The following is a 72089-nucleotide window of genomic DNA, read 5'->3' as shown; positions in this document are numbered from 1 at the left end:
AACCCGATTCGAGTCCCGTCTTTTCCCACAAGTCTCTCGTGCCTAGGCGGTTGTGGATGCCAAGTTTCGTGCTACTCCGACGCCGTTTGATGATTTTGGAGTGTCAACACCTCGAATTATAAGTTTCTTAAAAAACTAGTTTGCCTAGATTGAAATCTAACTCTAACTCCCAAACCGGAAACCCGATTCGAGTCTTATATTTTCCCACAAGTCTCTCGTGCCTAGACGGTCATGTGTGCCAAGTTTCGTGCTAATTTGATGCCGTTTGGTGATTTTGGGATGTCAACACCTTGAATTCTATGTTTTTTAAGGAACTAGCATTACAACAAAATTGAATTTTGATGACTTGCACTGACTGTTTCACGGCATGCACACAAATGCCGTTATATGACATGCCGTGAAAAGTTACCGTGAAAAGTTGAGAGTTATATTACTCAAATTATCTGACTATCCAACTTCTTATAGCATGAAACATCCTTGCATTTTGGTGTTAAATCATCTTCACAAATGTGCATACAAACATTGCTTGCATATATATCAGGATGATTCAATGATAGGGGCAACACACAAAGCAATAAATCTTAACTAGGTGCATTTGTTGATCACCCTATATCCTGATAAAAGTGAATCAGATGGAGGACGAGGACCAACTGATCAAGCTTTTGTATAAAAAATTTACAATTGGAAACTAATGTATTTAAATTGATTTTCTTAATCGTCTTAATCCATAACTGGTGGGATTTCCATCTTTGTAATCCGTTGATGACAAAATTTAATGTGCATCAGATTACCAAAGTTATTGTTTGAAAATGAATATAACACATGCTTCCAGGAAGATTCAGAGCTCTGTTGGAAATAGGTGGCATAATTTTGTCATTACTCCAAAGTTGAGATAGCATACATTGCAATTTTTTTAAAACACTAACCATGAATGAAGTCCACAGCTTGGCATATATCACTCAATGATGGAGCAAAGAGGTGGTCTTGTTGGAAGCATCAAATGATTAATACCATAAGCCTGCAACAAATTACCATAATTAGAAATAAATGGAAGAGCTCGGTGAATAACCTTGCACTACAGTGAAATATGGGGGTGGAAACTAGTTGGCGTGTCCCTGGAGTGTTCCTAATGTGTCCCTTGAAAAAAAATTGATTAAATAAGGAGCACACCACGTGGTATGTCCCCACTGTGTCCCTATGTCCAACATGGCTACGAAACTTGTTTTGAAGTGACAGTGCTTCATAAAAGAAGTCTTTGTTCGTATAAATAATTTAAAAAACATGACATCTTTTTGTATGCATGTTCAATAAGTCTCAATATCCTATCCGATCTGTCCAACATGGACACTAACACATTTATAGAAGTGTCCATGCTTCTTAGGCAGAAACAAAAAGGTTTTAATTTAGTGGCCAATAAAGCAGACAAATTATATGAATAGGCTTCCATTCTCAACTAGTGTAGATGCATCTTCAAGGCAAACCCTATTCAAACGGCATGTTCCAGGCTTCTCAGAAAAAGTAAAAGACAATCAGCTAAGTAAGACAATTAGAAAGTTAAAATTTGTCAACAAAGTGTTTCCAGTAGTGTCCTTCATGGAGAAATAAGTTTAGTACAAAGATGCCCACAAATACTCACTCTTCAGAACCTTCAACAGGTTCATTTATCAGCTGAAGAAACTCTGCATTGTGCTCCTGAATAAGTCTTAAAAGTTGGGGGTTTTTCTTTCCGAGCTCTTGAAGCATGGGCTGTTACCAAAGAAACAGCATATAACTCCTTTTTTTTTTAATGACATATTATCTGAATAAGAAAAGAATGGATATGAACCTGTAAAATCTGTGGATTTGCTTGCACCATTGATCGCAATGCTTGGAACTGAAAAGAGAAACAGAGAGACAATAAATTCAGTGTAATCGGAAATTCAATAAACATAGCAATAATACAAATCTATATGATCTAGTTTCATCTCATCTCATAGTAATTCACCACAAAACTACTTAACTATTCCCAAAACAAAAATTTAAGACCAGACTCCTATCATTACAAGATTCTTAACTCTAGGAATGGCATCAAATAATAAAATAGGAACTGAACCGAACCTATTGGCTGTTTCTAAGGAAATCAAGGGGACCAAGTCCACCACTACCATCACCACCAGAAATTGTTTCCTGATGTTTCAGTTTAAACAATATAAGAAAGATATAGAAGGAAAAGAAATGCAATTATAAGAATATTGGACCTGAGGACACAAATTCAACGGAGATGAACTGGGTGCTCCAGAGATGGGTGCAGCTGCTGCTGCACGTGTTTCAGCCCCCTCAGAAGTTGCCTGATTCGCAGGCAAATGAGCCACTGGCACTGCAACTTCTGCTGCTTCTGGAATACCCTGAAAAATAGACCAAAATTTGTGGGCAGTGGCCAAATGTCACTAAAGAATGTCATTGAAAAATTTAAGAACCTACCAGATTTTAACAAAATTAATGGAAAGTGTCCAAATGCCAGAATAGAATGCCATTGAAAATTTTAAGGACATACTGAATGCAAGTAATCCACACTCCGGGGACACATCAAGAACTACAACTCACCAGTTTTTTAACCCCCAAAATCAAAGTAAACCCCAAATGGACCGTTAAGAATGCACAAATCACTACTAAACAAACTAGCAATTATAAATTTATATATACTAACTAAGACAAACAAGGCAAGTAGGCAATTCAACAAATCCAGGCAGAGGTGAACATGCTTCTTCTGCCAACTCATACCTCTCCGCTGATTGAGCAAAATATATATGGCAGACCTCAGCCTAACAAATCAAGCATAAAAATCTCAAATTAAAAATACTAGAAAAAGATAGCATTAAACCTTTTAAATCTAACTAATATATATACTACTGTATAATGCGTACAACTCATAAGGGTTTGAAGGTTTGTACCTTATTTTTTCCCCAAAAAAATGCTCAATATTGTTAACTGCTTCAAAAAATAACTGCTACCATTTATCAAATTCAACCCATATTCTTCATTCATCAAATCATCAAAAAATTAGAACGTAAAATTGTAGTGAAATTACAAACGCATACTAATATATAAAGCACACTACTCATAAGGATTTAAATTCAAAAATACCCATATTATTAACTTCTTCAAAAAAATTTTTTTATAGCTAGCCATTCTCACATTCAACGTATCTTCTTCATTCACCAAATCATCAAAAAAATTCAGATGTAAAATTGCAGTAAAATTACAATCACATCGTTTGCACCCATTGCTAGTATATATATATACATATATATATATATATATATATAGAGAGAGAGAGATGACTAGGGCTCGTGAGAGATGTGGTGGAGGAGGGGGATTGGCTGCAAAAGAGGTAGCTACTAGGCTTTGTGGCGGAGCTGCTGGTGGTGGTGGAGGAGGATAAGGGGCGGCGCGTGTTGATGGAGTGGATTTGGAGGATGAACATTCTTAGGGTTAGGATTAATGGCCTGCATATAGAGATTGACATTCATAGGGTGAATCGATCAATGAACCCTTACTGCGAAGGATCTAGAAATATAATAAAATGAATCAAACAGAGGTGAATCAATGATGAGTACTTACCGCAAAGGATTGATCGATGATATCGTCAAGAGAGATACATGGAGGACGAGAGAGAGAGAGAGAGATAAGCAGGATTGATCAATGATATCGCTCGACGCCATCGTCTGCCTTGCTCATAGTCAAGAGAGAGAGAGAGAGAGAGAGAGAGAGATGTGGGGATTTTTGTGGTTCAAAAGATTACACTGTGTTTGGATTGAGTGATTTGGAGAGAAAGAAAAGAAATAGAGAGAAATGTATTTCTTTTTTTTGTTTGGTTATCTTAAGTGGAGAAAAATGGGGAGAAATAGAGAGAAATGGAGAGAAACTCATTTCTCTCATAACCCTTATTTTCAATCTTCCCAAAAGTGAAGAGATTGGGAGAGAAAAGAAATCTACAAATATTTATATTTTCATAATACCAATTTTAGCCCTGTAAAAATAAAAGAAATAAAATGATTAAAAATATAAAAAGGTTATTTTGGTAATATAACATAAAATAATTTCTTTTCTTTTCTCTTAATGAAATCTAACCAAACAAGAAGGAGAGAAATCACAATCATTTCTTTTCTTTTATTTCTTACTTATCCAAACAAAAATGACAGAAATTACAATCATTTCATTTCTTTTCTTTTCTCTTATTACTTAAGTAATCATTTCTTTTCTTTTCTCTCCTAAGTTACCAAAGATTTGGGGGTTTTTGGTTGATGGGGGGAAAAATGAGCGCCTTTTGAGTTTTTTTTTTTTTTTTTTTTTTTTTTTTTTTTTTTTTTTTTGCGACATCAAGTATAACTGTCACAAATGAAAATTTAAGGTAGCGTTTGGTAACGTTTATGTTTTTGGTTTATGTTTACAAAAATTTTATAAATTGATTTTTGTTTATTTGAAAAAAAAAACATAAATTACAAACGTATTTAGTTTGAACAAAATGTTTAAAAAAATTTAAAAACATAAATTAAAAAACATGTTTGTCTAGGTCTAAAATATTTATATTTATTTTTTTATTATTTATGACGATGGGCTCATACACATTATAATTGAAAAAAAAAATAATTAAAAAATTAATTGAAAAAAATAACTGAAAAAAAATATTTGAAAAAATATATATTTGAAAAGAGATAAGAGAGATAGAAAAGAGAGATGAGTGAGAGAGATAGAGAAGAGAGATGAGTGAAAGAGAGAGAAATGAGCAAGAGATAGAGAGAAAGAGAAAGAGAGAGAGAGAGACCCATTTCATTTTTTAACTTTTTCCTCTTTCAACAACAATGGGCTCAGAGAAAGAGATGAGTGTGATTGAGAGAAATGAACGATTGAGATTGAAGAGAGAAGAGAGATGAGTGAGAGAGACAGACAGAGAGAAAGAAAAAAAGAGAGAGAGAAACAAGATGAGCAAGAGATAGACAGAGAGAGAGAGAGAAAGAAAGACAGCAAAAAGAGATGAACAAGAGATATAGAGAGAGTGAGAGGGAGAAAAAAGATAAGCAAGAGAGATAGAGAGAAATGAGAGAGCCAAATAGAGAAAGAGAGAGAGAGAGAGAGAGGAAAAAAAAGAGAGAAACAAAATGAGCGAGAGATAGACACAAAGAGAGAGAGAGAGAGAGAGAGAGAGAGAGAGATAGAAAGACGACAAAAAGAGATGAACAAGAGGTAGAGAGAGACATAGAAAGAGAGAGAGAGAGATGAGAGATAAAGAGGGAGAGAGAAAAGAGATGAGCAAGAGATAGAGAGAGAGAGAGAGGCCCATTTCATTTTTTTGACTTTTTTCTCTTTCGACAAGTGATTACAAGAAATGAGAGATAAGCGATTGAAAGAAGAAAGAGAGAGAAAAAAAAAGAGATCAATAAATCGAGAGGGAGATCGTTAAATCGAGAAGAGGGGAGGGAGAGAGTAAGCAACACGAGCACAGTGTGAGGGGGAGAGAGAGAGAGAGAGAGAGAGAAAGAGAAAGAGAAAGAGAAAGAGAAAGAGAGAGAAAGATAAAGAGTGATGAGTGAGAGAGAGAAAGAGAAAGAGAAAGAGAAGAGAGATTAGCGAGAGAGAGAGAGAGGAAGATGAAAAAATGGATGAAATTGGGACTTTACTCTAGTTGATTTTATTTTATTTGTTGTGTTACCAAATTTAATGTTTATTAGTTGTGTTTAAGTTTGAGTTGGATTTCATTATACTATTCACAATTGTTGGTTGGTATGTTAAAAATATGTTTATTTTAATTATTTATTATTGATTAATTTACTTATTTTTAATATAATAGAACTATGATTCCAACCTGAGTTATATTGAGTTGGGTTGGATTAGATTTGTAACTAGTATATGATTAGTTCAGTACTTGATTTAAAAATTTGAAACCGATGATTGGCTTTAAATTTAGGAAAATTCTCCCGTGTGTAATTTTATCACAAAATTACTTAGATTTTCTCAAACTTACATAAATATTTTACAAAAATGCATAAGTTAAATATAAATTCGTGTAAATTCATAAAATCACATAAATTTTCACTAACTTGTGCAAATTTATATTTAATTTACACATTTTTTTAAATCACTTATATAAATTTGTGATACTTATATAATTTTATGTTAAGATTATATACGGTGTACAATACACCGAAGCATTTCTCCTACATTTAATACAAATCTAAACTAAGTCGATCCATGCACCCCTAGTTAAAGATGAAGTGTTGGTCAAATCTAGTATGTCAAAAAATTAGAGAAAATAAGATGGGTAGTTGGTGAAATCTAGTATGGATATCTCTTCTTTCTGTGTGCTGGTTCGTAGTTTTATTTTTTAAAAGTTTTATTTAATGTCTATGCATTGAAATAAAAAAAAAATTAATAATAATAATAATAATAATGAAGTATTTAACAATGGCACTGCACCGATTCTTCTCTTTGAGTGCTCCTACTGGGAGTTTTACATCTCTCGATCACTACAAAAATTTCAGCTTTTTTGCAATGGCATTTTACTTCTAATGTTGTCTCATCAAAATAGGCCTTTTTTTTTTTGTGTGTGTGCGTGCGACGGCACCTATTACCGTCACAAAAAATTCTCTTATTTGCGACTGCAGTTCATGCCATTGCAAAAAATAGTTTTATTTGTGACAGCATAGGTTATCGTCACAAAAAATGCACATTATTTGCGACGGTAGTTGTTACCGTCGCAAAAAAGTTGCTTTTTTGTGACAGGAAGGGATGCTGTTGCTAAAAACCCAATTATTGGCGACGGCAAGTGGTGCCGTCGCAAAAAATCTCTTTTTGTGACGGTAAGTAATGCTGTCGCAAATGCTACCATGTTATAAAGCCCATTTTCTTGTAGTGATTGTCATATGCTATGATGGTCCTACGGAGAACAAAAGAAAATTAGAAGAAAAATAATTAGAAAAACATATTTACAAATAAATCTCGAGTTCCATCTTAATCATGACATTCTATAAATGGGTATTATTGGGAGGTATCGTGTCTTGTTTTTATAGTTTCTCAACATTTCACATAGGATTGGTACATCTTAATATGTTTCATTTCTACATATACCATAACTTTTAATTAATAGGTCATGCATTGAATTAAACTCTATACTATTAAAAGTCGTCAAGATGAGCTATCTATGACAGTGATTATGAATCTTGACCTGATATGGATTCAAGCAGAAAATTATTAGATTGAAAACAGTATCATGTGGAAAAAGAACAAAAAACTATTCCTTCATCTGGAGCTGTTTTAGATTAACATTTAGTTCATGATACCATTCATTAGAGAGAATGTTTAGATTCCCCATTTTTTATGATATTCTCTTGTATGATTGTGTTATTTATTTTGGATAGTTCGGGGATTATACCATGTAAAGCTCTTGTGGGAGTAGAAATGTAGTTGTGGGCTACTTAATACAAAGTTTATGATGTCCATTATCCATTTGAGATTTAACTCAGCACAAGCAAGGAGTTTAAAGTGGAAAATTATGAAGCATGTTAAAATAACAATATCTTAAACTTTCTCTCAGCTCTGTATCAAGGAACTAATACTATCGCTCCATATTCCATATAAACATCATGTATTTTTAATGTTATTTTGAGTGAAGTGCCTTCTGATTAATGTTATTTTGGGTGAAGTGCCTTTTGAAATTTTGTACTTAAGATTGCAAACGTACCTTTGTATACTTTGTGGAATTTGTTGTTAATTTATCCATGGAACTTTTCAATAAGTGTCAATTTAATGTTCGGCTGCTTGATGCTAATGTGTAGGGGTCATCTATTCCAACCATGACGAAACTCAATTACAGGCCTAAAGTTAATAAAGATAGTTTTTTAATCATCTGAATCCTTCCTGACTTGTTCCAAAATCTATAGTGTCAATGAAGTGAAGTACTATAATGCATGATAGTGAATTGTTGAGGGTAGTTCTAAGAGATATAGATTTGCTTTTAATTTATTGCTCATATTTTACTAGTGAATTTAATATCCCTTTCTTGCTCACATTTTAATGTGAATATTTTTTGCTTGTGTCACATTGGTGCTGGATTAGATATAGTTGGTACCTTTTGAATTATGTTATGATATTTTCTACTGCTTCTTGAAAACTATGGAATCAGGTGTGTTTATCAATGGGGTTTCTTGTCTTCCCTCACATGTTACTTCCCCTTTCTTATTTTATTGTACATATGTGATTCGAAGTATTTGGGCTTCAAATTGTAACTCCGTTTGATGGATTTAGTGATTATTTTTTATTTTTTTAAAGTTAACCTGTTAAATGTATTTTACTATTAATTTTTTTTCTTTATCCAAAACTTATGTTGATTTTGTTTTTGCAGGTGTGAAAGTTCTTGAACATGTGTCAAGGGGAGTTGATTGGGGAAGCTTGATATTCTCGTAGTGGATACGCTCTTGGGACTGGTGATACTCAGATATCTATTTTAGAACTGCAATTATTAGGTAGATAAAAGAATATGAATTCAAATTTAGAGGTTTTGATGCTTTAACTAGAGGATCAACAACTGGAACAGCCTAAGCAGAGTGACATAGAGACACATTTATGCTTCAAAGGCTCTACCTTTGTTAGATTCATGTTTCAAGCCTCAATAACGAATTTACTAGTCAAATCATGTGTGAAATTGAGATAGCCAAATGTCATAGGATGATATATTTCCTTCTTTTTAATTTTACCAATCTATCTAAAGTCAATATGGAAGTAATGTTTCATTTACTTATCTCTCTCTCTCTCTCTCTCTCTCTCACACACACACACACACGCACACACACACAAATTCACACAATCTAACAATAATGAATTGTCAACACAAGCACGTCACTCAAGTCTAAATAAACTTGTAGAAAGAAACAACACATCGTTACAACTTTTTGTTAGGAATTTTGCAAGACTAAAGGCTTAAATGGTTCGTTCAGGAGGCAAACTTGTAAAACAACCATGAAATCAATCAAACATCAACATGAGCACGTCACTTAAGTCTAAATAAACTTGTAGAAACAAACAAAAGCCCGATTAGTCTATTTGATGCTGCTGTGCTGCTGCTGTAGTCTTTACTCTATTTGATGCTGCTGTGTTGCTACTGTTGTTTACTTATATTGCTTTCTTAGTGGATTTATGTGTCTTGTGTGTCTGAAACTAGTGTCTCCTCAAAGTGCTATATATGGTGACTTTGATGTGCAGCTCTATTTTATCCATTATTTTTTTGGTGATTCTTGCTTAATTCCCTTTACGGATGCTGTTGAAGTGACTGTTAATATTTGTATAATTAGAGAGATTAATTCTTTGTTAATGAAATTAATTCTTTTTCCAATTAGGAAGACACAGGGGCTGACTTCCACCATACTTGATCCTTTTTCCGAATTAACTTCATCTCAGCTTCTGTAATTTAGAAAATTATCATATGGGTGGTTATATGTTTGGTTAATGATATTTTATAAAAATATTTCTTGCTATTATTCTTATTATTTGGGCAATATAATTAGGAGTGGCTGTTGTGCTTGGTATATCAAAATTTTAGACCAAGCATTTTATTACTAAAATTTTAATATTGTAATTTTTTCATATGTTTGACAGATTGACAATGGATGAAACGTAGTTCGGGGAGCATAAGAGGATTATATTTTAAATTTTTGGATATATTTTGTCATAGGATTTTGTATCTTGGAAGTTTTTTTGGAATCATTATGTACATGTTTGAAGTTTCGGATTGTAAGGGATTTGCTTATGTTGGATGTTTTGGATTTGATAATTTGAACAAGTGTGTTAATTTGAATTATATTTTGCTTATGTTTATAGGTTTATGAATTATGCACTGAATAGGAAAATTGAATTTTTTTTTTTTTTATAATTAATGAACTTTTTGGTGACAGGTTTTTTAGTTGTAAATTTACTTTTGGTGACACTTTGTTTCTGTTGCTGAAATTTTGTGTGAAGAATTTTTTTAGCGACCTAAAACTAGGTTGGTGTAGACGCGCCCGTGGGCCTCATGCTACAGTTCAGACTCGATTTGTGTCACGGTTCTTAATCTGAACCAAAGAGTCCAAATCTGGCAAATCGTTTTGAGAAACAGATTTTTGAAAAAGTAGTGCCAAACATGGACTGCTTTGCCAGATACAGAGTCGCTACCTAAATATTTTATTTTGGGGGAATTTAGGAAACCCTGACTCGGTGCCAAAGGCCACGTGTCCGTCATTACCAAAGTTGCCTCGGCTCGGGAACTTGGGTACGATTGGGGAAGGTCAGCTATGAGCACCCCCTCTCGCCCGATCCGAAGATCGGCCTCTACTAACCATGATATCCAATTTTGAAAACTTTATGTGTTCTTAGACCAATTATTAGCCTAGAATTACTATGTTATGCGCACAGCAAACAAGTATAGACCAAATCGCCCAAATTGGAACAAAACATTTCATGTTTGTTTTGAAAATGGTTTGCTATTTGCAAGTAGGCTAAAATGCAGATTTTGCCACCCTCAAGTGGGCTTTTAGAAAAGATGATTTTGCCACTATCTAGTGGGCTTAAAACTCACAGTTTTAATGCATTATTCCAATTTAGGTAATTCAACCTCCATCCACAGACATTCAAGCAGTTATATCACATAAGCAGCTAGCCTCATGGTAATCATACTGTCATGGCAACACTCACACGCATGCGATATGCTAAAGCATAAAAGCTTACCTAGTACTCCGAGCCAAAACAGAAACTAGTCAGTAATCATATGCATGATCCTAGTTCATGTTAAAAATGGCTAATGCAACACATGCAAAGATGCAATCTAAACAGGCTCGGCTAACCCTAAAATGGCATATGAAATGCTACAAGTAACGTGTATTCAATTTGGAATTGAAAAGTACAATGTAGTTTGTATGATGTACCGAGCCCGGTGCATGTCAACAAATGCATGAATGCACGCATGCATAGCATAAGGTATGCTAAAATAAATGTGCCCTAATCTACCATCATAAGCAGGTAAATAAAAGGGAAGAAAGAAGTGGAGGTTGGAAGACATGCACACCACGCACACACACTTATTACAGACACGCCCTCACTCGGAGGGACCAAAACAATAATACAGGCCGAACAATTATTACAAAACTTCTAGTCTAATCAAAAAAAGGTGCCAAGGGAAGATGGCCGCAGCCCCTGCCTCGGGATGCGTGAATAATGCACGTTCGATCCAACTTGCCCGGAAACTCGTTGCCATAGCACTACTGCCTCTGTTTTCACTGCCTTTTCTTCTCTGAAAACTTGTCAAAGTCCCAGAGAACCTTCTATGAGCATTGCAGAACATCATCGGCTGGGAGGAATGGCCACCGGCCGTGTACAATATCCATCGGCTGGAGATAAAGCTATCGGCACTGAATAAATGGCCGGTCGGCACTGAATGTTGCCGGTCGGCAGAAACTTCCTGCAGAAGACAGTTTTGACAGCAACAAAGGACAGGCAGTGTATGGCATGAAATTTCAAGCAAATGTGTGCACCAACACATCCCTTATCATGCTTTTGACTCAAAGGGGTATGTTCCTTGATTCTCGGACCACCAATTGCGCATTTCGATGCGCGATGGTCCAAGAAACCAAGTATGTACTTTGATTTCAAATGTCATGCAAACCAAACAAACACATAAAGCCCAACCTCTATCACATGATCAAGAGGCAAGGCATGCATGCCAATGCAATGCAACCTAGGTATGCAAACAAGAATACAAGCATGCTATGCAACTACATGGCATGCACAATGCTAACAACATAACATGCACAACGCTTTGAAACATGGCATACACAATGCAAGATGGACTTACACCAATGTGAGTGAACCTCAGCCGCACCCACATCAGTGGCCATAAGATGAAAATGAAGTGCCTCGAAATGCGTGCACGCGGGCACGCAAACCGAGGCAATGGCATATGTAATGCAATGGCTAAAATGGCATATAGAATGCAACATGGACTTATACTAACATGAGAGAGCCTCAGCCACACTCACATGAGAGGCCGATGGATGAAAATGAAGTGCCTCGAAATGCGTGCACACGGGCACGCAAACTGAGGCAATGGCATATGCAATGCAATGGCATGGAAAATGATATGCAAACATGCCAATGGGATTTCAACACTGAAATGTGGGGGAAAACAGCCCCGAAATGAGGCGAAAACACACCCGATGCATGGAATAGTCCCGAAACATGGACTTTTGGCACCCGAAATGGCTTACAGCTATACAAAGCATGCACAATATGGACATGGAGCATGAAGGCAGAAGCAAGACAGCTCTGAGACAAGCATTTTTACAGTTTATGACATGGCCAAACAGCAAGCAAAGATAGGGCTAAAATGGCATACAAAAACGGCCCTAAACATGAGATTATGAAGCAACTCACAGCTGCTGACCCCAAACATGTTAGGGCCCTTCAACAACATTGAATAGGGGCCACAAATAAGCCACTTTACAGAACTGTAAAAACCCTAAAAACAAACATAGATATGGCTAAGCTCTTATGCAAGAAAAAGGGCCAAAAGGTGGCCAAAGAGGCAAGTGGTATGTGCACAGCCCAAACTGAAAAATTCCCTTCTACAACATTGAAGAGGGACCAAAAATAAGCATATTTACAGAATTGTAAAAAGGCCAAAAACAGAAGCATGATAGGCTGCCAAAGCATGCAAAAATGGGGACCAAAGAGAGGATATAAAGGCAAGTATAACGTGGAGGTCCCAAACAGTGTTGACCCCTTCTTCAATGTTGAATAGGGGCTCAAAATAAGCCTATTTTCAGTTTACATCAGGCTCTAAAACAGATCACACGCAAGCCAAAAATTCTATGCAAGATTATGGCATTCAAGGAGGATATTGAAGCAAGTGCAAGCTACTGTCCTCAAACAGCAAGAGGTCCTCAATCAAACATGAAGAGGACCTCAAAATATGATGAGTTACAGTTTGGGTCGGAGCCCAAAGATGCAAGCAACTATGGCTTAGATATGATGCAAGAATAGGCTAGAAAAGGGAAGAAGAGGACTCACCTTTGTAGACCAATGAACCAGCACCTCTTGGACCAAGTTTAGGTGCTCCTAAGCTCTGGAGAACAGCCTCAAGCTGCTGGAATGGGCGTTGGATGCCTTGTGCTATGAGTTGATGAAGAAATGGCACAAGAACAAGGGTGTTTGATGGTTGAATGGGAGAGATATAGTGAGAGATGAAGGGATATATGTATGTATATATCAGATATATCTATATATCTCTGGTTTTTTGTTCCAAAAATCCAACCTCAATCATGGAGGAGGAGAGGCCCCTTATATAGGCAATACTAAGCTTCTAAGGCAAGCTTCAAAGGGTCAAAGGGGTTTAAAGGGGAGGTCAAGGCTTATTGGAGAAGCTTGGACAGCTGGTAGGCTTCTTGAGGAAGCCAAGATAAGGGGTCAAGGCTTCCTCAAGAAGCCTTGAGCAAAGGGTGCAAAAGAGGGGTCCAAAGGTGGTCAAGGGTTCAAAATACCAACATATATGCACGGGGGAGTGTGTTGGTGCATTCCAACTGGCACAGCTGGGATGCACCAGGCTTGGAGGGTGCAAATGGTGCAAACCGGCCAGAAAATTTGGTCGTCGGCCAAAATAAAGTGCCGGTCGGCATAATATTTTTCCGGTCGGCAAAATAGATTGCCGATAGATGATTCCAATGTCAAAAAATGGCCGGTGGGTATGCAAATTAAAGCCCCGGAAGTTAGCTTTCCAATGGCGCAAACCTTGCATCAAAATTCCTCCTGTTCAAAAAGTTATGCCCTTTTTCGTGAAGCCGCGCAGATTCGATCCAACCGAGATGATGCCCGACTTCAACTGATCATATCTCCTCCACCCGGACTTGGCTCTAGGAGATTCTTGAGTGCAAAATGAAGCCCCGGAAGTAAGATTTCCAATGGTGGTGGCCCCATAGCTAAAATCCAAGTGTACAGATAGATAAGCCCGATTCAGCGAGGGCTGCTCGACTCGCTTCTACCCGGATTCATGCCGAACTTCTCCCAAACTAGTTTTCTCCTCTCCTTTCCTCTTTTCTTCAACTCCAAAACCCTAAACAAAGTGTTTTGAAAGATTTGCCTCTCTTCTAGTCGAAGAAACTGATTCTTTGCCCTGCACATCTCTCAACACCGAGCAAACCATCAGTAGTGCCCAAGTCTTAAGGGCGGTCAAAAATGGGGTGTCTACAGTTGGTCGCCAAAAGTTTTAACATTCAACAACCAATTCATTTAGTCATTGAAAGATATTTTTAGCGACGCATTTATATGTCGCTAAAACTTAACATGTCATCTGCTTGAGGCTACTTTTAGTGACTAAATGCTAATTTATAGCGACAAAATTTTAGTCTTTTGGCGACTAAAATATTTGGTCACTGTTTTATTTATTAGGCGACCATAATTTATTTGGTCGCCGAACCATTTAGTGACAGGGCTTCAGCGACCAATTTTATTGATATCGCGGATACCTTTAGCAACCAAAATTACACTTTTGCTGACTAAAAAAAGGTCGCTAAAAGTTTTTTTTTTTTTTTTTTTTTTTGGTAGTGGGGACTTGAAGTATCATAACATTTGTAAAAAAAAATTTAGGTAATTAACTCTTAAAAATTTTTGTTGGCGATGTATGTAAGGTCTCATTTTCTTGAGTATTGTTATTTGTTTATAACTGGTCATAAAATTGAGTCACATAAGACACCCATAGCACCACCACTCCCACACCGAGGTGGCCCATTCAAACAAACTGAGGTGGGCTTTCAACTGGGCTTCTACAACACACACACACACACACAAAAGATAGTCCTCTAAACTTGTTCACACACATACACATTGATATGATACGTGTCTTTCAAATTGGCTTCACCTAAGAAAAAAAAAAAAAAACTTGGCTTCCCACACCCACATCCACACCCACAATCAGGGCAAAGAAAATTTAAAAATATATATATATATATATATGAATTTCCTGCCTATAAATATCCCCTTTGTTTCCCTCTTAAGAATCACCACAACAAACACAACACACAATTTAGAGAGTTGAGAAAAATGTCAAACAAGGGTAAGAAGAGCCAACCAGCAAGTGTAATTCCGGCACCGAAGATGACAGTGAAGGAGAAGATGACACAATCTGTACTTTCCGCAATTAAAAAAACTAAAGACATGAAGAAATAAAATTACTAGTTCAAATTTTGTAACCTAATATATAGAATAGCACTAGCAACTACACATACCAATTGCTGCTTGGTTGGTATATTTGCGTGTCTACAATATGTATTTTTTTTTTAATTTTTAATTTTTTATGGGTGAAAGTCAGTTGTTATGTAAATTGTTACATTATGTATCTATGTTTTGTTTCACATATTTGATAAATAAATGAAGTCATGAAGTCTCTCGTATGCTTCTGTATGGTTCAGTTTGTATATCTAAATGTATATATACATATAATAATATTTCAACGAGCAAGAAGCTCTAACATTACCAAATTTATCTAGTGCAAAAAGAAGTCATAAATGAGCCTCAGTGCCCACGTCTGTCTCTTTGGAGCCTTGTAAATTCATAATCTTTAACTCTTGAGAGTTGTTGAGTGATTGGTGGGTATAGATGTAAGAAAAATTGAAAAAATTTATCGAACTGATTGAACCGAATTGAAATATATATTTGGTTTGTTTTTAAATAAAAATCGGTCTATGTAATTTTTTAATTTGATTTTTTTGGGTCTTTGGTTTGGTATCGATTCAAGCACCTTATGTATCGAACTAAACCAAAATCGACCGTTTCAACATATATTGTAGTTATAATATAATAATATAATGATATTAATAAGTATAATAAATTATTAACCTTATCATCTCTATAATTTAAGTTAGTAAACTCTTATTATATATATAAATTTAATTCTAACTCAATATGAAGCCTTACTATTTATTATTATTTTTTTGTTTGTATTTTTATTAATCTAGTAATTGAAAAGTATTTATTAAATGGATGGATTGGTTATGTTCATTACAACAAATTACACTTTTGGCGACTAAAAATATTTAGTCGCCAAAAGTCATTTTTTTAGTCATGAATATTTTTTCCGACTAAATTTTTTGGTCACCAGCTTTGTCGCTAGATGATTGTCGGGAAAGGTATTGGCGACTAATTTTTTTTTAGTCGCCGAAAGTCACCAATTGGCGACTAAATATTTAGTCGCACAAAAAAAATATTTAGTCGCTAAAAAGAAAATATTTTCCATCTTTAATATTTTAGCTACCAATTTTTTAGTCGCTAAAAACGTGACACTCCTTTTTGGCCACCAATTTTTTAGTTGTTAAAAAGGTGATACTTCTTTTCAGTTACTAATTTTTTAGTCGCCAAAAACTTTTTTTATTTTTTTTGACTACTAACTATTTGGTCGCCAGTAAGTTCCTTTTTTTATTTTTTAGCTACTAAATATTTAATCGCTAAAAGCTCAAGCTCTAATTATTAATTTTTTTAAAATGCACAAATTAAATATTTTTCATTAATTTCTAAATTATATGCATTTCATTATCAATGCAACCTGTAACCTGTACGTATATAGAATAATACGTCTATCAATTATAATCTAAATCCATCATCAATAATACCCATTTCATTATCAACTATTCAAAAACTTTAACTTTGTAACATCATATTCCAAATATCATATAAATTCATACAAACCAAGTATAATCCATCTAAATTAAATATTAAATACAAAAACACTGAATTTCCAAAATAGAGGATTGTCCCAAAATAAATGTCTTCTATATACACAACAAATGATCTTCTTACACATTCACAATAGTCCACGCAAAAGCAATCTGTAAAAGAAGAAAATAAAAATTAACCATTAGCACTTATTCAATAAAATTGACGTTACAAGATAAACATATTGACAAAATATGAAGCCAAATTGTAAAGGATTGTAGTAAACCAAATACGAAAGATACCAATTGTATAATTGAAATTAGAAAGACATAAGATTTCAAATTTAATAAATGAAAAAAAGAGACACTCAGAGGAACAGCCCACACAGGCACAGTATTCGGCTTCAATGGTAATTTGAGGTCAGCCATCATTTCCTCCCCAACAAAGCGGTAAAATGGGTTTATCATATATAGTATGATCTCTGTGACCACAAGAAGCAGCAATATAAGCCAATCATGCATGTGATTCCTTGCAACTGAGGCTCCATGAGACTTAATGGTGTGTGCACCAAGCTCCGCCTCGCTCATTCTACCCTGCTGACATAAAAAGAAAATGAAATTCTACCCTGCTGACATAAAGAGAAACTGAAAAAAAGGTCGTAGCAGTGCACAAAGCTCCCACTTACAGTAGAGTCTGGGAGAGTTTGGTAACACAAACAGTAGTCATTATGATATAAACAATAGTATTGTTTCCCAGGACATTATTTCTTCCCAAAAATACCTAAAAAATAAGTATTGAATTTTCATTACATTAAACAAGTTCATTGAAAAGGCCAACAGCTTAATGGGGAATTTTTTTTGTGAAGTCTCATCTTCTGTGCTAATTAACCTCATGAATATAAATCACACAAATTACTTTCACCACTTTTTCAAGCATGAAGAGATCACCCCACATATTGCTATGTATTCGATAGCCATCGAAAACCCAAATCAATTCACTCTATAATAAAAGCAAATCAAAACGAATCCCCAAACAAATAGCACTAGTCAGTCATTCCACTTTAAAATATGGACTGCTACAAGGGGGTACTAAGGGTGTAAATGATTTGGTTCAATTGGGGTAGAGGGTCAAATTTCCTCTGAATCGAATTGGTCAGTTTAGAATTTCTTTGCCCCGCAACTGACTAAACAAAATACATCACCTAACAAAACCAAATGTGTTTTGGAGCGGTTCCATGCGACTCGGTTTAATTGGGGGGTCCCTCTCAAAGGCAACGCTATCTCCAGTGTCTTCTGGAGCTTCAACTACCCCTATTGACTTCATCATAATCCCTCCCTCTATATATTATATGTTTTCCTGATTTGTTCTTTACGATGATTCCAGTTCTAGATCTATGTGATGAGATTTGTTCTTTAGAACTGATTTTCTTTATTCAAATTACATTGGATGATTGAGTTTGCCTGGGTTTGGAATACTAAGCTATCATTGGATGAAACTATGTTTGTGACTTTGATTTAGTCGGGGAAAAGTAAAAGAGAGTGAAAGGAAAATTGTTTTCTTCTACGTTTTCCCTCAGACATCAAAATTGGTACATTAAAAAAATATGAAATGATAATCAGTCTTGGAAAAGTAAAACAACACCATCTAGAACTAAAAATTCTCACACTTTAATTTATTCTACTTCCCTTATTATTTTTCCAAAGTAACCAAACAAGGAAAATTAATTTTCTTTGGTCTATGTTAGGTTCATGGATTAAGACAGTAAATGAAAAGGGAAACAAATAGAAGAGAAAAGGAAATGAAAATAAAATATTTGACAAAAATTCCTTTCCTTGTTTGGTTGTTCAGGGAAAATTGGGCTGTTCCAATGGACATGTGGTTATACATAAATACAACTCTAATGCAGCTAGTCTTATTTAACAATATATGCAGAGACACAAGCATATACAAAAATACATACAACAGAGAACAAAATTTCCTCTAGCTTAAACAGATAACTTACTTCAAGAAGCGTGATGATGGTTTCCCAAGGTGAAGACTGCATACAATCAGATTAGCCAGTGTTTCAGGATCCTTCACATCCTGCATGAATTACCAAAACATCTCACCATCCACAAATATTTGCAAGCCTTTCCAGTGCAAGTCTAAAAATACAGTGACAAAATTGGGATTCTGAAAGGCATTGTGCAGTAGTAGTGGGCAAACATGGGATCACTTCAGCCAATATCAATGAAATAATTGGACTACTATGGAGAGGGGTCAATTCAATTTCTTGAACAATGAATGTTATGAATGCAATCAAGTATATTTAGCAAATGTCAATAACAATTTGATGGATTTGTCCCAATCACTTCAAATGACATGAAGGTACGAAGGCAATTTTAAACTTACCTTGTTCAGTGCTTCAAGTAATAGTGACTCAGCTTCATCAAAATTTCCCATATGCATGCAGCACACGGCCTTTCCATTTAGGATCAAACTGGTCATCTGATACTTCTCAGAAAAATCTTGGAAAATGAGATACACTTCCTGTATCTTGGATCCACCTTGATTTACAAACCAATATATATGAACATAAAAATCAACAATTCCTGATTTGACTTGAGAAATTGAGAATGGGTATGTACCACAGCCAAGTTTAGCCATGCATTTGCAAGTTGAGTTAGTGTATGGTCCTCGTCAATCTGTTGCATGATCCTCAACTGTTTTTCCGCATTATCTGATCTATGCATCTTAAGGAATATTTGGACATTCAATGCATGCCTACAAAAGCAAAAGCAAAAGCAAAAGGCATATTAATGACTATTCACATCATATTTGCAGTAAAAGGTGGAGCTCATTAAACACACTATATTAGTTTCCAGGAATATATATATATATATATAGTGTGTGAAAACAAAACAGGAAATTTAGGGGAAAATGAAAAGACAATGGCTTTGATAGTTCATGCAATTTATCAAACAGTTAATGGGCGAGATAGTGAAATCATATGTTCAAGTTGATAGCAGAAAGGGAAGTAGCTACATAGATTAAAAACTGACAATGGCTACATAGACAAAGTGATTCAATTTCACCAACATTCCCCCCAAAAAACACAAAACACCATGACCAATGTTTTGAGCCAAACAAAATGTTAGGTCATTATCATTTTTAATATGAATCAAACACAAATTGTTTTACGACTTCAAAGTGGTCCTTCAAAAAAATATATTATATCCTCCAAATTCAATTGTAAAAGAAGCAGAAATAGAACAATAATACTTGGAAAAAAATAATACCCATCCAACGCAATTGGAAACTAACTCTCCTCCTACATCGAGGTTCATGGAAACAAAAATTGTTTTGCAAAAACAGCAATGTTTGGGATATAAACCCCTAAAATTGGTGGTTATTCACATTCAGCAAAAATTGCACTGGCGAAATGCCCAAAATAAACTCCGACAAAAACATTTTCATCAATATCTACTTAACTAAAAATGGCGATGATTATTGATCTCAAATTAGCGTCCGCCAGAACCATACTTCTTTCCGAACACGATCAGCTGGAGCTTGTCGTAACCGCAAGCACACCCGCATCAGCAATCGCACGGAGAATGGGATGGAACCCATTAATGGAAAGCTAGAATTAGAGCAAAAAGTGAATGACCCAATAGAGTATTATGCATTAGAAATCATACCTTCTGACTATTTGAAGAACCCATGTGTTTGCGTGCATGTGAAGCTCTGTGGGTTTTTGTGAGTGAATGGTGAAAGAAAGAGAGACAAAAAAACAGAGCCGAGAGAGAGAGAGAGAGGATCTCAGGCGACAGTGATCAACAAGGAGGTGAATCGGTGCTCCGGTTTCCGGCGAACGCGAGGAGGAGCGGCGGTGAGAGATGGAGGGAAAAGGAGCAGCAGATAGGGAGAAGGACGCTGAAGAGAGAGAGAGAAAGAGAGAGGCACTGGTTTTGTTCATGGTTGGGTTTGGTTTGTGGTTTGGTGAGAGCATGCCATGTTTTATACAAATGGTTATTGGCGACAAAAAAATTTTAGTCGCTGCAAGTATTTTGTAAATCCCTCCAAAATATTTGAAATGTCTCCCTTCAAAACATTTTAACTCTTTGGCGACTAAAATTCTTTTTTGTCGCTGAAAACAAATTTTTGGCTACCAAAATTTTGATCGCCAAAGGTAAAAAATAATTTTTTAATTTTTATTTGACGACTAAATGATTTTAGTAGCCAAAACTCAATATACGACGACTAAAATTATTTTTTGTCTCCAATTCTGACATTTTTAGCAACTAAATTTTTTTTTAGTCGCCAATAACTAATATACCCCGACTAAAATTTTGGTCGCCAAAGGTAAAAAATAATTTTTGTTATTTTTTATTTGGCGACTAAATAATTTTAGTAGCCAAAACTCAATATATGGCAACTAAAATCATATTTTGTCGCCAATTCTGACATTTTTAGCGACTAATTTTTTTTTGTCGCTACTCCGTCGCAAAAAGTATTTTGCAACGATATGCGAACTTTTTGCAACGTTTACGACCGTCGCAAAAACTCTAATTTTTAGTAGTGAAACTTCCCCAATTAACTTGTAAGGGTATATCTGTCTAACCAATACTCATCTATGTTTGAAAAAGGATTATTGGTCATACACTATACCTAATAAGAACTCATCAGTCAACCATTTAAACACATGGGACCAAATGATATAGAAGTTTCCAAAATAGGACTTTTCAATAAATTTTCCTTTATCCAATATCCTTTTAAAAGTAAAAACTTTCAATTATTTAAATGTGTTTCAAAATAAGCACAACAAACTACAGAATAGTTACGGGTGCACCCCAAATTAGTTACCGGTGCACCCCAAATCCAATGAGGAAACTGACAACTTTTCATTTAAATAATAATTAATAATTATATTTAAAAGGCATGTCAACTTGTATAGAAACAGATCTGTTGATGGTTAACTAACTCCTATAGAAAGGATGAGTATTGGGTTTTGTGGAACTTGTCATGAAATTTGTTTTGATAATTTGAACCGTTTATTTTATCGAATTTTATATTTAAATGTGGAGAAGTAGGTTTGGAAATAGTCTTGGATCCTGAAGGACGTCCCTGATCCTTTGATCGCCACCTGAAAAAGAGATTAACACTCCGACGGACAAGTTAGTATAGGTCTCTTGTTTGCTTGAGTCTTAAGTTTCTTGGGTCTGTTCTCACATACTTTTCTTTGGTTGATGTTCCTTTATATTCGCTTTTGGGCCCTAGGGTCGGGCCCACTCTTAATCCATCACGTGATTGCTCATTCGGCCTCTTCTGTCATATATGCCAATTCCCACTTGGCTTTTTATTCAACTGGTTCTATGGCCGATTAGTCTATTCGGCTTCGTGATCGTACAAGACGGAGCCGAATCTAATATATATCCTGACTATCATCAGACGCATTCGGCTTCACATTCGGCTTCCTTGCATGCACCGATATTCGGCTCCCACAATTGCCCTCCAAACATCCTACTAACACCAGTTGGTTGGCGTGTTTGGTTTCGAACTTGAAAAGTCAAAAAATTCGGCGGTTAACCTCATTCCAACGTAAGTGATAGAACGCATACGCTTTTTAGGCATCATTACAATTTCTCGCCCCTTCGTACGCTTCTTTCATTTAATGCGATTTGAAACTATGTTGTCCCTTCGAATGTATGTTTTTTGAATACGCGAAGTTTCTAGTTTGCCTTTCAGTATACCTTCTTCATTTCGTGATCTCTACAACTTCCTCCCGTTTCTCATTGTCTTCTCCACTTGTAAGTTCTCGTCTCCTCCTTTTCGATTCCCATTTTCTTGTTTGTTTTTAGTTTAGCATACTCTTTAAACTGGCTAGGAAGGCCAAACATTTGAAAGCCCTTCTTTCTGCGGATCGAGTTTTTGGTTTTCGACGCCATTTTCCATTCCTAACGACATCCACCTGTCACTCGTGGCAGAGAGCACAATTGATATGAAGAGGACTAATGAGAGCACAATCATCTTTTCTCTCCTATCAATTGCTGAGGGTGGAGTTCGTTTCCCCCTTCACTCATTTTTAAGGGCCGTCCTTCTCTACTGGGGTCTAATCCCTTCCCAACCTAATGTAACTTTTTACCGAATCATAATGGGAATTGTAGAGTGGAACCGACGCCTTAGGATCAATCTTGGTATCCCTGCTATTCGGCATTGTTATACCTTGGCCAAATCTTTTGGCCAGCAGGGGCGCTACTTTCTCAGGGCTAAGGACACCGACCATCATTTGGTGACTATGCTTGCCAGCTATGGCAAGCAAGTTGACGATGTCATGGTCGTTGTTTGAGGCAATTGGGAATTTGGCAAGGGCGAAGATCACCTAGATCCTGTGCCCAAACGAAAAGGCGAACCAGGTGGCTGTATAGTTCCTTATGTGTATTTGCTATATATTTACCCAGCTTTCCTTCAATGTACTTATTGTTTTATTTATGCAGACAACGATTTGAAGAAAGTTCTAGTTTCGGCCGACGACGTTGTGCTCGCGAAAATCAAAACCGTACTCCAGTTCTTTGGCTGTCCAAACCTCCAGAAACAAGGGAGGGCGGCCCACATACTTCTGAGATACGTGCTGACTTACTCAACCTTTTTGGCCGTAGACAACATTCCGATTCCAAGGGGCGAACAGCAGCTCACGGCCCTTATCTTCCCCAACTTCAAAAACCTCAGGCAGATTGGTTTGGACGCCTCTAATTCGGAGCAGGCGGAAGAACAAGTAGCCGAAGAAGTCGTTGAGCAGCTGAATCAGTCCAATTTGGAAACCGAAGAAGTTGACAAGGCTCTAAATTTGGCTTTTGAAGAAGCCGGCCTTAATCCATCCAACCCTACATCCACTTCAGGCTGAGGGGACGTCTCATTTGAAGATATTTTTACCGACTTAGGGGACCTTCCCGACGCGTATCCTGAGAACATGGCTGGGGAGTCGCTCACACAGCTGGCTAAGAAGCAAAATGCCGAAAGGATGGCCGCCTGGAGGAGGGCCGAGACCAACCGATCTAAACCTCCCCCTGTTGCCGTGACTGAGTCTTCTCTACTTGTTACCGTGGAAGAAACGGCTGAGACGGAGCAAATAATCGAACAGTTGGATCAGGAGGCCGAGCAGAGGGGGAAAAAGCGTCCCGCCGAGCGAGAAACTGACCTTGAGGAAAACCTTACTGATAAATAGCCGCGCATAGAGGAGTCGGACTCGATTGTGCTGTTCATCGTTCAACCATGCATAAAGAACGTGCCAATTGCTTCTGATGCGTTGGTTCTGAAAGATCCGGCTGTGGCCTTGAGCATGGCTTTCTCAATTTCCCTACCGGTTGACAGAGCGACTTTTCGGGCAGAGCCAGATCAATAGCATTAGCCGCTCAATCGGCCATATTGGTACATGACTTGAGCCTTATCTGCAGTCTTCCGCCTATATTTTTTATTTTTATTTTTTAACTCTAATTCCTTGTTTTGCAAATGGCGGGGAGGATAGCCGAGATTGATTGCCGTCAACATGATGCTATTGAATAGATCAATTTTCTGAAAGTCAAAATTGAAAATGAAAAGAGCAAGGCCGTGGAGGCCTGTCAAAGAGCTGAGTCCAAGGCAGCGAAAGCGGCGGAGGAACTTGCAAGAGCCGAGACCGAGGCAAAAAAGGCGAAGTATTCCAACCAATTTAGGTTGGCCGCCGAAGAGAGGGCAAAAGCGAGCGAAAACGCGCTCAAGTTAGGCAATGAGGTGATTGCCAACTGAAAGCCGATTTGGAAGAGTCGAAGAAGGCAAAGAAAATAGCCGATATGGATGAGTATATGGGTAAACCAATTGAGCACAACTTCATGATCAACAGTCCACCCAAGTCCTCAAGCACTTAGGCCCAACCCGCAGTGGAAAGGCTAGTCCAGCCGTGGTGCTGGGTTGGGCCGAGTTGCGAGACTGAACCTATGGGCCAAATAGAAGATAGGCTGAGCCCATACAAAGATATCCGAATGGATCAACCCATCTCCATGAATGATCCTGTAAAAGGCCGAGATAAGGCATAATTATGCTGAGTTGAGGCACAACGGTACCGAGCTGAGGAAACCTCGCAAGGAAACATGGAAGTTGTGATTGTGTGCATGTGCAAGTTGCCACCTCAGCTGGTCCCCTACACCTAGAATCACAGAAGTTGTTGAACCAAAGGAATGTGGTTTGTTATCAGCATGACTACAATGAGTATATGCATTCAATGACAACTACCAGGTGGTCCCCCACTTTGAGCAATGCTAAAAGGACACCTGGCAGCATCCAAGCTCCATGAACCCACCTTTAGAAGCAAGCAAGGAACACTATATATACAACATGAACTTCACATTGAAGGTAACTGAACTATTCCAAGAAAAACCACATTTAGATATAAACTCAACTCGATATACACTCTTTCTCCGATCACTGATTCCCACACCGAAGGGGTTATCCGGCCAACCCCGGCCGGGCAGCTCTAACGGTGCTTCTTGTGGCAAGAACCTCAGTCCCTGGATAGTCCAACTGAGTGCAGGGCCCCCGATCCACTTTCATCTAGTGCGGAATCCGATACGCACAATTGGTGCGGTGAACGTGGATCACTTCATTTTTGAGCTTTGCGCTCAGTTCCAGCGATGGGGATTGAGGACATTCCCCCTTCAGCACATACCCCACAGACGGAGAAGACAAAGGAAAAAGGCTTGGCACTCCCAGCAGTTTTGGAAGAACAAATCGGAAACAACAACCGGACCCCTGAATCCGTCGAGCATCGATTACCCTTAGCTGGAGGTTCTTCTCATCACTGTCTTCTTGAAAAGGATTACAAGGATTGAATCATAAACTCCATGGAGATGGAGATACAGGAGCTGAAAGCCCAACTTAAGAGGGTGCTGGGCGATCCGACGGAAAAGAAGACATAAGCAGAGCCCTCTCGTTTGCGGCGGAGGAGCTCATCCAGAGAGCCACCAGTGAAGAAGTTCCCCAAGAATGAGTCCGGGCAACAAAGCCAGCCTATCTCGGTACAGAGTGAGGCAGTAAGCAGTCACACCCGTGGGTCACGCCGGAGAAGGGCCAAAAGGCAGAAGACGGTTAGTCAACAAACTAAATACCCTCCTCAAGACCTTCGTACTTGGTTGATCGGCAACAAGCAGAACGAACAACATCAGGATCATCTAGACCGTACTGTTCACCAGAGAGAACATCGAGTGCTGGATAGGCTTGTCTCCTCACTAATTTCCCCAGAAATTGAGGCCATGAGACCTCCAAAGAAATTCACCCCACCAAAGTTCACTTCATACGATGGGAAGTCAGACTCGCTGACACATATTAGCCATTACAGACAAGTGATGTCCCTATGGAGCTGAGATGAGGCACTGATGTGCAAAGTCTGCCCATCCAGCTTGGGAGAAACTGGACTCCGATGGTTCGATCGACTCCCCGCTGCATCGATCTGTGGCTGGAAGCAACTCTCCGAAGAGTTCCTAACCAGGTTCATCTCCAACACTAAGATTCCGAAAGAGTCAGACACACTGTTCGGCCTTTGAAAGGAGTAGGAAGAAACACTTCACAGTTATGCTAGGAGGTATTGGGAAGAATACAATGATCTGGAGGAAAATGTGTGTAGTGAATAGATGGCCGTCTTGTCTTTCAAGCATGGCCTGGGCCCGAAAAGTTAGTTGAGGAAATCACTTACCAAGCGCCTGGCCATAGCATTAAAAGACTTGCGTGCCAGGATTGAGCAATACGCTCGCCTCGAAGATGATCCGATCCCCATTGAGGTAGCGTCAGCAGAACAAACAGCTCGGCACAAGAAGAGAACAGATCGAGGAGAACACAGAGGGATTGCAGTGAATGAAGTGGATAAGTCCAAATCCCACGAAGCCGTCATGACTATGTTCAAAGAGCCAATTTATTGAATCCTGGAAAAGATCAAGAGAGAGCCCTTCTTTGTTTGGCCGCCGAAAATATTGGGAGATCCGGCTCGGCGCAATCAAAAGCTCAGATGCACTTACCATCAAGACAAGAGGCACATGACTCAGAACTGCAGAGCATTGAAACACCACTTGGCAGACTTAGTAGCAGCTGGGCACCTTCGGGATTACATTGATCAGGATAATGAAGTGACTGAACCGGGGAACCCACCACCAGAACCAAATATTGAGCATCTACCTCAGCTGATAATAAATGTGATCCACGGGACAGCGACTTAGGAACCTGAGAAGACACTAAGAGAAGAGATTGCTAAGTCTGTGCAAATCCAACAAGTCATGTCAGTGGAGCCCGCATCAAAAAAGGTATGCGCGGTATCCAAATCCCCCTTGTGCACTGTTTCATTTACTAGAAAGGATTTTGAGGGCATACAACACCCACATACTAATGCACTGATTATAACGATGGGAATTGGGAAACGATTTGATGTAAAATGAGTCCTGGTAGATCAAGGTAGTGCAACAGATATATTGTATTATGATTTGTTCAGAAAGCTTGGTCTCTCCGAGCAGCACCTCACCCCAGTGGCAGCCCCATTGGTTGGTTTCAATTCACAGCCAGAATGGCCGCTTGGCAGAATAGTGTTGCCAGTCGTGGCAGGAACAAAAACCCTCTAGAGAGTTCTTGGTTATTAATACACCATCCCTTTACAACGCCATACTTGGCCGTCCATGGATTCACCAAATGGAGGCAGTCCCTTCAACTTACCACTAGCTCATCCGTTTCCCAACGAAACACGGAGTAGAGCAGATCTCAGGGGATCAAGTTGTGTCCAAACATTACTTCATGGCAGCATTAAAGGCAAAGCAGCTCTGTAATCGAGTACAGATGGTAGAAGGGGCCGAATAGCCAGTCTTGGAAGATGTAGGGGGAGCCCAGAGGAGAAGATAGTAGAGGATTTGGAGAGAGTCCTGGTAAAAGAGGATGACCCAAAAAAATACTTCCTTGTCGGTACCTCGCTAGGCGCTGATGAGAAACTTCAGCTGTTGGAACTACTGAGGGAAAATATGGAGGTATTCGCATGGTCAGCATATGATACTCCAGGGTTAGACCCAGAATTTGCTTGCCAGAAGCTCAACATCAACCCTTCAGCTCGGCCTATTGTGTAGAAAAGTCAGAGATCCTCAGTTGAGCACACCGAAGCAGTAATTGCCGAAGTCGAAAAACTCCTGGCTTCAGGAGCAATCAGAGAAGTTCAGTACCTACAATAGCTGTCCAACACAGTTGTAGTCAAGAAGAAGAACGGAAAATGGAGAGTTTGTGTTGACTTCACTTGCTTGAACAAAGCCTGCCCTAAAGATAACTTTCTGCTGCCTCGCATTGATCAACTACTAGACTCAATAGCAGGGCATGAGCGCATGAGCTTTCTGGACGCTTATGGTGGTTATCATCAGATACCACTGTTCGGTTCGGATCAAGAAAAGACAGCATTTATCACTCCGAGAGGAACTTACTGCTACAAAGTGATGCCGTTCGGCCTCAAGAATGCCGGAGCTACCTACTAGCGGATGATCACTCGGATGTTCAAAGACCAACTCGGGAAAACCATGGAAGCTTATATACATGATATGGTAGTCAAGAGCAAGTTCGCTACAGACTATCTTACAGACTTGAGAGAAGTTTTCGACATCTTAAAAGACCATCAGCTTCGCCTCAATGCCTCGAAATGCGCTTTCAGGGTAGGAATAGGGAAGTTCTTGGGATATATAGTCACTCACAGAGGAATTGAGGCAAATCCGGACCAAATAAAAGCAATACAAGATCTTGAAGTACCAACAAAGGCTAAGGAGTAGCAGAAACTGGCCAGAATGGCGGCCGCACTGAATCAGTTCATTAGCAAATCTTCAGATCGGATGAAGCCTTTCTTCTTGCTTTTAAGGAAAATGGCAGCATTTGAATGGAGTTGCGAGTGCATCGAAGCACTGTAAAGCCTCAAAAGATACCTTAATACACCTCCCCTTCTGTCCACTCCAGAGCCAGGAAAGGAGCTGTACCTTTATCTAGCAGTCTCAGATCATGCCGTAAGTGCAGTATTAATTCGAGAAGTTAACAAGGAACAGAGGCCTGCATACTACGTTAGCAAGACTTTACTAGATGCTGAGACACGGTATCTACCATTGAAAAAGTTAGCTTACGCGCTGCTTATCGCCTCGAGGAAGTTACAGCATTACTTCCAGGAGCATACCATCAATGTCCTCACTGAATTCCCCCTCAGATCTGTGTTTAGCCGAGCAGATTTCTCTGGCAGAACAGCAAAATGAGCGGTAGAACTTGGCGAGTTTGACATTCGATATCAACCCAGGACAGCAATTAAGGCCCAGGTCTTAGCAGATTTCGTCGCAGAATTTGCTCCCACCCAGAGTACCGAACCAGGGAATCCAAGTTCGGCACAGGTGCCACGCATCACCGAACAAGGAAAAGCCTATGCGTCGGAAGCCTGGAAACTCTTCATTGGAAACATCTGGCAGCTCTATGTTGACGGGTCGCCCAATAACCGAGGTTCGGGGGCAGGAGTAGTACTTATCTCACCAGAAGGATTTATCTGGAAACAGGCTCTCAGGCTTGGTTGGAAGGCTTCGAACAACGAGACAGAGTACGAAGCGTTGTTGGCTGGCTTATGTAGCGCCGAACACTTCAGTGCAGAACAGCTTCTTGTTTTCAGCTATTCAGAGCTAGTGGTAAACCAGCTTTCTGGGGTCTACGAAACATGGGATGAGAGAATGGCCATGTACACAAGTAAGGCCAAAGACTTACTCAAAAAGTTTCAATCCATATTAGTGGAACGAATTAGTCGAGGCAAAAACGGCCATGCTGATGCTCTAGCTTGTCTCGACTCATCAGTGGATACCAAAGATGCTAGAAAAGTTTGGGCTGAGTTCGTGCTAGAACCAAGCATTGCATCTCCAGTCCTCTGCAGCAGCGTAGAGCCGAGCTGGATGGATCCAATACTTGCTTTTCTAAAATCTGGTACTCTTCCTGAAGACAAAAAGGAAGCCAACAAAGTCAGACATAAGTTAGCTCAGTTTTGGATCTCACCATCCGGGAAGCTGTACAGACGCTTCTATCTTGGCCCTTATCTTTTATGTGTATCCAAATTTGGTCGAGAATGTTCTCTACGAAATTCACGATGGGATTTGTGGATGCCACGTTGGCGGAAGGTCACTGGTGCACCGAGCACTCACTCACGGATATTGGTGGCCACAGATGCAACAAGATGCTCAGCAGTATGTACAGAAGTGTGATAAATGTCAGAGGTTTGCTTCATTTATTCATCAGCCAGCCAAAACTCTCACTCCACTCACCAGCCCATGGCCCTTTGCCCAATGGGGCCTGGATATTGTCGAACCATTAGCGCGAGGCACGGGGAACAAACGGTTCTTCATTGCTGCAACCAACTATTTTACTAAGTGGGTCGAAGTTGAGGCATTGGCAAGTATCAAAGAAGCGGATACAAAGCGATTTGTCATGAGAAACATGGTGGTGCGTTTCGGCATCCCGCGAGTACTGATTGCGGATAATGGAAAGCAGCTTGATGGTAAGATCTTCAGAAAGTTTTGTGCTGACCTTAAGATTGAGTATAGGAACTCTTCTCCAGGGTACCCGCAAAGCAATGGACAGGCAGAGGCATCAAACAAAACCATCATCAACGAAGTAAAGAAACGGCTTGAGCATGCCAAAGGAAAATGGGTTGAAGAGTTACCCCACGTGCTATGGGCATACCGAACCACAGCACGACGCTCAACGGGAGAAACACCTTACTCCCTAACTTATGGAATGGAGGGCGTCATCCAACTCGAAGTAGGCTTCCCAACCCTTTGATCTGAATTGTTTGAGAACACCAGTAATGAGAAAGCTATTGCACAAGCACTGGATATGGCAGAGGGCCGAAGAGAAGCAGCACTGATTAGACTTGTAGCGTACTAGCAGCAACTCATCAAGAGTTTCAACCAAAAAGTTTTCCCAAGGCAGTTTACACCAGGAGAACTGGTTTTGAGGAAAGTTATGGATCACAAAAGGGTGCCTGGCGACGGCAAACTTGGGCCTAATTGGGAAGGTCCCTACAAAGTCACAGTTGTTGTTGGAAATGGAGCATACTACCTAGAGGATCTGAATGGCAGAGCTATGCCTCAGCCCTGGAACGTAGCAAAGCTCAAGAAATACTATTAATAGAATTATCCCCCAACTTCTCTATCAGAATGTAAAGGCATTTATCTGTTGACCAATGCAAATGCTTCCCCACTTCTCTCAAATTTATCAAATTCTTGTAATTAGCTTTGATGTTTATCAAACAGAATTAGCTTTGGTTCTTACCAAACGAAATTAGCTTTGATGTTTATCAAACGGAATTAGCTTTGGTTCTTACCAAACGGAATTAGCTTTGATGTTTATCAAACGGAATTAGCTTTGATGTTTATCAAACGGAATTAGCTTTGGTTCTTACCAAACGGAATTAGCTTTGATGTTTATCAAACGGAATTAGCTTTGGTCCTCACCAAATGGAATTAGCCTTGATGTTTATCAAACGAAATTAACTTTGGTCTTCACCCAAATGGACTTAGTTTCAGAGCGACTGGACGGAATATAAAATTTGGTTAGCACTCAAATATGCTAAGTGGTATTGCTTGGTGGAATAATGTTTGGCAACTAAATTGGGCTTTAGCCAAGTGGAATTGCTTGGTGGAAACCATACTAACATATCTTAAGTAAACGTCTTTGAATCCACAGAATTCTTTAAGTACCAACACATCAACACTTCAGTATTGATTCAAACAAACATAGTTGGAACAAGCATGACCAGGTTCTGTCAGGAGTAAACTTCCAGCATTAGTGTTACTCAACTCCAGGTGGGGGCAAACAATTGTTTTTTTTTTTTTAAAAAAAACCAACCTGGACCTGAGTAAGACACCTTTTCATGCCTTTATCTCATTCAAGTGCATCCGCGCTCTTAAAGTTGCAACACACTTAAGCAGTTCTATCTAAGAGCACAATCTTCAGTACCAATCTTACTTAGCTCCAAGTATGGGCAAACAATTGTTTTCTTTCAAAACCAACCTGGACCTAAGTCAGACCCACTTACGAACTCAAGCACAGCCATACCACATATCCGTTAGCCACACCGAGCATCAGTTCGGCCCTGAGGTCCCAACAGTGCTCGGCCGGGGCAAACAGTACAAAGCCACACCGAGCATCAGTTCGGGCCCGAGGCCCCAACAATGCTCGACCGGGGGCAAGTAGTACAGAATCAGATAGAGCATCTATTTAAAAGTAGTACGGAACCAGACTGAGCATCTATTTGGCCCTAAGGTCCCAACAGTGCTCGGCCAGGGGCAGGCAGTATAGAAAACATTCAGACATAAAAGCCAAATAGCATCAGATTGCAAGTTCAAAAAGAAAATTCTATCATCCAACAAAAGGCACAGATGGCCTCATAACCAGCAGCAAAGAAAAGAAAAGAGAAAAGAAAAATTGTCTTGGCAAGTGCAAAAAGAAGGCTCGTCATGGAGACCGAGCCACAATACATCAAAACAGAAAAGCGAAAAAGTTTAAATCCTTTCAACATCAACTTTCATTAACAGAGGGAAACTCAGGAGCAGCATCAACAATTTCATCCAGGTCGTCTGGGGGAGGAAAAGTAGAGGCAGCTCCAACTTCCTGAGAAGTAGAAGCCTCCTTAATCACATCTTCCACGGCTTTGGTCTCCAGGGTTTCAATCCCTTCAACATCCACCGTTTCAGCGGCAACATTACTGTCCTGGGTCTTGTTTGCAGAATCAGCTTATGGGGAAACTTCGTCTGGAAGAAAAGCAAGGGTGGAAACAGTCTTTGAACCTAAGGATCTCGAAGGAACGGGGACATTCTGAAATAGAGAAGAGCCTTCAGGAACCAGCGCAGCAGCCAAAGCACTCGTCTAACCCTTTAGAAAGAGCTTATCTCGCAGCACTAGCACCTCTTCCTTATAGGCAGCCCCAGTTTCATCCCAACCATGTTGCCAGTGTTTGGCTTCCAGCGTAGAACGCTTGGCATCCATAACGGCAATAACGGCCTCCAGTTCGGCCACCTTCCCCTCGAGTTGAGCCTGTGTCCCAATAGCAGCCTCCTTTGATTTTTCAGCTGAAGCGATAATCTTGTTCAAACGAAATGCTTCCCTTTCCGCGGTTCGACGTCCTTTCTTCTCTCTCTCCAAGCTTACCGTCAGTCTCTCAGCATTCATTGCGGCCTCCAGCACGGCCCTTTCTAGCTTTTCAGCACGAGTAATGGATAGATGCATTCTTTGGATACACTGCAAAGGACAACGAAGAATTAAGAGAAAATGAGACAACAACACAACAATAAAGACAAGTAAAATGAGGAAACACTTACAGCAGTCATCATCTGAAGGGTCCCCTTCAGGATATGAATATCACGGGGCCCATTATGGTCGGCCATGTCAATCGGCATCAATAAAAACTTAGTCAAATCAAAGGCAAAATCTTGTGAAGCAACAACTGAATCAGAAGTGGAAATGGGCCTGCCTTTATGCAACATTGGCGGCTCCCATTTCTCAAAAGCCTCATCCTCAGCAGGATCCTCAGAAGCTTCCCCCACAACTGCTTTGCCAGCTTCTCTTCTTCTCTTTTTTGCTCGCGCAGCGACCGAAGCTGAGGGCTCGGTATCAGTCGCAGGGGTCCCAGAAGCTCCCACCTCCATCTTCACTTCCACGAGGCTTTTCGCCTCAGTCTTTTCTAGAGGGGTTTCCAAAACATCGGAGGCTCCGAAAGCCTCGGCCTCTAAATCCACCAACACCCTTCTCTTCGCCACAGACCCGCCCCCTGCGAAACTGGGGGTAGGGGAGGGCACTCTCTCAGAAAGTGCACCCTGACTCCTGCGATGGTTCGTGACCAAAGGAGTGAGAGACGTGTCAGTCTCGGTATCAGAGTCCAGAAGGGAAGCAGCGAGCCTCGCCTTCTTTGGAATAGTGGAGCGGTAAGTAGACTGGTAATCTAATAACTCGGGTGCAGATCTCTTTTTATACCTCAGGGTAGCTTTTATGGCTTCAGCATTCTCTCAGTTCGGTCTTCATTGGAAACGAGAGGCCTCTACCAAAAAAAAGAAGTGACCCATTAGAGCAACATCCAAAATAAAGTAAGAAATACAAAAGGCATTAGAAGGAGAGGCCTAAACCTGGGTAGCCGTCTTTCTGGGGCATCCGCTCAGACTGAAACTCAGTTCCGGCGGGGAACTCCCAGCTTCCACCAACTTGTAAGAAATCATCGTTGTGTTTATCCGAATCGGGCAACCCAGTAACCAAATGGCAATCAAACGAGCGAACACGCAAGTAATATGTGTTGTGGTCTTTGTTATGAGAAAGAGTATAACAACCTAACATATCCCATATGTCAAGGTTCAAACCCAATAGTCTATTGAGGGCAGATACACCGCAAACAACACGGAAAAGGTTCATAGATACTTGCATTGGGGTTAACTGGACTTGATGCAGAAACCGGCGCACCAATGGCTCAAGGGGAAATCGAACCCCTCTCTCGACTATGGCCGCGATGGGAAAAGCGACGGTATTCCTCATGCCCATACGCTTGGCGTCTACTTTCGCCAATGAAAGGGTAACGTCGTCGGGAATATTATAATCCAGGCGGAACATAGCCATGGCCTCGGGGGTATCAACCAGTGAGCGGAACTTCCCCATTTAACAAACCTCATGGGACAGAGGTAGGACTCAGATAACAGAATGTGGAACACAAACAGCGAGTGGGCCAGACAAGATGATTAAGACAGAAAGAGGCAAGAGAAGAAGAATCACAAGAGGACTTACAGAGACTAGAACAGTGGTAGCAGAGCAAGACTAGCGACGAAAAAGTCTAAGCAGAGCACCAACAAGACTGGTTCAAGAGGAACGTGAAGAGTTCTTTCTCTCTTTGAAACTCTCTAGAGGAACGAAAAAACAGATAAAGGGATTTGTATTGACAGCCAGAGCATTAATTGCACCAGCCGGCGCGCAGGTACACGGAGCATGACCTTCGGTATGGAATGGACGCACTATCTCTACATACCTATCTCACATCGCCAAGTGTCACCATGAAAGGACGCATGCAGGGATTGTGTGTCAGGATTGAACCGTCACCAAGGCCGAACTGGAGAAAACTGAAACGATGTGACGCTTGGGAAGCAGAATAATAGCTCCCCCAAGGGGAACCTTAGCGTGAGCTAGGGGCCAAATGAAAGGGCTGAATGTGAAATAGGTCAGGTCCAAGCCTTGGGTCGGCCCAATCCACTGAAGTCCAAATCCAAGTGGGTTGGATGAGTATATGGGCAAACCAATTGAGCACAACTTCATGATCAACAGTCCACCCAAGTCCTCAAGCACTTGGGCCCAACCTGCAGTGGAAAGGCTAGTCCAGCCGTGGTGCTAGGTTGGGCCGAGCTGCCAGACTGAACCTATGGGCCAAACAGAAGATAGGCCGAGCCCATATAAAGATATCCAAATGGATTAGTCCATCTCCATGAATGATCCAGTAAAAGGCCGAGACAAGGCATAGTTATGCGGAGTTGAGGCACAGCGGTACCGAGCTGAGGAAACCTCCCAAGGAAACATGAAAGTTGTGAATGTGTGCATGTGCAAGTTGCCACCTCAGCTGGTCCCTTACACCTAGAATCACGGAAGTTATTGAACCAAAGGAATGTGGTTTGTTATCAACATGACTACAATGAGTATATGTATTCAATGACAACTACCAGGTGGTCCCCCACCTTGAGCAATGCTAAAAGGACACCTGGCAACATCCAAGCTCCATGAACCCACCTTCAGAAGCAAGCAAGGAACACTATATATATAACATGAACTTCACATTGAAGGTAACTGAACTATTCCAAGAAAAACCACATTTAGATATAAACTCAACTCGATATACACTCCTTCTCCGATCATTGATTCCCACACCGGAGGGGTTATCCGGCCAACCCCAGCCGGGCAGCTCTAACGGTGCTTCTTGTGGCAGGAACCTCAGTCCCTGGATAGTCCGACCAAGTGTAGGGCCTCGATCCACTTTCATCTAGTGCGGAATCCAGTACGCACACCATCCAATGCAATTGGAAACTAATTGTCAACTCTGCTCCAATATCGAGGTTCATGGAAACAAAAATTGTTTTGCAAAAACAGCAATGTTTGGGATATAAACCCCTAAAATTGGTGGTTATTCACATTCAGCAAAAATTGCACTGGCGAAATGCCCAAAATAAATTCCGACAAAAACATTTTCATCAATATCTACTTAACTAAAAATGGCGATGATTATTGATCTCAAATTAGCGTCTGCCAGAACCATACTTCTTTCCGAACACGATCAGCTGGAGCTTGTCATAACCGCAAGCACACCCGCACCAGCAATCGAACAGAGAATGTGATGGAACCCATTAATGGAAAGCTAGAATTAGAGGAAAAAGTGAATGACCCAATAGAGTATTATGCATTAGAAATCATACCTTCTGACTATTTGAAGAACCCATGTGTTTGCGTGTTTGTGAGGCTCTGTGGGTTTTTGTGAGTGAATGGTGAAAGAAAGAGAGACGAAAAAACAGAGCCGAGAGAGAGAGAGAGAGAGAGAGAGAGAGAGAGAGAGGATCTCAGGCTACAGTGACCAACAAGGAGGTGAATCGGTGCTCCGGTTTCTGGCGAATGCGAGGAGGAGGGGCGGTGAGAGATGGAGGGAAAAGGAGCAGCAGATAGGGAGAAGGACGCTGGAGAGAGAGAGAGAGAGAGAGAGAGAGAGAGGCACTGGTTTTGTTCATGGTTGGGTTTGGTTTGTGGTTTGGTGAGAGCATGCGATGTTTCATATAAATGGTTATGGGCGACAAAAAAATTTTAGTTGCTGAAAGTATTTTATAAATCCCTTCAAAATATTTGAAATGTCTCCCTCCAAAACATTTTAACCATTTGGCGACTAAATTTTTTTTTTGTCCCTGAAAACAAATTTTTGGCTACCAAAATTTTTATCGCCAAAGGTAAAAAATAATTTTTTAGTTTTTATTTGGCAACTAAATGATTTTAGTAGCCAAAACTCAATATACGGCGACTAAAATTATTTTTTGTCTCCAATTCTGGCATTTTTAGCAACTAAATTTTTTTTAGTCGCCAATAATCAATATACCCCGACTAAAATTTTGGTCGCCAAAGGTAAAAATAATTTTTTTTTATTTTTTATTTGGCGACTAAATAATTTTAGTAGCCAAAACTCAATATATGGCAACTAAAATTATTTTTTGTCGCCAATTCTGACATTTTTAGCGACTAATTTTTTTCTGTCGCTACTACATCGCAAAAAGTCTTTTGCAACGATATGCGAACTTTTTGAGACGTTTACGACCATCGCAAAAACTCCGATTTTTAGTAGTGAAACTTCCCCAATTAAGTTGTAAGGGTATATCTGTCTAACCAATACTCATCTATGTTTGAAAAAGGATTATTGGTCACACACTATACCTAATAAGGACTCATCAATCAACCATTTAAAACATGGGACCAAATGATATAGAAGTTCCCAAAATAGGACTTTCCAATAAATTTTCCTTTATTCAATGTCCATTTAAAAGTAAAAACTTTCAATTATTTAAACGTGTTTCAAAATAAGCACAATAAACAACAGAATAGTTATGGGTGCGCCCCAAATCCAATGAGGAAACTCACAACTTTTCATTTAAATAATAATTAATAATTATATTTAAAAGGCATGTCAAATTGTATAGAAACAGATCGGTTGATGGTTAACTAACTCCTATCGAAAGGGTGAGTATTGGGGTGGAACTTGTCATGAAATTTGTTTCGATAATTTGAACCGTTTATTTTATCGAATTTTATATGTAAATGTGGAGAAGTAGGTTTGGAAATAGTCTTGGATCCTGAAGGACGTCCCTGATCCTTTGATCGCCACCTAAAAAAGGGATTAACACTCTGACGGACAAGTTAGTATAGGTCTCTTGTTTGCTTGAGTCTTAAGTTTCTTGGGTCTGTTCTCACATACCTTTCTTTGGTTGATGTTCAACTATTTATATTTGCTTTTGGACCCCAGGGTCGGGCCCACTCTTAATCCATCGCGTGATTGCCCATTCGGCCTCTTCTGTCATATGCCAATTCCCACTTGGCTTTTTATTCAACTGGTTCTATGGCCGATTAGTCAATTTGGCTTCGGGATCGTACAGGACAGAGCCGAATCTAATATATATCCTGACTGTCATCAGACGCATTCGGCTTCGCATTCGACTTCCTTGCATGCACCGATATTCGGCTCCCGCAATTGCCCCCCAAACATCCTACTAATACCAATTAGTTGGAGTATTTGGTTTCGAACTTGAAAAGTCAAAAAATTTGGCGGTTAACCTTAGTCCAATGTAAGTGTCAGAACGCATACGCTTTTTAGGCATCATTACAATTTCTCGCCCCTTCGTACGCTTCCTTCATTTAATGCGATTTGAAACTATGTTGTCCCTTCGAATGTATGTTTTCTGAATACGCAAAGTTTTTGGTTTGCCTTTCAGTATACCTCCTTCATTTCGTGATCTCTACAACTTCCTCCCGTTTTTGGTGACTATGCTTGCCAGCTATGGCAAGCAAGTTGACGATGTCATGGTCGTTGTTTGAGGCAATTGGGAATTTGGCAAGGGCAAAGATCACCTAGATCCTGTGCCCAAACGAAAAGGCGAACCAGGTGGCTGTATAGTTCCTTATGTGTATTTGCTATATATTTACCCAGCTTTCCTTCAATGTACTTATCGTTTTATTTATGCAGACAACGATTTGAAGAAAGTTCTGGTTTCGGCCGACGACGTTGTGCTCGCGAAAATCAAAACCGTACTCCAGTTCTTTGGCTGTCCAAACCTCCAGAAACAAGGGAGGGCGGCCCACATACTTCTGAGATACGTGCTGACTTACTCAACCTTTTTGGCCGTAGACAACATTCTGATTCCATGGGGCGAACAGCAGCTCACGGCCCTTATCTTCCCCAACTTCAAAAACCTCAGGCAGATTGGTTTGGACGCCTCTAATTCGGAGCAGGCGGAAGAACAAGTAGCCGAAGAAGTCGTTGAGCAGCTGAATCAGTCCAATTTGGAAACCGAAGAAGTTGACAAGGCTCTAAATTTGGCTTTTGAAGAAGCCGGCCTTAATCCATCCAACCCTACATCCACTTCAGGCTGAGGGGACGTCTCATTTGAAGATATTTTTACCGACTTAGGGGACCTTCCCGACGCGTATCCTGAGAACATGGCTGGGGAGTCGCTCACACAGCTGGCTAAGAAGCAAAATGCCGAAAGGATGGCCGCCTGGAGGAGGGCCGAGACCAACCGATCTAAACCTCCCCCTATTGCCGTGACTGAGTCTTGACCGCCTGTTACTGTGGAAGAAACGGCTAAGACGGAGCAAATAATCAAACAGTTGGATCAGGAGGCCGAGCAGAGGGGGAAAAAGCCTCCCGCCGAGCGAGAAGCTGACCTTGAAGAAAACCTTATCGATAAACAGCCACGCATAGAGGAGTCGGACTCGGTTATGCTGTTCATCGTTCAACCAAGCATAAAGAACGTGCCAATTGCTTCTGATGCGTTGGTTCTGAAAGATCCAGCTGTGGCCTTGAGCATGGCTTTCTTAATTTCCCTACTGGTTGACAGAGCGACTTTTCGGGCAGAGCCAGATTTGCTGTCAATAGCATTAGCCGCTCAATCGGCCATATTGGTACATGACTTGAGCCTTATCTGCAGTCTTCCGCTTATATTTTTTATTTTTATTTTTTAACTCTAATTCCTTGTTTTGCAAACGGCGGGGAGGATAGCCGAGATTGATTGTCGTTAACATGATGCTATTGAATAGATCGGCTTTCTAAAAGTCGAAATTGAAAATGAAAAGAGCAAGGCCGTGGAGGCCTGTCAAAGAGCTAAGTCCTAGGCAGCGAAAGCGGCGGAGGAACGTGCAAGAGCCGAGGTCGAGGCCGAGGGAAAAAGGCGAAGAGTTCTGACCAACTTAGGTTGGCCGCCGAAGAGAGGGCAAAAGCGAGCGAAAACGCGCTCAAGTTAGCCAATGAGGTGATTGCCAAACTGAAAGCCGATTTGGAAGAGTCGAAGAAGGCAAAAAAAAAAAAATAGCAAACTCCAAGATTTCCAAAGCGTTCCAAGCTGGAAAGGACGCCGCCTTGGAGAACTACGTGAAGGAAGTACCCAAGTTCAAGAATTGGGGCTTCAAACACGGCTAGCTCAAAGCCCTCACTGTCGCTAATGTGACATTGGCGCAACCGATTCCATATGAACAGGGGACGTTGAGCCGTTGGAGTCTGACCCCGAAGATTGACTAGGGTAATATTTTGATTTTTGTTAGGCATCTTCCATAAATAGTTTTTGTAGATTTTTGTTAGTAGATTTTTGTTTATTTACTTCAGTTAGAAGTTAAATGTAGGGTAATTTTCATGTGTAAAATGACTACTATCTGTACTCAATTTATTAATGAAAATTTCCTTTGCTTTTCTGTCTGCTGCATGTGCTAGTTAACAATCTAGTAGGATGTAATATCGTGAGATGAGTAAATTAAAAATCCGATTAAATTGTTGCGTATCTTTGTAATTCAGCTGAATAAATTAATGAATATGCCCTTGCCCCAGTTAATGATTGAACTGGAACGCCAAATATCGGTGGTTCATGGATTGGCTGAGGCATATGAACTTATCGGTGCAAGGCCTCGAAATTTAGCCGATTAGATTAACAAATCTGCCCTTGCCCTAGCTAATGAATAAATTGGAACACCAAATATCGGTGGTTCATGGATTGGTTGGGACACATGAACTTATCGGCACAAGGCCTTAAAAGCGAGCATTGATGAGAGCGCCTTGGGAGTGCTGTACCCGTAATGAATAAATGGGATGTGGGCTGCGTGCGCGGAGGTGCCATTGTTGCGTTCAAATCTAACAAATTGGGAGAGGAAAAAAGCAGTGTGGACGATTTTAGATGGCAAGAAGACTATTCTTCAATAGCAGAAGGGAAGGTAGAACACTGGCGGAACTGGATGCAAAGATGAATCGAGGTGGTGAGCCTACGTGCACGGGTGAGTAGGATGTCGAGGGAGCGTGAGAAGCGCCATTCCCCACGTCATCGAAGTAGGTCACCCAAAAAGAAAAAACAACAATGAGGTAACTCCTCTCGCTCGAGAGGAGAAACCAGTGCGACACCGTGCCCGTTGAGTTTTTCGGTTTTCAATGGGAACAAACCGATGACGAAAGCGGATTCCATTATCTGCGACCTAAACATAGCAGTTGAGTTCGCTCGACAGAATTTTCAGCCAGAAGTTCAACAGTCCATGGTCGGCCGGGCTGATTATGAAGTTTTTCGGGAGGGCGTTAATGGAGCAGTAAAGGGTTTGTATACCTTCTATGAAATTGGCATGCGTCTTTGTGCCGCGCGAAGAGAGATAGAGCAAAGGGATGCTCGCATTCAGAGCTTGCAAGCCCGCGTGGAGAAGGCCGAAAATGAGTTGAAGAAAGCTAACACCTCTAAGACTCATTTGGTGAGTCAAGTGAATCCGATTGTCGCAGAGTGAATAAACCGCCGAATTCTGGATCACGTGATTGCCGATCGAGAAACGGCGAGTATGTTCGCAATAGAAGCTGCGAAGGCCAGGTCCTATGAAAAAGGCTTCCATGACGACCGAAAAATTGGAATAGAGAAGATGAAGGAAAAGCTAGCCGAGGAAGTCTGTCGATGCGAAAATCACAGATTTAAGCATGGATGGATCAAGGCTCTCCAGGCTGCGGGCGTTGATTCGGCATCACCCTTGTATCAGAGTTATACTTTTCCGTTCGAGGCTTTCAATGCCGAGAAGACTGATGACGAGGACGGAGCCGAATAATGTTGATGTACATTGTTCCGTTTTTATGTGAAGCATGTACTCATGATCTATTGAATAAAACATATTATTCTAAATGTCTATATGTTATTTCGATCAATGCTTGTAGATTAAGTTGTGTCTTCTACTTTACGTTAGTCGTGTTTGTGCTTGTCAATCACAATATTCTCGATAGAAGCTCCGAATTCGGAGGATTATTCAGCCCAAACGTGTCATTCGCAGATGGGGCTCCAATTCAGAGTCTTTTTGTGTTGGCCTTCCATGAAGGGCGCTCCGAATTCGGAGGCCTATTCTGCCTAAACGTTTTCACGAAGGGCGCTCCGAACTTGGAGGCTTATTCGGCCCAAATGCGTCATTCATGAAGGGCGCTCCGAATTCGGAGGCTTATTCGGCCCAAACGTGTTATTCACGAAGGGCGCTTCAAATTCGGAGACTTATTCGGCCCAAACGTGTTATTTACGAAGGGCGCTCCGAATTTGGAGGCTTATTCGGCCCAAACGTGTTATTTACGAAGGGCGCTTCGAATTCGGAGTCTTTTAATGTTGGCCAATCGTGATTTCCACGAAGGGCGCTCCGAATTCAGAGGCTTATTCGACCCAAACGTGTGATTCACGAAGGGTGCTCCGAATTCAGAGGCTTTTAATGTCGGCCAATCGTGATTTTCACGAAGGGCGCTTCGAATTCAGAGGCTTATTTGGCCCAAACATGTTATTCACGAAGGGCGCTCCGAATTCGGAGGCTTTTTGTGTTGACGAATCGTGATTTCTACGAAGGACGCTCTGAATTCGGAGGCTTATTCGGCCTAAATGTGTTATTCACGAAGGGCGCTCCGAATTCAGAGGCTTTTTGTGTTGGCCAATCGTGATTTCCACGAAGGGCGCTCCGAATTCGGAGGCTTATTCGGCCTAAACGAGTCATTCACGAAGGCGCTCTGAATTTAGAGACTTGTACTATTTGGCAATCGTGATTTCCATGACGGGCGCCCTGAATTCGGACGCTTTTTCACACAACCAGAACTCAAGAGAACATTGTATTGAAAAAAGAAAGATATACACGGCGTAAAATCAAAACAAGTTGTCGTGCCATACAAGTTAACTTAATGATAAAATTTGCGCAAGTGTGTGGAATTCCATGGACACGGAAAGCTTCTTCTAACCATGTTTTTGAGCCAATATGCCCCTGTCCCTATGATTGAGTCAATTTGATAGAGGCTGTCCCAGTTAGGACCCAATTTTCCGTCAGTCGGATTCCTAGCAGCGGGAAGCACTTTCTTGAGGACCAATTCTCTTGGTGTATAACGGCGTAGCTGAACACATTGATTATACGATTCAAGGAGCTGTTGCTGGTACCGTGCCGTAGAAGCAAGGGCACGATCTCGACATTCTTCAATCAGAGTCAAGTCCAAGGCCAACATCATGTCATTTCAGCCCATGTAAAAAACATTCGATTTCAAGGTTGGGAGGCCGATCTCCAGGGGGATGATTTCTTGGGTTCCAAAGCACAAAGCAAATGGCGTTTCCCCTGTGGATCGCCTTGGAGTAGTGCTATAAGCTCACAACACGCTGGGTAACTCTTCGACCCATCTGCCTTTAGCTTTCTCCAGCCTTTTCTTGATGCCGTCCAAAATAACCTTGTTGGTGGCCTCTGCTTGACTATTGCTTTAGGGGTAAGCCGGCGAGGAAAAATAAGGCCAGATACCATAAGTGTTGCACAATTCTCAATACACGCCACAATCAAACTGGGTACCGTTATCTGAAACAAGTGCTCGTGGAATGCCGAATCTTGTTATGATGTTTTTCCATTCAAAACGCTTAACGTCGGAATCTCGAATATGTGTTAATGCCTCCACTTCGACCCATTTTGTGAAATAATCCGTCGCAACAATTAGGAATCGCCTGTTGCCTGGGGCCCATGGTAATGGTCCAAGGATATTAAGCCCCCATTGAGCGAACAACCAATGACTAGTGATAGAATTTAACTCCTCAGTAGGTAGATAAGTTAAGGGGGTAAACTTCTGGCGTTGCTCACATTTCTTGACATAACACTCGGCATCAGTTCGCATGGTCGGCCAATAGTACCCCTACGTTACGGCTCGATGGGCCAAACAACGTCCGCTCTAATAGGCACCACAATTGCCTTCATGTATTTCAGACAAAAGTTCCTCGACTTTATCCGGGTGAACATATTCTAAGTACAGCCCAGAGAGAGATTTTTGTAGAGCTTCCCCTGCGGATTCAAGTAGTATTGGAGGGCCTTGTTTCGCAGTTTGTGTGCTTTTTTCTTATCCATCGGGAGCTGCTCTGAAGATAGGAATGCGGCGATAGGGTCCATCCAACTTGGACATGGTTCGATAATGTTGACCTGAACTGATTCTGAAGAGGCAATGCTCGGCTTAGGGACGAACCCTACTTCGATTGTCCGCTTAATTTCTGAGTTAATGGCAGAGGCTAAGCAAGCCAGGGTGTCTGCATGCATGTTCTGATCCCGGGTTATTTGATTCAGTTCGTGGTGATCAAATTTCGCGAGCAAAGAATTCGCCGTTTTCATATAGGCTGCCATACGGTCATTTTTGGCTGCATATTCCCCTTTCAACTGGTTGATTACTAGCTTTGAGTCACAAAAAACAAGCAAACGCCACGCACCGAGGTGAAGTGCATTTCGTAGGCCGGTTAATAGTGCTTCGTATTCGGCCTCATTGTTCGATGCGTCGAAGCCCAGTTTGACAGCCTGTTCGATTATTGCCCCTTTGGGGGTCATGATTACTACGCCAGCCCCACTGCCATGCTGGTTGGATGACCCATTGCAATACATCTGCCAAACATCGCCAGCATACATTCTCCAGTTGGGCTTAGTTTGCACTTAATTAGACTTAAAGTCGGCAAGGGATCCTGTGAATTCGGCTACAAAGTCGGCAAGCACTTGCCCTTTGATGGAAGTTCTGGGTAGAAACTGGATATCTTACTAGCCGAGTTCAAGAGCCCATTTCGAAACGCACCCTGATGCTTCCGCACTGTGGAGCGCTGACCGGAGGGGATATTCCATTGGTACCCCAATGGTATGCCCCTGAAAGTAGTGCATCAGTTTTCTTGCAGCCATGACGAGAGCAAGGATAAGCTTTTCTAATGGAAGGTAACGTGTTTCAGCGTCAGCCATAGCTTTGCTCACATAGTAAATTGGTCGCTGCTCCCCAAGTTATTCTCTTAATAGTACGACGCTGATCGCCCGGTCAGACATTGCCAGATACAAAATGAGTGGATCGCCTGCCGCAAGTGTTGCCATGAGTGGTACTGATCGGAGATAAGACTTCAAGCCGTCCAAAGTGACCTAGCACTCGAGGGTCCAATCAAATGCTCTGCCTTGCCGAAGTGCGTGAAAGAATTGTCCGTAACGATCTGTGGAATGACTGATAAACCTGTTGAGTGCGGCGGCCATTCCTATCAGCTTCTGAACCTCTTTGACTGACCGAGGGGATCCAAGCTCTAGAATTGCCGTGATTTGCCTCGGATTGGCTTCAATTCTATGGTGGTTAACGATGTAGCCAAGGAATTTGCCGGATCTGATGCCAAATGCACACTTAGAAACGTTCAATTTCATCTTGTACTTTCGAAGGATGCCGAATGTCTCTGACAAATCGGCTAGATGGGAGTGCTTTTCCTTGGATTTGACCACCATATCATCAATGTATACTTCCATGGTACGGCCGAGTTGTTCCTTGAACATGGTAGTCACTAGTCTTTGATAAGTTGCCCCCGCATTCTTCAGCCCAAAAGGCATGACCTTGTAGCAATAGGTTCCTCTTGGGGTGAGGAATGTGGTTTTTTCTTGATCCTCCAGATGCATGGCAATTTGATGATAGCCCTTGTAGGCATCCAAGAAGCTCATGCGTTGATGATGTGCCATTGCACTATGAGTTCGTCTATTCTGGACAGGGGAAAACAGTCCTTGGGACAAGCTTTGTTCAAGTCCGTGAAATCCACACAGACACGCCAAGTGCCATTCTTCTTCTTTACGACCACAGTATTGGATAACCATGTAGGATAGGTTACTTAACGAACCACCCCGGCATCAAGTAACCGATCTACTTCTTCAACAACGGTCGAAGTATGCTCCGCGGCTGACCGCCGACTTCTCCAAATAATTGGCTTACATTCCGGATCAACGTTCAAGCAGTGTTGGGCCACTGATAGATCCACTCCCTACATCTCGTGTGGGGATGCAAATACATCAATATTGCCGAGTAAGAAGGATACTAACTCCTGCCTTTCAACTTTATCTAAGGAAGCGCCGATCATGAAGAACTTGTCAGGACTTTCGTCAATTTTGACCCGATGCAGGGTTTCGGTTGCCTTTTCACTTGGGATCCTCCCAATGTCTTCGAGGCTCTCCTTATCCGATACCTCAATTGAATGCACTTCCAGTTCCCTTGGTCTCTTTGCAGCTAGAAAATAGCATGCCTGCGCTGATTTCTAAGAGCTGCGAAGTTGTTCGATACCGTATTCAGTTGGAAAACGAAGTAGTTGGTGGTAGGTGCTTGGCACAGCTTGCATCATATGTAACCAAGTTTTGCCCGTGATGAGATTATACGGCGAATGAAGCTTGACAACCAGAAATTCTACGTCTACTGATCTAGTGCCGGCCCATACTAGTAGTGCAATTTTGCCCAAAGGATACTCTGGGTTAGCATTGAAGCCGAGTAACGGGTAATCAGCCGGAGACAGGTCCGAATCGGTAAAACCAAGTTTGACGAAAGTTTTGTAATACATTATTTCCGAAGTGCTGCCCTAGTCAACGAGAACATGTTTAATGGTGAAGCTGTTTACGCGTAGCTCGATGATGAGGGGATCAGTGTGGGGGTGGGTCTCTCCAACTAAATCACTGTCATTGAAACTAATCCTTCCAGTGTCGTGGGGCCGTTTCGGTGGCGCCATTGGGCTATAGGGGCTAGACGACAACTGGATTGTATGCACCTCGGGTGGCGCCGACAAGCTGTATATCACATGAATTACACCAAGAGGAGGTGACTCCGGCTGTAGAGCTACTGTATTTGTTGAATTGTTCTTTTGGACATGTTGCATAAGACGGTCGTCTTGCACCAATTCTTCAAGGTGATCTTTTAATGCATAATAACTATCGGTGTCGTGACCGTGGTCTTTATGATACTCACACCGTTTATCCTGTCTTCTCGCATTGGGAGGTCACGCCATCTTGGGCGGCCACTTGAAAAACGAAAGGTGTTGTACTTTCGACAAAATCTTATTGATCGGCTTTGTTAACTCCGTGTATTTCTTGCCTGAGCACCTTGTGCACCTGTTATCCACTTGATACTGTTCATTAGCTCGATGTGAACATTGGTTGTTTGATCGGCGCAAGTCATGCCTTTTGTCTCGTTTAGATCGATTTCCCCGCTCGAGGCTTCTTGATGACACATCGCTAATTGGCTGAACAATTCCCGACGTGGCCGTCTCAATGGCTTTACGTCCGGCCTTGACTCGTAGGGCATTGTCTTCTACTTTGCAGTATTTTTTGACCTTTTTCATTAACGCCTAGACGGTTTTAGGGGGCCGCCTAGTTAGTGAACTGTGGAGGGGGCTATCAGGATGCAATCCCATCTTAAAGGAAATGATGGCCATGGAATCATTGTAAGCATCATCTACCAGATTAAAGCACTCCCAATAACGGGCCGAGTATTCACGAAGAGTTTCTTCCGGCCTAATTTGCATGGCCCGGAGAGAATCGACTTGCTTCAGCTGGACCTCATTAGTGATGAATCTTGCCCTGAATGACTTTTGGAGTTGGTGGAAGCTCTTAATCGATACTGGTTCTAGTTTATAGTACCACCTCACGGCCAGTGGTCCCAGACTGCTTGGAAATATTCGACACATGAGGGCTTCGTCGTCAGCATGGAGCGTCATCGCCTGCTTGTAATGACAAATGTGATCAGTGGGGTCTGATTTTCTGTCATAGAGGGTGAACGACGGTGCCTTGAACTTTTTGGATAGCACAACCCTTGCAATTCGTCGCACGAATGGGTCATGTTTATCTTCCTCATCCGAATCATCGCTTCTCCCTCGTTTATGTCCTGCATATGGACTTCCTTCAGATAAGCTGGATACATCAATGCATCCTTTTGTTTTGGGCTCCAGGGATGATGAGTCTGAATCACTGTCATTATTAGCCTTCTTTCCCGAAGGTCGAACTCGGTCTTGGCATGCGGCTTGTTGGGATTTTGCCACCTCCAAGGCCAAATCCTGGCGCAGACGCTCATTCTCTGCCATCATGTTCTCCAGCCGCTGTTCATTTTTCTTTGTTGGATCCATAATCGTTTGCATTGTCCCACGCATTAAAGTTGAGGGTGAGGTCTGAGCTACTAAATCAAAGTTCAAGGCACGCCGCGCGGCGATATTCTCCGGTTCTAGCGTGTTTCTTGGAGTGAGGTCGTTTCTTGGTGTAGTTTCGTCAACGACTATTGGAGGATTTTCTGTGACGCTCACCATGAATATGCTTGAGTATTCCCACAAACGGCGCCAATTGTGGAGAACTAGGTTTGGAAATACTCTTGGATCCTGAAGGACATCCCTGATCCTCTGATCGCCACCTAAAAAAGGGATTAACACTGCGGTCGAGGGCGCCGGAATTAATACTCCGACAGACAAGTTAGTATAGGTCTCTTGTTTGCTTGAGTTTTAAGTTTCTTGGGTCTGTTCTCACATACCTTTCTTTGGTTGATATTCCTCTATTTATATTCGCTTTTGGGCCCTAGGGTCGGGCCCACTCTTAATCCATCGCGTGATTGCTCATTCGGCCCCTTCTGTCGTTTGCCAATTCCTACTCGGCATTTTGTTCAACTGGTTCTATGGCCAATTAGTCTATTTGGCTTCAGGATCGTATAGAATAGAGCCGAATATAATATATATCCTGACAATCATCAGACGCATTCGGCTTCCCTGCATGCACCGATATTCGGCTCCTACAGTAAGTTATTTATAAAAAAAATTAAATTCATCTGATAATTATAATTATAAAATTTATATTAGGTTTGTTTTCAAAAATAAAAATAAAAAGTTTATTTTTAAAATCATAGTTATCGTTCATTATTTTTTGAAAATAAATATAATAAAATTATATAACTATGATTATTTGATTAATTTGATTTTTTTTAAAAAAATAATCTACAAATAATTTTTAAAATAAATCCATGATAAACCCCACAAAACTCAATGATTCCCTCCAGTGTGAACTGAATACAAACCTAACCCATTAAGAAAAACCAATGAAACCGCAAGATAAATATTGGTTTCACAAACCCCCCACACACCCACACATAAACATTGATGTAGGTGTATTAACTTGGCTTGGCTTCACAAAACCCACACAAGACCACACCCCCACACATACACATTGATGTAGTAGTAGGTCTGTTAAACTTTATTTTATCATTGCAGGTGAGTATTTTAGTTAAATAGTTAAAAAATTATTAAAAAAATTAGAAAATCTATAACCTATATAAAAATATTTCTTTACTTTTTACACATCTTTTCATAAAAAAATTAAAAAGTCATTCCAAACCTACTAGTTTTTTTTTTTTTTACCTTATATTTTAGCTAAAAAATAAAAAAGTTACTAAAATAGCGTGCGTCCCAAACGAGACCTTAATGCTGTGTTTAATTGGGAGATTTGAGAAGAGATTTGAAAAAGGAAAAAAAAAAGATATATAAAACTAGGTAAAATGTACATATATTTTATTCATATTTCACCTATCTTTTCTCTTTTCCTTTCCAAATCTCTTCTTAAATCTCTCAATTAAACACAGTGCAAATCTTATTCTCAAATCTTTATTGATTGATCAACCTGTAGGAAGTCTGTTAACTTGGCTTTACAAACCCACACCCCCACACATGCAAAGACAAACGTTCAGAAGGTTCATTAAAATTTGTGTTCACACGCAATCAAACCAAAGAAATGTAGAAAACATTATTAGATTTCGGTCTATAAATATCCTCCTATATGTTGAGAAGCACAAGCACCACAACACAACACACCAAATACACAATTCAGAGAGAGAGAGAGAGAGAGAGAGAGAGGGAGATGGAAGACAAGGGCAAGGGGAAGATTGGAGAGGGTTCTGGAGCTAAGAAAGGACCAGCTACCGTGATTCCGGCACCAAAGATTACGGTGAAGGAGATGATGTTCAAAACTGCAGTTTCCTTCATTAAGAACAACAATGATAAGAAGAAGGAAAAGAAGATAAGTCCTGTTATTGGTCATGCTGCTGATTCTGCATGATCCAACAATACCCCTTTATACTGTCATTGTGTGATATGTATGAGTAAAAATTATGTAGCCAATCACTTTCTTGATAAGAGATATCCAATGTCAGTATCAGTGGTGGGTTGGTTGGTTTATTTGTCTCTACTGCCTTATGTATCTTTGTTTCCTGTATATGATATAGATCAATGAAAATTGAATGGTTTTCTAAAGCATTCAGTTTGTATCTAAAGCGGTGGTGGTGATGGGCAATTAAGGTGGTGGTGGTTAATGAGTTCATCAGTGGTACAATTGCAAGGTGGTGTTACTCACCATGTGCCGAGCAAGCACCACCTTGTTCACTTACGGGGCCGGCCCTGAGTTATTAGGGGCCTAAGGCGAATTTTTTAAATTGGACCCTTCATGTATCATTACCTTAAAAAAAAAAAAAATTGTTTGGATAAAACAAAAAAGATAAAAATTTATTTCTATTGCATTACAATTTAACAAAATTTAGATAACAAATATACATATATATAATAGTTGAACTTCAATTAGTTGAATCGAATCTTTATTTTTTAGCTTACCAATGCTATAAGAACTAAAATTAATTGGGGGTAAGGATGAGAATTTTCGATACAACTCAAACAATATATAAAATTAGTAAATTAGGGTTGACTATTTTTCAATATGAATCTAACTATGACACGACTCAATAATATGGATTATTAGTTATATATTTTAATGTTCATTAAGGGAAGCCATGATATTTTTTTAATCTTTTATTTAACTCCATCTAACTGAATAAAAAAGTATGTAAAGTAATAATTAAGGCTAATATCTTTTTTTCATTTAAGATATGTATTTTTTTGTTACCTATTTTAGAGTCAATCTAATAAAAAATATATAGTAATAAGGTACAATTTTTTTAATTAGAAAAATGCAATTGAATTAAAATCAAACATTCTATGAATAATTTCATTTAGTAGAAATAAATTTTATAAAATTCAACTTATGGAAAAAAATTTAATCTCTTCATACACTTGCTAAATTATTTTTAACTAAAAGTAAAAGTTTTCACATTAAATATCATTTGGACACAAATCAAAATAACACCACACAACAACATGAAAATAAATGAATTGAACTAATATTAAAGTAATTATGAAATAATATGACATGATACACTCTCCTAATTGGGGACCCTAAATTTTGTTCAAAACTGAGGGCCCGAGGCGACCACTTTAGTGGCCTCACCTCAGGACTGGCCCTGTTCACTTATACCCATCTCCATCACCATTTCTGTCTCACCAAGCCTTGTCGGAAAACTTACTCGCACTACTAAAAAAGTACTTTTTGCGACCGCTACAAGCCGTCACAAATAATAAAAAAACAGTCGCAAAAGACTTTTTGCGACGGCCCATGCGACGGCAAATGAGGGTCGCGAATGTGGGGGTGGCAAATACTTTTTGCGACCGCAAAATAACATTTGTGATTGCCTAACCTACTTTTTGCAACAGCTATTTTGCCGTCGCAACAAAAAAAAAAATTCAAAAACACTTTTAGCGACTTCTTTTTTACCGTCGCAAATAATTATTTTTATAATAAAATCATATATACGTTTATTACAACAAAAAAATCAATTGCAAACACCTAACAATTTTTTTTAATAAAAAATAACAAAATTAACAAATTAATTTAAACTCATAATAGAAATACTAACCTATTCACATATAAGTGTGCAAACAAAATGTAAACTTTCATACATGCAAAAGAAATATCCATCAACCATCCTTAAAATATATTGTGCTAAAAGATTCAAGTCCTCAAAAAAAAAAAAAAAAAAAAAAAGAAAAAAGAAAAAGAAAAAAAAAAGAAGAAAAGAAAAGAAAAGAAAGAGCAACATAATCTCAGTTTGGCTCCCAAACATCAGCCGCTCGATTATATCAACTACTCCCTCAACAAAACCTGCAAAAACATATACACGTGACTTGAAAATTTAATGCAGTTTAACTTGAAATAATAAAAATAAAACTATTTGAAAAGAAATTGTCAACAGAAAAAAAAAGAGGTTCATCCTCTAAATTCTTTTGCTTGGAGTAAATTACAAAAATATAGATGCCAATTCGTAATTTGCACAAATAAATAGACAAGAAAATGGTCACCCAATCCAATCAGATTAATGAATAAACCAAAGAATTTGAAAAATGAGCATGATTAACATAATCTTTGTCCTAGCATAGATTAATACCAAAACAACAAGAAGAAATTTGACTTCACTATTTAGAAGTTCACATCAAGTTCCTGACTTCACTATGTAATTCAAGAATTAGCAATGAAGAATTTTGGAAAACTTTTATCAAAAGAGTTGCCCATGTGTCGGAAATAATAAGCACCATCAATGCAACTAACAATCTGCCATAGGAAGGTTATGATTTATGTATATTTCTTAATTTAGAAAAAAAGAAGCCCATAGGTCCAACATTCCACTAATTCCGATGAAATCACTTTTGAGCTCATAATAGAAAGAAACTGTAATTTATTTAAGCCGAGATCTTTGATTTCTCTATATTTGTAGTTGCCATTGTGTTGGACTTCAATCTTAAGCCTTTGATGGCAGTTCATTATTGGCACTAATGACTGACGTGTTAGTTCTAATTTTCAGCATGTGGGAGCCTTTGCTTACAATAATTATATGAAAGCCCACATCATCCAACATAACTATAATGACCAACACTAACATGCTTCTTTCTAACTCACTTCATCTGAAGCGAATGGTGACAATTTCAACCATGTGTGTGTGTTAGAGAGAATTCAAAGCCATCATCCACTGGTATTTTTCAAAGGCTTGCAACTTTGAAGTAAATATTCAACAACAATTCAACTATCAATAGCAAAGCCTGTTCATCATAAATTTCTACCATTTAATTAAACTAAGCTTTCAAGATCCAAATACATATGGAACAGCCAATCAATTTGACTAAATTCATAAATACTTGGTGGATAGTTTTTTTTTAATTTTATTTATTCTTCTGGGAAAAAGAATTGATCAACAGCAAAGGGCTTAGGGTATTTGCATTAAACTAAGGGAAGATTACCAGCAAGCTCTAAGGACCCCACTCCATATATAAACAAACATTCATTAAAAGCAGAGAAATAGGTTAGTATAATGTGTCAATAATTTCCTTTTGAAGAGCAGAGTGGCATACCTATTCATTTTCTTTTGAAGCTTGTTGCCCACTAGATGCATTTGACACCTACAATATGTTAGTATAATGTGTTAATAATTTCCATATGTATATATACAAATTGATAAAACGTAAAATTCATCAATTTGTAAGTATTGTACCTCTCTCAAGCTCGTACTCCCAGATGCATATGCAAATTCGTAAAATTCGTCAATTTAACATAATTCTGCAGTAGTAACCAAACCATGTATTCATTCACGAGTGCTAGCTCTATCTTCTCCAAGATGCATATGCAAATTCTACAAAGATGCTTTTAAGATCTCTCTCTCTCTCTCAACTGCTTCTGTAAGATTTTATACCTGTGACATTGCTGCAGTTAATCTATGAGAAGCTACCAGCTGACATTTCAAGCCGCAATGTGTTATTGCTCGACCCAGTTTTGGCTTCAAGTAAAATAAATTCCAAACATATTGTAATTCTTCCAAATATGTTTTCATAATACATATCCAGTGTCTAAAAATTCTTCATTATTAGGAAATTCTGCAATCAAAGCTACTTCTTTGCTGCTGAGCAAGGGTGTAGCAGAATCCAACATAATCTTCCTTAATCTCATAGCAGTGAGTGATTTTGATGTTTAATTGTTTTCTCTCCAGACATTTTTAAGTTCCACAGAATTATTAATAGTTTATATTTCATTTTTCAAAATTTTGAAATTACGACGCAGGCTCCTGAAGGAAGATATGCTGTTTGTAAGAAATTCCCAAAGCTAAAAATTGTGACATGGGAGATTGACATGTCGCTGAACAAGGATTCACATGTGATCCTAGGCATGGAGGAGTTTGAAGATCGCTACTTTAGTACAGATAACAATGTTAATCAAGCCCTTGACAAAACACCCTAGCAAGTGTTTTGTCATGTTTTGTTACGTGACAAAATAACACCTATTCCTATTAAGTCAAAATTCCCAAATCAAATCACTAATAAATAGAAGGTTCATAACATAAATTTAGAAAATACAAAACTAAGGCCTGGTTACACTAAAAGCTGTGTTACTGAATTAAAGAACAGAGATCTTTATTTTCACACATTAATGATAAATAGAAGTGTATTTCATGAGCCCAATGGAATAATGTGGGAACAGAAGCAGACAGTAACAATGATAACAACAAAAGAAAACTATAGACAATTCTATGCTTTCGTGTTCACCTAAAGGAGTTTTTGTACTTAGAACTTGGCAAGAGAAACCCCATAAAGCACAATCAAAAACCAAGTACAGTACCAACACTAACATAAATATATTAATTCAAAGCAAATCAATAAAAATTTGATGTGTATAATATGGGGAATAAAAATACTAAAAGTCTACATTGCACGATACGATTGACGTTGAGCTGAGAATATTGCATTCATGATTGCAACATATCTGTGAGGAAGAAAACATGTAAGAGCAAAACATCATCAAGAAGAAACTGTAGTTATTGCAGAAAGATGAGCATAAAACATACTGTCCAGTCCATCAGTGGATCCATGCAAACACTATATCTGCCATCATATCAGAAACTTCATTAGAGAATATATTCGAGGTAACAGAGAGCCAATAATGAATACAGTGTTGCAACATCTACAAAAATAACACATTCAAAGAGACATGAATCAATCAAATCTTACCTATATAGCTATATGCATTGGGGCTACTGTTGCCATGGTTAAATTTTCTCATCCAATATAAACATGCTATATTTCCCCGATATAGTCATGAAATCAATATGCGGAAATTTTCCTATCAAAACTTTCAAACATAGAGGCTTGGATTGAAAAAGATTGTTGTATGATACACACAAACACAATAAGTGGCTGTTCTTCACCACATAAGAAATTTGTTGAGAGCAATAACATACTTGAGACTGACAATTATTCGTTAGGGGTACAAAAAACGTTTTCTAACTAGATTCATCCCCACGCTTATATTTCATATTACAAAAATATGAGTAATTCACTCCGTATTCTCATAGATCGGGTAGAATTTGACAGGCACAGGGCAGTCAGAGAACTCAATCAAACATGGCAAATTATAAATAACTGCATGATTAGAGTCCATGTTAGGGAAAGGGGGGAAAAAAAAGTCAGGAAAATATATACAGTGCCAGGATATCACCACAAGGTCCAAATGGAAGCATATCACAATATGTTAATTCCCAACAAAACATGAGTAGACATTGATGAACACATATATATCATTTTTCGACCGAATGAAGTCAAAATCAAATATTCTTAAGAATAATTTCATCCAATAGATATTAATTTCATTAAATTTAACATGATTTTTTTTTCTTCTTCATAAACTTGATGTTTTTAGTTAATGGTAAAAAAATTTAACTCTGCAAGTGTATTAATTTCATTAAATTTGTCTGTAGCAAACTTGTGGAAGCTGTATGCACATAAGCTTGCAACAGAAGACTTGACTAAATGAGCTAAATTAATGTTTAACTAGAACCATAGCTGTTTCTACTTTACCTCTTCTGATATTTGAAACCTTTGGTATGCAATCAATCATTTCCAGTATCAGCATCAGGGATGTAACTTCCCTTCTATTGAATGTATGGACACTTTTTCTTATTTTTCCATTTAAGGTGGATGAGATTAATGTGCTTCCTATCTTCTACATTTGACAGTTGCTTTACTCTATAGTAGAGAAATAAATCCCAGTTCAGTTGTGGATTATGTCCATGATGGACTTATAAGATGACACAGGACACCACAATTGTGGAGGTGCCTTTTGGTTTGGAGCCCAAACAGACAAACCTGAGAGGCTGGCTGTTGGCTGGTGTAACTCAAACACCAATTCAAGAATACATTCTATCACAGCATTTTCAAATGCAAAAAAAGCACAAGGTAAGGTGTTTCACCCTCATAAGGCAGAGGCCGCACAAAATAAGCAATTAGTTCTAGATCACAAAATAATAAAATAATATTTTAGAAATTCCTAAAATCATTGTATGATGGCAAAATTGGAGTGATATCATTTTGATGACTGAAGATAATCAAACATATCCATCAAACATAATTCTTCATCAATAATCAAACATTTTGGAGCCATTTTTTTGATCAAATTTGAATCTGATGAACAAATTGATGAACAATTGGAGATGCACAACCAATAGAGACAAAACTGAAAAAATTATTGAGCATTATGAGAAATCCTAATGAATCTAACCTTTGAGAGAAACAAAGAACTCCGAATCTGATTGCCTGTAGTTGGAAACTAACCTGCTCAATATGTCCTTGAGGAAAATAGAACACGCGTTCGCCTTCACGAGGCACTGTCACGAGCGGACTAGCACAAGCGCGCCATAGCTCCGTGCAAAGCACTGTTACAGATTCTTCTTGAGACAGATTCCATTACAGAGAAGTACATAATTCGGATCATTACAGAGAGAGTGGAATCGATGAAGATATGTTTAGGCTTACCGATTATGAAATCTTCAACAGTTGTGGACTTGAGAGAGTTGAATCGATCGACAGATTTGAGCGAGAGAGGTAGTGAGATTCGAACGAGAGTCGAGCGAGAGACAGATTTTGAGAGGGAGAGAAAGAGAGTTCATATTTGGGAAATAAGAAAAAAAGCGGATTGAGAGGGAGGGAGAGAGAGTCAAGTTTTACTGATTTGGTTTTTTCTTTTTTTAAAGTTAAGAACGATTGGGTCAGGAACTGTGATTGTAAAATGAGAACAAATGAGGTTGTAACGTGAGATTTTGAGGTCAAAAATTATTTTTTGCGACGGTTAAGTAATTAGTTGCAAAAAAATAGACGCAAAAAGTCAAATTTCTAATAGCGTCCTTGGTCCATGATAGACTTGTCACACATGGTTTTACTTAGCCATCCAAATTTAATTAATATACTGCAAAAGTCCCTCGACTCATTGGTAATTAGTCTTGAATTTGATATTTTAACACTGTGTCTTGAATTTGATATTTTAACACTGTGTTGGAGAGTCTTGGGACGTGTAACGTGTTGCATATACCCCGTGTTAGACTTATCTCATATGGTATTTATAAATCACTCAAATTTGACATTTTAGAGACCCCTCCAAATTACTAGACTGCTTGAGCTTGATTAATATATTTTAACTGCCTGATTTCCCATACCTCTACCTACAAGAGGCGGGATAATATCGTCCTATTTTAAATGAATCATAGTTATTAAATCATATGAAAACAAATTTCTATGCAATATGAAAATTCTGTTTTTATTATTTAATTACTTGAAGTTGTACAGTCCAGTTACTATTGAGAAATTATGTTAATAAACTATGGTGTCATTGTCTTGAAATTCATTGCTGATGACAGTCTACTGGATTTAATTCAGTCACCAATCTAACATTTCTTATGATATGGGTATGTTAGAGGTTTGAATGTGCATTTTTAAAGGGTGCATATAATATATTCATAATTTTTCTTGATATAAAATTTCATAATATAAATTACCAAATTTCATAATTCTTTTCACCACAAAAGTTTTAACTTTTCTTACTACAAAATGTTATACTATAACAAAAATCAGAAAGTATCATAATTTCACCACTCGTAACTATAGGTTACACATGATGAATTCAGTATTTATAACTTTACCACAACATGACATTACACTCCACAAACATTTATAATTTTAATCACCAAAAATCATAATTTTCTAACAATTTATACTTTTTTAGGGATGCATGCTATAAACTTCTCAGTAAATTATTCATGGTATGTCAAATAATTTGGATCTAATTGTACATGATTTTTGGATAAGATTGTTAATTGTTGAGAGCAAATAATCATTTTTTTCTCAGCAAAAAAACTTTTATTTTTTATTTTTTGATCAATAAAAAGAAACCTTTATTGAATAAGAATCAAGGTAGAACCTTATATCCAACATCAATACAAAAGGAAATAAAAGAAATCATGCTATGAACATCAAGATAAAAATCAAAGATGTCAACTAAGTTGGTACCAATGATACTGAAAAATCATCTGCGGCACAATTTCAATGGTTAAAGAGAATTAAACCAAGACAAAGAACAACTGCAGCACAATTCCAATCAGTCAAAAAGCACTATACACGGCACACTGACCACATGACAGCACAAGGGATTGCTTTCCACATCTTCTCATGGACTTGCTTGAACTTAAAACTGTGAAAAAAAAAAAAAAAAAAAAAAAAAAAAAAAAAAGAAACATTACGGATACATCAATAAAAGGCGGGATTAAAGTAAAAATGGCATCATCCCTAGATAACGCATTCCAATTCACACCCCATATTTAGTTAATCATGTGTACGGATTTGGTTACAGCAAGAGAAAACAACCAATGCCAAGAGCTTAATTAATCCAATACCCAATATGGATGACAGAATGTGAATGTAAAGTGAGAGAGAGGGACGGAGAGAGAGAGTCTATCTAGAGACAGAATTAAAAGTTTGTTTGTGCTTCAAAAGGGGTTGAAAGTGTTTTGGCTTTACATGGAGTAGGGCACCAACCAACCTTTTTCTTTTCATATTCCTAAACAAAAGCTTTTGCTGCCTCTTTGTTTCTTGCATGACTCGTCACTTGATCCACAGTAAGTCTAAGAACACATAAGGCGAACACAAAAATTAATACAGAATTGATAAGAATGAAAGTGATATTTTAGAGATATATATCCCCAACGAATCTTATAAAATTATGTATTTCATTTTTGTGTTCGTAATTGAACTATTTGATACAGGGCCACAGTATAACTATAGATATATACACAAAACCCAACAAAAAAGAAAAAAAGAATGTAGTACACATATTTTAGGGTTGATCAAAAGGTTTGAGCTATAGGCCATATAATCCTCTTATCTTCCAACATTTTCTCATGAAATTCTATACAGCATGATTGGATACACCATAATTGTTTTGTCCACCTTTTTTGAGGAAGATCTTACCTTTGACTCTTGAAGGTTGAAGAAGTTATCACAACAACATCAACATCTTCTCCCAGAACAGAGCATTCGTCATCACTGCTGCCTCTGTCTGTTACAGCTTCTTCATCACAGATCTGTACGCCTAGTATTCCAATGACATGCTACAATGGAATTGGTTGTGGTGGTTAGTTAGTTTGTTATACAGTAAGTTAGTGAGTTAGTTAGTTTGTTGAGAATTAGTTTTGCAAATTAGTTTAGCTTAGATGTTTTGTATAGTTTAGATATTTTGTGTTCAGTATAAAACTACATGTAAGCTACAGATCTGTTTCAATAAAAATGTATTTCATGATTCTTATTATGGTATCAGAGCAGTAAGCTCTCGTGAGCAAGATCCACAGCCTTTCAATGGTAGATGCTTCGTTACCTTCAAATCTCAGTTTACTAATTTCGAATTTCAATTCTCTCATCACAGTGAAGCTCGAGGCAAACAATTTTCTCATATGGAAATAGCAGACAACAAATGTGCTTAGAGCGTCTGGATTTCTTGATCATGTAAATGGATCTCATCCATGTCCATCTCCAGAAATCATTGATGCTTCTGGAAAAACTATTCCAAATCCGAGTTATGCAAAATGGCAATTGATCAATGCTCATCTGCTCACTTGTCTAACAACAACTCTATCTTCATCCATTTATTCCTCTGTTCTTCACCTGACTCACAGTGATCAGGTCTGGCAATTCTTAGAGAAGCAATTTACTTTAGTTTCACGTTCTCATATCCATCAACTAAAAACCAAACTTCAAACACTCCGTAAGAAGTCAGTTTCAATGGAGGTGTATCTATCACAAATCAAAGATCTCGCAGCTCAGCTGGCTTTGGCTTCTGCAAAATTGATGATGAAGATTTGGTATTTCTCACCTTGAATGGTTTACCAGAGGAATATGATGCTTTCAAAACCTCTATTCGTACTCGATCTGAACCTGTCAAAATGGAACATTTGTGTTCTTTGTTATGTTCAGAATCCATTCACATTGAACAAAAACTTAAACAGTCTACTGGCACTGACCTTACTGTTGCCTACTCTGCCTCACGAGGATCTTCATCTTCTTCTTAGACTAGCTATGATTCTTCACATGCTTTCAATCGAGGTTTTCACTCTGCAAGAGGTAGTAGTCCATATCGTGGTTCTAGAGGAGGTAGACATACTAATTTTCGAGGAGGCAGATTCAATAATAGGTATCATACTAATAGATCCAGAGGCAATTTTTCTTCTAACTCTCGATGTCAGATTTGTGGAGGTCTGAGTCATAATGCTTTTGACTGTTGGCACCAACTGGATCCTAATTTTCAACCTTTCACTGGCAACAACTCATTTCAACCTTTCACTGGCAACAACTCATCTCAGTCCTCTATGTCTTCATTAAAAGCCTATACTGCTTCAGTATCTCAGAATTCTGCTGATCTTCCATACCTCCTTGGTATGTTGATTCTGCTGCCACCAATCATCTGACAAATGACTTGACTAATTTTCAACAATTTCAGCCTTATCCAGGCCAAGAGCAGGTTCAAATTGGTAATGGTTCTTCCTTACAAATCAGTCATATTGGCAAAGGTATCTTGCTTACACCACATCATTCTTTTAAGCTCTCCAATCTTCTTCATGTTCCTGCCATTTCTTCAAATATTTTATCTGTGCATCAACTTACCAAAGACCACAATTATCTTGTTATTTTTGATGCTAACACTTTTGTCATTCAGGACAAATGCATGAACAAGATTCTGCATAGGGGTGTTAATATCAATGGTCTCTACCAGTTCCTTCCATCATCTCAACAATCCTCTTCTCCTCAAGTTTTTCAATCTAGTACTACAGCTCCTGTGTCTGATAGCACTACAGCTTCTGTGTCTGATATGCTTTGGCATCAAAGATTAGGCCATCCATCTTCTTTAAAGCTTCAGCATCTGGCTGGTGTCTTACCAAATAAACTGTCTTTGAATAAGGCCTTGTCTTGCCTTGATTATAGTGTGTCTAAATCTCATAGACTTCCTTTCACTTTGTCTAATGCTTCTGTCAATTGTCCTTTTGCTTTAGTTCATAGTGATGTATGCGGACCTTTTACAGTGGATAATGCCCCATTTCGTTTCTATGTTTTGTTTGTAGATGATTACAGTAGATTTACTTGGGTGTATCCTTTGAATTACAAGAGTGAGGTGTATGTTGCTTCTATTCAAAGCATATATTGCTACTCAGTTTCAGACTTCTCTTAAAATACTTAGGACTGATTGTGGTACTGAATTTGTGAATAAAAGAGTTGATGCTTTGTTGTCTCCTCATGGCATTGTTCATCAAAGTAGTTGTCCATATACTCAGGCTCAAAATGGCATAGCTGAATGTAAACATAGACATCTTATTGAAACTGCTATCACATTGCTTCATCACTCCTCTGTGCCAATCAATTTTTGGTTTGATGCTATTGCCACAGCTACATTTCTCATTAACAGAATGCCTTCTAGTATTTTACATCACAAGACTCCTTTTGAAATGTTGTTTCATATCATACCTGACTTTTCTCTTTTTAAGGTGTTTGGTTGCCAATGCTTCCCTTGGTTAAAGCCTTATGCTCCTCACAAATTAGCATCAAAATCTGTCTCTTGTGTTTTTCTAGGCTATCATCTTACTATTAAAGGTTATAGATGTCTTGACCCTCTCTCTGAAAAAATCTACATTTCTAGGAATGTCATCTTTAACGAATCATGTTTTCCTTTCTCTCAGCAGCATCCCTCAGGATGTTCTCATTCATCTTCAGATTTATCTGCTCTTACTTCATTTTTCTGGCCTTCTTCCCTTAGTTCTACCTCTGTGCCCTCATCTGTGAATTCTACTAATTCTCAGTTTTCTTCACTGTCTGTTCCATCTAATGCTACTTCTGAGCCTTCTTCTTCTTTTTTTCCTACTCCTACTCCTATTGCTCAGCCTATTCCTCCTACTCCTACTCCTATTGCTCAACCTATTCCTATTACTTCTATTACTATTGATTTACCTCCTCCTTCTCTTCCTTCCTCTGTATCTAACACACATCCCATGATTACTCGCTCTAAACATAAATTTCCTCACTATTTTTCTGCTCCAGTTTCTCTTCTTGAAATTGAACCTACCTCTGTTCAAGCTGCTCTTAATTCTCCTGTGTGGTTTCAAGCCATGCAGGAAGAATATCAAGCTCTTCAACAACAGGGCACTTGGGACCTTGTTGCCCTTCCTTCTCATAAGATAGCCATTGGATGCAAATGGGTTTTTCACATTAAAAGGGATTCCAATGGCACAATTGCTCGTTATAAAGCTCGCTTGGTGGCAAAGGGGTTTTTGTAACAAGAAGGAATTGATTTTCATGAGACCTTTAGTCCCGTGGCTAAACAACCCGCAATTCGCATTTTCTTAAGCATTGCTCTTCAGCTTCAGTGGTCAATCAAGCAGCTTGACATTTCAAATGCATTCCTTCATGGTACTCTTCAAGAAGAAGTCTATATGCTGCAGCCTCCAGAGTTTGTGCAATCTTCCACTCATGTCTGCAAGCTTAAGAAGGCTTTGTATGGGCTCAAGTAAGCTCCTAGGGCTTGGTACTCCACCTTTTCTTCCTTCTTGCTCTCTTAGGGATTTATTAATAGTCTGTCTGACACTTCTCTTTTCATCAGAAAAACTTTTGCTAGTCTCACCTTGCTTTTGGTCTATGTTGATGATATCTTGCTAACTGGTAATGACTCTGCACTCATTGCTTATCTTCTTCAGCAAATGCACAAGGCTTTTTCAATGAAAGAACCTGGTTCTCTGTCTTATTTTCTGGGCATTTCTGTTCAGTCTTCTGCTGAGCATGGTTACTTCTTATCTCAAGCCAAGTATGCTGCTGCCTTATTGCACAAAGCAGGTTTGGAGGACTGTAAACCATGTTCTTCTCCTATGGTTGTTAAGGCTACATGTTCTGCAACTGATTCTCTGCCATTTAATCAACCTTCCCTATATAGAAGTTTAGTAGGTGGTATGCAATATTTGACTATCACAAGACCTGATCTTTCCTATGCTGTCAATCAGGCTTGTCAGTTTATGCATCTTCCTACTAATGCACATTTTCAAGCAGTTAAGAGACTTCTTCGATATGTCAAAGGGACTTTGTCTTATGCTCTCTCTTTCACACCTAGTTCTTTTGATCTTTCAGCCTTCTTAGACTTTAATTGGGCTAGTGATCATTTTGATCGCAAATCAACCTCTGGCTATTTTGTCTATCTTGGATCCAACTTGATTTCTTGGTCAGCTAAAAAGCAAGCCACTGTCTCAAGATCATCCACTGAAGCTGAATATAGAGCTTTAGCTCATGCCACAGCTGAGCTCACTTGGATTCAGCAGTTGCTTAAAGACTTCTGTGTTTCTTTTTCTACTACTCCCGTTATCTGGTGTGATAGTCTATCTATAATGGATTTAGCTTCCAATCCTGTTTTCTATTCTCGGTCAAAACATATAGAAATCGATTGCCATTTTATTCGGGAAAAAGTGGTTGCCAAACAGATTGAACTTAAATATATTTCTACAATTGATCAGGTGGCTGATATTTTCACTAAGCCTCTTTCTCCTTCCTGATTTCATTATCTTTGTGACAAGCTGTTAGTGTTTCCTTGCCCTATCAGCTTGAGGGGGGCTGAAGAAGTTATCACAGTAACATCAACATCTTCTCCCTGAACAGAGCATTCGTCATCACTGCTGCCTCTGTCTGTTACAGCTTCTTCATCACAGATTTGTAAGCCTAGTATCCCAATGACATGCTATAATGGAATTGGTTGTGGTGGTTAGTTAGTTTGTTATACAGTAAGTTAGTGTAGACGTCCCCGAACGCCCCGGGAGGATGATCTCGTTCTATTCATTTGGGCTCACTACAGTTCAGACTCAAATTGTCACGGTTCTTAATCTGATCTTGCGAAGTGCAATGCAAGACTGAAAAATCACCAAAGAGTCCAAATCCGACAAATCGTTTTTGCAAATAGATTTTTTTTTTAAAGAAGTGCCAAACATGGACTGCTTTGCCAGATACAGAGTCGCCAGCTACATATTCTATTTTTGGGAAATTTAGGAAACCCTGACTCGTTGCCTAAGGCCACGTGTCCGTCATCACCAAAGTTGCCTCGGCTCGGAAACTTGGGTACGATTGGGGAAGGTCAGTTATAAGCACCCCCGCTCGCCCGATCAAAGATTGGCCTCTATTAACCATGATATCGAGTTTTGAAAACATTATGTGCTCTTATTCCGGTTATTAACCTAGAATTACTATGTGATGCACATAACATACAAGTATAGACTAGATTGCCTAAGTTGGAACAAAGCATCGCACATCCGTTTGTTTTGAAAATGGATTGAATTTTGCTACTCCCAAGTAGGCTAAAACACGGGTTTCGACGAATTATTCCAACTCAAGCAACCCGACCATCACCCGCAGGCATTCAGGCAGTTATATCACATAAGCAAATAGCCTCATAGTAAGCATGCTATCATGGCAGTCACTCACACACATGCAAGGATGCTAAAGCATAAAAGCTTACCTAGTACTCCGAGCCAAAACAAAAGCTAGTTAGTAATCAAATGTATGATCCTAGCTCATGTTAAGATGGCTAATGCAACGCATGCAAAATGCAACTAGAAATAGGCTCGACTATTCTAAGATGGCATACGAAATGCAACATATAGCATGTATTCAACTTTGGAATGGAAAATATAATGCAGTTAGTATGATGCACCGAGCCCGGTGCATGCAACACAGATGAATGATGCAAACATGCGAGCATAAGGATGCTAATTGAAATATGCCCTAGTACTAACCATCAAAAGCAAGTAAGTAAAAGGGAGAAAGAAGTGGAGGTTAGAAGACATGCATCACACATATACACGCTTATTACATAATTCGCCCTCTCTCGGAGGGACCGAAAGAATAATACAAATTAATTAACTAACAAGCTAATTAAATATTACACAACCACTTAACTAAATAAACAAAATTAATTAAGTTAAGAAAGCAATAAAACAGCCTCGGGAAGAGGGTCAAATGCACACATGCTCGGCTTCGCTCGGAAATCCAACGCCATGCTCATGTTGTCTCTGTTTACATTGCTTTATGCCTCTGAAAATTGCAAAAGTCCCAAGGTTGGTTCTGGAACACTCCCTGAACACCGTGGGATGTCACCGACCAAGAGGTAACATCACCGGCCATGGAAAACTGGTCATCGATCGAAAGTATGGCTCTCGGCCAAAAATATGTAGTCGGCCGGCACTTAATGTGGTCGGTCGGCTATCCAATCCTACAGAATCCTGTTTGACAGCAGCAGAGGACAAACAGAGCATGACAAAGCATTTACGATGCAATATTTGCACAACCAACCTCCCTATCATGTTATGAACTCAAGGAATGATGGTCCTCGACCCTTGGGCCACTAATCACGCATTTTGATCCATGATGGCCCAAGAGGCCAAGTGTGCATTTCAATGTCAAATGTAATGCACACAAACACATAAGGCCCCCAATCTCTATCATGATTGATCAAGAGGGATGGGATGCATGCAATGATATGCAACCCAAGCATGCAAACTAAGCATGCAATACGAGCATGTGAACAAGTATGAAAACATGCAAGCATGTAACAAGTATGCAAGCTAACAAGCATGCAAAGTGCAACTTAAACATGCAAGTATGCAAGACATATAACAACATGTTAAGCAACTTAATCAAAGATGCATGCCAAATGCGATATCACTTAAACATGCAACAACATATTAATAAGCCAAGTATGTAACAACATGCAAGGCGAGCATGCAAGAACATGCAAAGGATGGACTTACACCAAGATGGACAGCTCTCTAATAGGTCCAAAACAGTGGCCATATGAGATGAGAACAAGGCCTAAGATTCATGCAAACATGCGCAATGCAAGGGCTCCAAGCCTAAGGCACAAAATGCAACTCTCCAAGAGCAATGCATGGATGAAACATGACATACAATGGCATACATTCCAGCTCTGAAATGGCATACTAAATGATCCCAAAATTACTCCGAAGCATGCAAACACTCATGATATGCATGGTAGGGGCCTCAAAACCCGAGACTAGCCTAAGCATTTACACTATAGCTATACAAAGCATGAGTGATATGGCCATGGCAGCCCAAAACAGTCCTAGGATAGCCCAAAATAAGCATAAAATCATGTTAGAGTAAAGCCAAAATATGCCAGGATGATGAGTCAAAACATCATACACATGAGGCTACTAAACAAGATTTGTTCTACACCTATATGAAGCATGCAAAGGATGACCAAACCAACTATGGATAGGGTCATGATATGGCAAAACATTACCAAAAACATGCTGAAATGTAAATCAAACAAGCTAACAAGACATGACAAAGCATGAAGCATGTGAAGCTAGTTTAGGGGATTTACACTACAAGTGTATGAAGCATTCAAGGGGTCACTAAACCAGCCCAAAACAGATTCATGACATGCCAAAATATGACCAAATACCCACTGAAATGTATCCAATACATTCAAGACTGAGGTGCTACTTTGAAAAGCTATAAGGGGGGTTGCTCTACATATGCAAGAGGCAAGCCTTAAATGACAAAAACAGCTCTGGAAAGAGTTCAATCAGCCCCTAAAATTCACTGAAAAAGGCCTGAACTGAGCTCAAGAAGTGTGCAAATATGGGCTCCTTTGTAAGGCCAAAAATGTAAGTAAACAAGACAATACGGAGAGGGGATGGCCCTCTCCTTCTTAGGACCTCAAAACACCAGTGGTGAGAGGGCCAATACAAGGTGGTCCCGAAGCTCACAAAAAAGGCACAAAAATGAGGCCAAACAAGGCTTTAGAGGGGGTAAACAACCCCAAACACAAAAGTAATCTTAAACAAACTTCAAAAGGAGCTCAAAATAATACTTTTTTCAGTTTATGACAAAGCTCGAAAATGCTTATAAGTATGGCTAAAAGACGAAGCAAAATAAAGACCAAAAGAGGGTAAAGTGTGTTACCCTTGTAGTTCCAGCAAAACCAACAGCTTTGAGACCAAAAAATCAAACCTTCAACCTCTGAAAATGGCCTCCAAGGACCTTAGATGAGTGGTGGAGGTGTGTGGCTATGAGGTGTGGTGCAAAGGGGTCAAGAACCAACACTTTTGGAGCTCAAAATATGGAGATAGAGAGAGATACAACTCTCAGAAGCATGGAGCAAAGGGGCCAAGCTTCTCTTAGAAGTTAAAGTAAAAAGGGTCAAGCTTCTTGAGGAAGCTAGAGCAAAGGGGTCAAGCTTCCTCAAGAAGCTAAGAAAGGTCCAAGCCTCTCTTAGAAGCTTGGAGCAAAGGGGCCAAGCTTCTTCAAGAAGCTAAAAAGGGGTCAAACTTCTCTTAGAAGCTTGGAGCAAAGGGTTCAAGCTTCTTGGAGAAGCTAGAACAAAGGTTCAAAAGGTTCAAGCTTCCTCAAGAAGCTAAAACAAGGGTTCAAAAGGTTCAAACCCCCTCAAGAAAAGGTCTCGGCTAGAAAAAGTGGCCGATTGACCAAAATCAGTGGCTGGCCGACCAAACACAATGCCGACCGGCTAACACCTTTGGCCGGTAGAAAGAAAATAGGGCCGGTGGCCTCCAGCCATGGCCGATGAGGTGTGGGGATGGCCTACAAGCTATTTCCCACCCTCAGAAGCAAAACAACAAGTATTTGATGCAAAACCAAACACAAAACAAACAAGTCGAGAGGTCTTAAGGCAAGGCGCGTTGCCGAAACCTCCGAGAACTTCAGACGAACACAAACATGGATAATCATCGAGTGTTCAAACGATGACGTCCAAGTCTCGAGGACAGTCAAAAATGGGGTGTCTACAGTTAGTGAGTTAGTTAGTTTGTTGAGAATTAGTTTAGCAAATTAGTTTAGCTTAGATATTTTGTATAGTTTAGATATTTTGTGTTCAGTATAAAACTACATGTAAGCTACAGATCTGTTTCAATAAAAATGTATTTCAAGATTCTTATTAAAGGTTCACTCTCTTTTTCACTTGTTTGTTGGTATGAATTCAAGGGAAATTACTTTTACGATTTGTGAAAGTTAAATTTTAATTTAGTTGTTTGATCACTACTTGGGAGATTTTTAGAATATTAACATCTAACCTTGTAATACTTGTTATTAACTTGAATATCATACTTCATTACTTGTTATAAATGTGATGATGTATTGGATTGGAAAAAAAGGACAGGGTGTGTGTGCGTTTACTGGGCATTCAAAGCTCATGGCGTTTCATGCCAAGTATTGAAAACTATTAGACCGGTTGAAGACAAAGCTGAAACATTTGAGGACATACGACTACCCTAGAAGGATTAGAAACTAGTTTGAAAATGTGTTTTGAGATTGTGAGTGATATATCTCATGTTGTATTCAAGATATGATTTTGTAATCATTATATATCTATACATATCTTTTATATTACCCATTCCTTATTTTTCGTCGACTTATGTAGACCTTGTGTTAATATTTTGTTTAGATCTATCAAAAGGGTAGCTTTGCTATTTAAGGTGGTTGGACTTTGAATGGAGGTTATATTGACTCCTCCAACCTTCTTGAGATCTTACGTGGTTATTAACCAAAGGACTCATTAGTGACGTTTCCTATTTTGTAATCTTAGATAAACCCTGTATTTATTTGTTAATATATTCTCTGATGTTCCCGATTTTTGAGGTGTCACAACTATCCAGAACATTGTTGTGCAAAACTAATTATATTCTTAATTTCAAAATTGAAAAAAAAAAATTGATAATGTTTTCAGTTTTACTGGATAGTCGAATCAAACCAAAGGGCTGAAAGATAAAAACGTCATTATATCAAAATATGACTTATTGGTTCAAAAATTCTTAAACAGAACCTGAGCTACCATAGTCTTTGTGAATATGATTTTTAGGTAATTAACCCTTAATTATTTAATTTATAAGTGCAGAATACAAATAGATAACCTTTAAATGAGTGTTGTTAAATAATTCTATCTTTTTCTTACGACCTTCATTTCTTTCATATATCTTTTTCTTACGACCTTTATTTCAATTTTATACCAATATCAAATTACAAATTTACTCCCACCCCACTCCTCCAAACCCTAACCCTAACCCTAACCCACTCTACCTTCACTCTGACTGGTGGCTTTTGCCGCCATCACCCACACCATCTCCAACCACAATCACCCCCACTTCCATTCACCAACCACCAATAGCACCATCACCCACGTCGCTCTTAGATCATTTCTCTGTTACTTTCCAAGCTCTGACGACTCGTCTCAGTCCACAACCGTGACCTTCGTCCTCATCTCTACTTACTGTTATTTCATATATATGCACGCACACACACACACGCTCTCTCTCTCTCTCTCTCTCTCTATCTCTCTCTCGCGTATGAGATCAAAATCACAACCATAGAGGGTCAACGATGGTGGTGATTATAACACCCCGACCCTTCACACGTCATCGATATTGTCTGCTTTGGGCCATGTTTGCACGGATTTGTTCTTCCCAGTGGATCACTCATTCCAGAACTACTCCGGCCTAAGCATGCTTAACTAGGCAGTTCTGCTAGGGATTTTATCACCCGAGAAAACGCCTCAATGCTATATAAAGGTCCATGTTTTTACTTTTATAGCCCAGGAACTCCCCCTCTATTCCTGATGTGGGACACCAGGAACTTACAATCCACTTCCCTTAGGACTGTACGTCCCCGTGCAATAGCCTGCCAGCTCATAAGCCCACCCACATGCACTGAAAGACACTAGGGGCCCATACTCAGTACTCCGGAGAGTTGGCTCTAATACCATTTGTAACGCCCCGACCCTTCACGTGTTATTGATACAACATCATCCATATTCCATATGCTCAAAACATGTGCAATGTTTATATAAAATCCATGTTTCCAAAATGCTCATAACATATACAATGTCCTTACATTTCATTTACATATTGAAAGCCTCAATATAAAAGTAAACATCAACAAATAAGTTCTGATATTTCTCTCGGACTTCTAATTTATGCTCCCAAGTTGTTTCCTCAATCCCGCGATGTTTCCACAAAACTTTAACTAAAGGAATTGTCTTGCCTCGCAAGACTTGGTCCCTCCTATCCAAGACTCTCACCGGTCTCTCCTCATACAAGGCATCTTCATCTACATCCAAGTTGGTCCAATCCAACACGTGCGATGGATCCGGCTCATACTTCTGAAGCATACTAATATGAAACACATCATGAATCCCAGAAAGCTATGGCTGCAATGCCAAACGATAAGCAACCTCCCCAATCCGCTCAAAGATCTTAAAAGGGCCAATAAACTGAGGGGATAACTTCTTACTCTTTCCGAATCTCATCAAACCCCGCCTAGGTGATATTTTCAAAAACACATGGTCTCCCACCTCAAAAGACAAGGGTCTCCTCCTATGGTCGGCATAACTTTTCTGATGGCTCTGAGCCGTAACTAACCTCTTACGGATAAGCGCAACTTTCTCCATCATTTTCTGAACTAACTCTGGGCCCAACAAAGGTGCATCACCCATCTCGGCCCAACACACTGGAGATCTACACGGTCGGCTATACAAGGCCTCAAATGGTGCCATGCTAATACTTGTATGGAAACTGTTATTGTAGGCAAACTCCATTAAGGGCAGGTGCCTCTCCCACGACCCCTTAAAATCAAATACATAACCTCAAAGCATATCCTCAAAGATTTGAATAGTACGCTCGAATTGCCCGTCAGTCTGAGGATGATACGCAGTACTAAAGGTCAGTCTAGTGTCCAAGGCACTCTGCAAACTCTGCCATAACCAAGCGGTGAAACGCGGATCTCTATCTAAAACGATCGTCACAGGGACCCCGTGCAACCTCAGTATGTCCCTGATATACAAGTTAGCAAGATGGTCTACCGAATCACTCACGCGTATAGGTATAAAGTGTGCGGACTTTGTCAACCGGTCAAGTACCACCCAAATGGCATCACTACCCCGTTGAGTTTTCAGAAGACCCACAACAAAATCCATCATGACATGCTTCTACTTTCACTCGGCTATAGGTAAGGGTTGTAACAAATCCGCTGGCCTCTGATGCTCGGCCTTCACTTGCTGACAAGTAAGGTACTTCGATACAAACACGGCCACGTCCTTCTTCATACCCCTCTACCAAAATTAGTGACTCAGATCATGATACATCTTTGTGCCTCCCGGATGCACCGCAAGGCACTAATGGTGGAATTCTAGGAGTACTTTCTCTCGGCAAGACTCTGGTACAAACAAACGGTCACAATATTTTACACTCTGATCAGGATACACATTCAAGCCTCGTTCTATTTTCCCACTAGCAATTTTCTCCCTGCTGGTTTCTACTTCAAGGTCACCCCACTGTGCTTCTAACACTCGGTTCACAAGTGTAGGTTGTGAAACCACCGATAATAAGGCCGCAGATTCAACGGACTCACTAAGGTGCAAATTAAACTCCCCGAGAGTGCCCAACAATTTCCATTCTCGGATGGCGATACAGGCCACACTGCTAATAGACTTCCTACTCAAAGTATCGGCCACTACATTAGCCTTCTTGGGATGATAATGTAACTCAAAATCATAATCCTCTATAAACTTCATCTACCTCCTTTATCTGAAATTCAAGTCTTTCTGGGTAAACAAGTACTTCAGACTCATGTGATCGGAAAACACTTCAAATTTCTCACCATATAGATAATGCCTCTAAATCTTCAAGGAAAATATCACCACTGCTAACTCTAGGTCATGGGTAGGATGATTTCTCTTATGTGTTTTCAATTGCCATGAGCCATAGGCTACTACCTTCCCTTCTTGTATCAAGACGCAACCCAAACCTTCCCATGAAGCATCACAATAAACTGAGTAACCCAGACCCCTTTCCAGAATAATCAATGCTGGGGCAGTGGTGAGTCTAACTTTAATCTCTCAGAATAACTTTTCACAAGTCTCATCGCATACAAATTTGACCCCCTTCCTTGTTAACCTGGTTAAAGGTGAAGCTAGCTTAGAGAAATCTTTCACGAATCGATGGTAATACTCGGCCAACCCCAAGAAACTACGGATCTTGAAAGTGTTCTTAGGTTGGGCCCAATCTTGCA

At 39.6% G+C, this 72089-nt stretch overlaps 2 protein-coding genes and 2 long non-coding RNA genes across 16 annotated transcripts in view; 1 reads left to right on the top strand and 3 right to left on the bottom strand.

Moving 5' to 3' along the window:
• Positions 1–3782, bottom strand: part of LOC145792851 (uncharacterized) — a 9142-nt gene extending 5360 nt beyond the window's left edge. For 2 of the 6 annotated variants that reach the window (XR_014332899.1, XR_014332898.1), the window contains exons 1-7: positions 3601–3782; positions 3322–3485; positions 2238–2384; positions 2098–2166; positions 1826–1873; positions 1637–1746; positions 927–1018 (exon numbers count right to left, since the gene is read on the bottom strand). This is a non-coding gene — a long non-coding RNA (uncharacterized LOC145792851). Of the gene's footprint in view, positions 1–660; positions 1019–1636; positions 1747–1825; positions 1874–2097; positions 2167–2237; positions 2385–3174; positions 3486–3600 lie in introns of those variants that run through there. The other 4 variants (XR_014332896.1, XR_014332897.1, XR_014332900.1 and 1 more) reach the window with 4 other exon arrangements.
• Positions 3783–16685: 12903 nt separating this feature from the next.
• On the bottom strand, positions 16686–20670 carry LOC145792850 (coatomer subunit epsilon-1-like). 5 transcript variants are annotated; one of them, XR_014332895.1, is made up of 6 exons: positions 20379–20670; positions 19329–19464; positions 19093–19247; positions 18704–18783; positions 17067–17297; positions 16686–16874 (listed from the first exon to the last, which is right to left on the bottom strand). XR_014332895.1 is itself a non-coding variant. In XM_082874599.1 (5 exons), the coding sequence occupies exons 2-5, from the start codon at positions 19345–19347 to the stop codon at positions 17285–17287; spliced, it is 267 nt and encodes an 88-aa protein (XP_082730725.1). In that variant the 5' UTR covers positions 19348–19464; positions 20379–20670; the 3' UTR covers positions 16686–17284. The 5 variants fall into 5 exon arrangements, 3 of the variants coding, with proteins under 3 accessions (XP_082730725.1, XP_082730727.1, XP_082730726.1); XR_014332894.1 differs by having other exon boundaries at positions 17088–17297; XM_082874599.1 differs by having other exon boundaries at positions 16686–17297.
• A 7835-nt stretch (positions 20671–28505) lies between these two features.
• Positions 28506–30516, top strand: LOC145793538 (uncharacterized). The gene is made up of 3 exons (XM_082876386.1): positions 28506–28621; positions 29000–29699; positions 29803–30516. The coding sequence occupies exons 1-3, from the start codon at positions 28506–28508 to the stop codon at positions 30514–30516; spliced, it is 1530 nt and encodes a 509-aa protein (XP_082732512.1).
• A 20929-nt stretch (positions 30517–51445) lies between these two features.
• LOC114305187 (uncharacterized) lies at positions 51446–56823 on the bottom strand. 4 transcript variants are annotated; one of them, XR_014332893.1, is made up of 6 exons: positions 56262–56823; positions 54500–54536; positions 54373–54417; positions 53156–53353; positions 53016–53063; positions 51446–51774 (listed from the first exon to the last, which is right to left on the bottom strand). It is a non-coding gene; the product is annotated as an uncharacterized LOC114305187 (long non-coding RNA). The 4 variants fall into 4 exon arrangements; XR_014332891.1 differs by lacking the exon at positions 56262–56823 and adding an exon at positions 55509–56255; XR_014332892.1 differs by having other exon boundaries at positions 54373–54536.
• Between the last annotated feature and the right edge of the window lie 15266 nt (positions 56824–72089).

The sequence above is a fragment of the Camellia sinensis genome, chromosome 6 (genome assembly GCF_055761805.1).
Source record: "Camellia sinensis isolate YWXY chromosome 6, ASM5576180v1, whole genome shotgun sequence".
NCBI lineage: Eukaryota > Viridiplantae > Streptophyta > Magnoliopsida > Ericales > Theaceae > Camellia > Camellia sinensis.
The sequence above is the reverse complement of the archived record's forward strand: the minus strand, read 5'-3'. Positions and strand labels throughout refer to the sequence as shown.

What these genes read in the sequence shown, in the direction of transcription:
- LOC145792850 (XM_082874599.1), bottom strand. An exon ending in TACTTGAAGCACTGAACAAG is followed by an intron (nt 18,784 to 19,092) that starts GTAAGTTTAAAA and finishes TAATTCATGCAG; the next exon opens with GATGTGAAGGATCCTGAAAC.
- LOC145793538 (XM_082876386.1), top strand. Translation starts at nt 28,506, where the DNA reads ATGGCGGCCGCACTGAATCAGTTCATTAGCAAATCTTCAGATCGGATG. An exon ending in TGCGAGTGCATCGAAGCACT is followed by an intron (nt 28,622 to 28,999) that starts GTAAAGCCTCAA and finishes ATATCAACCCAG; the next exon opens with GACAGCAATTAAGGCCCAGG. An exon ending in ACAAAAAGGAAGCCAACAAA is followed by an intron (nt 29,700 to 29,802) that starts GTCAGACATAAG and finishes AATTTGGTCGAG; the next exon opens with AATGTTCTCTACGAAATTCA.